The 72,089-nt window shown below is 37.4% G+C and overlaps 1 protein-coding gene and 1 pseudogene across 1 annotated transcript; both read left to right on the top strand.

Annotated features, from left to right (window-relative positions):
- The first annotated feature begins 22,204 nt into the window (after positions 1-22,204).
- Positions 22,205-24,656, top strand: LOC130973537 (uncharacterized; annotated as a pseudogene).
- Positions 24,657-40,886: 16,230 nt separating this feature from the next.
- Positions 40,887-42,409, top strand: LOC130975253 (uncharacterized). Its single transcript, XM_057900070.1, has 3 exons — positions 40,887-40,971; positions 41,625-41,974; positions 42,074-42,409. Exons 1-3 carry the CDS (start codon positions 40,887-40,889, stop codon positions 42,407-42,409), a joined length of 771 nt encoding a protein of 256 aa, XP_057756053.1.
- The last annotated feature ends 29,680 nt before the right edge of the window (positions 42,410-72,089 follow it).

The raw sequence follows: 72,089 nt of genomic DNA, 5'->3' as shown, positions 1-72,089 counted from the left end.
ACAACCTGTGAGATTTTGAGCTTATTTATATGGTTACATTATTTAACCATAATATTTTATTCTTGTGTGTTTCCTTCTCTATAACTGCAATCTAGATTTTGTTCCAGTCTATATGTCCAATAATTAGTGTATTTACATACTTGCATATGATTGAGGCCATTATTTGAATTTTTACTCACTTATCCCAAATAAGCCTACCCTTTCTACTACCTTTGTTAGCCACTTTGATCCTTTTAATCTCCATTTGTTCTATATTTTACCACATCACTAGACTTAAGCGGAAAAATAATTAATTATCCCAAATTGAATCTTTGGTTAGCTTAAGGTAGAGATTGTGCATCAACTAAGTGTGGGAAAACTGTGGGAACATGGGTTAATAAGGGAATGTATCATGTTTCTAATTTATTTTAATATTGAAAATTTGGGAACCTACTCATGTAAAATCAGAAAAAAATTAAAAATCCATGTGCATTGATAAGTTATGTTTGGAAAAAAAAGTAAGTGAATAAGGGGATAAAATTACCCCAATGTTAAGCTTTAATAAAGATCAATGCACATGTGATAAAAGTAAAGAAATCTCAAAAATTTGGTACATGAGTATGGGAATTATACAAAAGTGGGAATTATGGGTAGCTGGGTGTGATTTTTAGAAATACATAGTGTGTGTGTATGGTGAAAGCTTAGGTTAGTCAAAGATTCATATTATAACTCACTTGGCCATACATATATCCTCACCTTTACCTTAGCCCCATTACAACCCTGAAAAGACCTCATGATATTTGCATTGGTATGCTAAATATTTGTTGATTGGTTAGATGAAGAACAAGGTTGAGAAAGCATGACTAGGGAAGAGTAGAGTGATTGACCCTGGACACTTGAGAGTTAGAGCGATATACACTATCAGTAAGGGTTCAGTGCTTGATTCTATGTTCCCCGCTTTCATGAGCTATATTCTTACAAGTTTACTTGGTTTCACTGTATAATTTGAATTAGTGGAATTTGGTTTGTATTTGTCTTGGAGAACTTGTTTATTTTTAACCAAGTAGATAGAGACATCTTAGCATGTAGTTGCATTCACATTCATAGGTTGCATTGCATGAGTCTTGCTTTTTCCCTACTCATCTATTTTATCTCCTTAAGCTAAGCATGATGACATGCTAATTTTTAAGTGTGGGGAGGTTGATAAACCACTATTATATGATTTATATTGTGTTTAATTGAGTGGTTTTTATCAAATTCTTGCCTACTTATTCATATGATTTGCATGATTTTACAATTCCTTCCTAGTTTAGTCCTATGATTGAAAACTTGCTTCCTAGAGATCTTCTAATTATGTATTTTAATTTCCCTTTATACCATTCGATGCCGTGATCCGTATGTTAAGTGTTTCAGGTTTCATAGGGCAGGAATGGCTTAGAGAATGGAGAGGAAGCTTGCAAAAATAAAAGGAACACAAGAAACTAAGGAGATGACCAGTGAACACCGACACGGACGCATGGCTCATGCGACCGCGCAAATTGGACAAATTCACAGCGATGCATACGCGTGCTTGACGCGTGCGTGTGGATTAGAGTTCGCGCAAACGACACGAGCACGTGCCTGACGTGCATACGTGGAGAGAAAAATCGTCAAATGACGCGTACGCGTGACATGTGCGATCTGCAGAAAATTCAGGAAACGCTGGGGACGATTTTAGGCCGCGTTTTGACCTAGTTTTTAGCCCAGAAACACAGAATAAAGACAGGAAACATGCAGAGACTCAATTCATACTGAGCATAAGCGGATAATTCATAATTTTAGGTTTTTAGATGTAGTTTTTTTAGAGAGAGAGGTTCTCTCCTCTCTCTTAGGATTAGGATTAGGATTAGGATTTCTATTAGGATTAGGACTTCATCTTCTTCAAATCACAGGTTCAATGTTCCTTTTATTTATTTTTTCAATTTAGTTTATGAACTTTTTATGTTTAGATTGATTTCCTTTTATTAATGCAATTTGAGGAATTTCAGATCTATGATTTTTATTCAGCTTTTTACATTCTTAGCTTTGGTTTATTAATTGGAGACTCTTGACTTATCAAACTCATCGTGATCGATAATTGTTATTTTGCTAATTGATTTGAATTCAAATTACTCTAGTCTTTTCTTAGGAATTGACTAGGACGTGAGGGACCAAATTGATTAGTCCACTTGAACTTCCTTTGTTTAATAAAGGTTAACTAAGTGGGATTAAAACCCAATTCTCATCACCATTGATAAGGATAACTAGGATATGACTTCTAACTCTCATACCTTGCCAAGAGTTTTATTAATTATTAATTTATTTTTCTTGTCAATTAAATTACTTGTCCAACCCTTTTGAAAATCCCAAAATATACCTTTGTATAACCAATAATAAGAACATCTCCCTGCAATTCCTTGAGAAAACGACCCGAGGTTTGAATACTTCAGTTATTTATTTTTATTGGATTTGCTTAAGTGACAAACAAAACTTTTGCACGAAAGGATTTTTTGTTGGTTTAGGAACTATACTTACAACCCGATTATATTTTTGTGAATTTCTTTGCTGGCAGAAATCCGATCGTCAGTCATCCGACCGCTCGGCATTTTTGGGTAACAAGTTTCTAATCCCAACACTTTTACATTTCATTTTAGGATTTTTAGTTGCATTTTCTTGTTTTGCATATATATATATATATATATATATATATATATATATATATATATATATATATATATATATATATATATATATATAATAAGCTTAGTCAAAATAATGAAAATTTTCAAGAATTCTACCTATAGGGCACCCCAATTGATTGAGAAATTTTTTTTAGAACTTGCTTGAATTATACAATTGTGGATCATGTTTTTGAGCTAAGAATACAAGCATGTGAGATTTGAGTCTAATCATGTGGTTACATCATATAGCCACTTATTTTCATTCTTGTGTGCATTATTCTCTTTCTAAGATTGTAATATTTGATTTGTTTGATTCTATATGTCTATTATTTTGTGTATGACTGCACTTATATGATTGAGGCCATTGTTTTAAATAGCTCCCTTACCCAAATAGCCTACCTTTTATCTTCCATTGTTAACCAACTTTGAGCCTATGCTAAAACCACTTGTTCTTAATTTTAGCACATTACAAGCCTAAAGCGAAAAATAATAGATGTCCCTTGTTTGGATCTTTGATTAGCTTAGGCTAGTGAGAGTGCTCATCATCTAAGTTTGGGAGAGTTGGGAACATTGGTTGGGATGAAAGTGTACTTTTGTCAAAATTTTGGGAAATTCGGTATATACTCATGCATTGAATGTAAAACCATATGCATTGATACTTTTGTATATACTTTATTGCAAAAAGAAAAAAATAATACAAAATAAAGAAAAAATATATATCAAAAGAAAAAAAATAGAAAAAGAAAGAAAAAGAAAAACAATAAGAAAGGGGACAAAATGCCCCAAGTAAAGTTCAATAAAAATCAATGCATATGTGTAGTAACCAAAAATAGAATGCATGGATGTGTTAAAAAGTGAAGAATGGGTAGTTAGATTAGCTTTGAATTGTATAGGTTGTTATATAGGTTAGGTGGGAAGCTTAGGTTAATCAAAGATTCAAATTCTAGTCCACTTAACCATATATGACCCTACCTTGACCCTAGCCCCATTACAACCTTTGGGAAAGTCCTCATGATATCTATATGCATGCACGGAATAATTGTCGATTGTTAGATGAAAAAAAAATCTTGGAAAGCATGATTAGGGGAGAATTGAGTGAATCAACCTCATACACTTGAGCGACAAGAGCGGATACACATCCGGTGAGGGTTTGATCGCTTAATTACATGTTTCCATCCATGATCATCTATTCTTGCAAGTTTGTAAAATCTTTCAATAATTCAATTCAATCGTGGGTTTGATTTGACTGCTATGGCTTTAGCCCTTGTACTTATATATATGTATTCTTGGAAGTTGACTTATTTTGACCAAGTAGTTGCATTTATTTAGATAGGTTGCTGGTGCACGAATTTGTGATTCGCACAACTAACCAGCAAGTGCACTGGGTCGTCCAAGTAATACCTTACGTGAGTAAGGGTCGATCCCACGGAGATTATTGGCTTGAAGCAATCAATGTTTATTTTATTAATCTTAGTCAGGAAGCCAATAGGATTAAAAGTGAAATTACCAGATTTGATTATAAAAATAAAAGAGAATAACAGTGTTACTTGTTATGCAGTAATGAGAAACATGTTGGAGTTTTGGAGATGCTTTGTCCTTTGAATTTCTACTTTTCCTTGAAATCCTCTTCCCACACGCAAGGTTCCTTCCATGGAAAGCTCTATGTAGGGTGTCACCGTTGTCAATGGCTACCTCCCATCCTCTCAGTGAAAACGTTCCTATGCTCTGTCACAGCACGGCTAATCATCTGTCGGTTCTCAATCAGGTTGGAATAGAATCCATTGATTCTTTTGCGTCTGTCACTAACGCCCAGCCTTCAGGAGTTTAAAGCTCGTCACAGTCATTCAATCCCAGAATCCTACTCGGAATACCACAGACAAGGTTTAGACTTTCCGGATTCTCATGAATGCCGCCATCAATCCGGCTTATACCACGAAGATTCTGATTAAGGAATCTAAGAGATACTCATTCAATCTGATGTAGAACGGAGGTGGTTGTCAGGCACACGTTCATGGATTGAGAAAGGTGATGAGTGTCACGGATCATCACCTTCTCCATAATTAAGCGCTAATGAACATCTTAGATAAGAACAAGCGTGTTTGAATGGAAAACAAAGGAATTGTATTAAATCATCGAGACGCTGCAGAGCTCCTCACCCCCAACAATGGAGTTTAGAGACTCATTCCGTCAAAAAGTATGTAATTCAGATCTGAAAATGTCATGAGGTACAAGCTAAGTCTCTAAAAGTTGTTTAAATAGTAAACTAGTAACCTAGGTTTACAGAAAATGAGTAAACAAAGATAATTGGTGCAGAAATCCACTTCTGGGGCCCACTTGGTGTGTGCTGGGGCTGAGACTAAAGCTATCCACGAGTAGAGGCCTTTCTTGGCGTTAAACTCCAGGTTATGACGTGTTTTGGGCGTTCAACTCCGGATCATGACGTTTTTCTGGCGTTTAACTCCAGACAGCAGCATGAACTTGGCGTTCAACGCCAAGTTACGTCGTCTATCTTCGCACAAAGTATGGACTATTATATATTGCTGGAAAGCCCTGGATGTCTACTTTCCAACGCCGTTGAGGGCGCGCCAATTGGACTCCTGTAGCTCCAGAAAATCCATTTCGAGTGCAGGGAGGTCAGGATCCAACAGCATTAGCAGTCCTTTTTCAGCCTAAGTCAGATTTCTGCTCAGCTTCCTCAATTTCAGCCAGAAAATACCTGAAATCACAGAAAAATACACACACTCATAGTAAAGTCCAGAAATATGATTTTTGCTTAAAAACTAATAAAATTCTATTAAAAACTAATTAAAACATACTAAAATCTACATGAAATTACCCCCAAAAAGCGTATAAAATATCCACTCATCAGTTGCATTTAGGTAGTTTACATTGAATAAATGTTCATACCCTTTGCTTCTTTCTTGAGTTTAGCATGAGGACATGCTTAGTTTAAGTGTGGGGAGATTTGATAAACCCCAATTTTGTGCTTTATCTTGTGTTTATTTTGAGGAATTTTATCACCTTTTCCCAAATTTATTCAATGAAATAGCAAGGTTTTATAATTCTCCCTCAATTTGTTCTTAAACATAAAAACATACTTTTTAGGCCCTTAAATTAGTGATTTTGATTCACCTTAATTCTATTCGATGCCTTGATGTGTTTGTTAGTGATTTCAGGTTCATAAGGCATATATTGGATGGAAGAAGTGAAGAAAAAAGCATGAAAAGTGAAGAATGCATGAGAAAACAAGGAATGGGAGTGCATCAATGGACGCGCACGCGCACCAGGCACGCACACGCAGAAGTGACGTCGCATGGCGACGCGTACGCGTACATGACGCGTACGCGTGGATAGGGAAATTGCCAAGCGACGCGCACGCGTACATGACGCGTGCGCGTCGATACTCGCATGTGACTCACTTAAAGGCAAAATGCTGGGGGCTATTTCTGAGCTACCCAGGCCCAAACCCAACTTATTCCTAAAGCTATTCCATGCAGAATTCAAGCTAGAGCAAAGGGGGGGAGCACTTAGTTGTAGCTTAGCATCATGTAGTTTAGTTTCTAGAGAGAGAAGCTCCCTCTTCTCTCTAGAATTAGGGTTCCTATGGTTAATTACATCATAGATCCATGTTTAATCTTTGCTTTCATCTTGTTTCTTCTAAATTTTCATGCTATAGTGATGTAACTCTCTTGCTCTCTCTTGTTAATTTCCTTTTTTGCTCTCTTTTATGATGATGAACTGTTGATGGATTTGAATATCTTTAATGAATTTTGATATTTGATGTTCTTTTATTGTTGATTTGAGTTGTCATTTATCTTTCCTTGCAATTGGTAGTTGTTAAATTTTATTATTCTTGCACATTTACCATGCTTTCCATGTATACCCACCAAGTGTTTGACAAAATGCTTGGTTGGGCTTTAGAGTAGACCTTGAGCATTCTTAGCTTGGAAAGAGTAATTAGGTGATCTTGAGTCATGAATACCCAACTCATGTTGGTAACCTAGAGTTGTTAGCTAATATAATTTCCATTGACTCTAATCCCTTGCTAATTTAATTAGTAAGTGATTAGGACTTATGGATTGAGATTAGCTAGTCTTATTAGACTTTCTTCGAGTGTGAAGATAATATTATACCTTCTTCCATCATCGGGAATGACGTAATAAGATGAATTCTTGTGTATTATTGTGATATGATTTATTAGTCTTGTTTAACGTTCTCCCTATGTGAAGATGACATGATACCTTCTTTCATTTGTTGGAGTTGACTAAATAGGATGAATTAATCATTGCATGACTAGGATAGAAAGCCTATACTCTCACCCTTATCATGAATGTCTCTCTTTATTACTTTCCTTCTTTAGTTACTTGCTTGATTTACTCTTCTTGTCATTTAAATTCTTGCCCCCTTTACTTTCTTGCCCCTTTATCAATCAAATCCCCTTATCCCTTTATAGCCAATAATCATACACTTCATTGAAATTCCTTGTGAGACGACCCGGAGTTTAAATACTTCGGTTAATTCTTATTTGGGGTTTGTTACTTGTGACAACCAAATTTTTGATTGAGGATTGTTTGTTGGTTTAGAAACTATACTTGCAACGAGAATTTAATTGAGAAATTCTATACCGACACGACAAATTCCTTACATCAGGGTCGCACTTAGGGATAAGAACAATCAAAGATTTCAACAAAGAATGGGTTAACGTCTCCCCTAAGAATGCTTTCTGAACAGTACGCCACACCTTATGACCCACCACATCCCAATATTTCTTGAAGAAAAAAACTTGAAAACCATAAGGTCTAGGAGCTTTAACGAGCTCATATTATCCAGAGCTTCTTTAACCTCCAACATTGTTACTGGTTTAGACAAATTATCACAAGCACCTTGGCTAAGAGATGGTATAGGAATTTTTCCTATGCAATTAACCTCAACAGGCTCAGTGGAGCAAAAAATATTTTTGAAGAAATGAACAACCTCTCTTTGCAAAACTTCCGGATCATCAGACCAGGACCCATCACTGACCAGCAACCCATGAACCTTGTTATATTTTCTTATAAGGATGGTTTGCATATGGAAAAAGCTAGTATTTCTATCACCATACCGAACCCATTGATCTCTTGACTTCTGGTATCAAAGCAATTCTTCTTGGGCCAAAACTAGATTATATTCAGCTCTCAATTTTTCCTCTTTGTGCTTCAAATCGGATCGTCATCAGCTTCCATAATTCAATTGAAATAATCGTCCAATTCCCTCTTTTTAATAAAAATATTGCCGAAGACCATAGAGTTGAATTCCAACGAAGCTTCTTAAACCCCAAGCAACTTCCTATGGATGCCAAAGTCTGTACTATCCCAATGGCATTGTAATTAGGATGCGTTGCCCATTCTGCTTGGAATCTAAAAGGCCGGTTTCCTTTATTGATAGGAACTCCTTGAAATTGGATAAGCAGGGGACAATGATCAGAGTGAGAACGGCTGAGAACTTCAACAAAAGCTTCTGGAAAAAAAAGGCTCCCTTCTATAGTACAGCAAGCTCTATCCAATCTCTTTATAATTTCTTTGTTTCCTTGAATTTTACAGAACCAAGTAAACCGTCTTCCAGGGGTTGTCAGATCAAAAAGACCACAAGAATCTAGATTACTTGCAAAGATACTATTGCGATTCAAATAGAAATTACTCCTCTTCACCTCATAAACACTCAAAATATCATTAAAATATCCAACCACCACCCACGGATTCTGAATGCACAAACCAATATCAAGCAAATGACTCCATAATTCTACTTTATTAATGGCTTAACGGCTGCCATAAACCGCACTGTAAATCCATCTTCTCCCACCACCATCAATTTTCAAAGTTACACTTTGATTCATAGCCCAAAGAATTTTACAAAAAAATTTTAAATTAGCAGAGAGGAACCAAATTCCTCCCTTGTGTCCAACAGCATCTACAATCCCTACAGGATAATAGCCTAATCTCCCCTAAAATTCTTTCATATTTTCAAACCCAATATAAGTTTCCACTAAAATAAAAAAAAGTTGGTTGAAATTCTTGTACTAACTCCTTATAGTGCACCCGAGAATAGTTAGATTCCGTTTGACTTGCCGAATCTAAATATATAGAAAAAAATAATATTTTATAAAATTAATGTTTATTTAATCATATAATAACTAGCTCTAAAATTCAACAGATAAGTATTGATACCGATATTCTTTGATTAATTTAACTCTATTAAAGTAATCTAGAGAATATTCTAGAGTAGTGATAATTATAATACTAGTGTCATACTCATATATACTCTTCGTATATACTCGTTGATTAATTTGATTGATGATTTTGATTAATGAATGATGAAATTGATGAGTTTGGAAAACTCCAAATTCAATTAGTGATGATCAAACATTATTAATATGGTTAATTACAAAATTATTAATATGATTTCAAGTCATATATGTTGATTAAATTAATGTTGCTATGCAGGTTTTTATTGGGCCGAAAAGAAAAAGAAAAATAAAGCAAGCCCATTAAAATATTTTCAGTATTGATACAATATTTATTGTGGCTGAAACAATAAATTACTTATTAGGCCAGATTCAATCATTACTTATTGCTTTGTTCCGAAACCAATTTTGAGAGAAAGCAAATGTTGATTCATGCTTCCAACAAATCTCCTTTTTATCATATGATGGAATTCAAATTTTATAAAAAGGAGTTAATGCAGTCCTTGGAACTATGAGAGAGAAATTATAATTGATTAGATGGTTGGCCTTAATGAGGCACGCTACTCAGCAAAAAGAAAGCAAAAGCAACTCATTTTTAATTATTTTGTTCAAATTCATTTAATTGCTTTTCTTTCTACTCTCTTTTCTCTCTCAACTCTCTTCTCTATTCGGTCATATCACAGTAGAAATCATGGAAGCTATGGCAAGTTACCGTAGAGAAGAAGAAGCAAGCAACAAGACCATTACAATGATTGCAAGAAAAAGAAAACAAAAAGTATGTTGTGGCTGAGATCTTCACTAAAGGAGGTAAGATTTGGTGAAGTAAGCTCAACCTCTCCATACCAAAAATGGATGATGAAGATTTCGGTTAGAGGAAGAAGATCTTAGAGGGATGGCTCGTCTCTGCTTTTGGGTTCACTCATCACAAAAGGTAGCTAGGGTGGCTACGTGAAGGAGGAAGCAAAATTGGAGCATGAGGAGCTATCATGCATCAAAAAGCATCAAGGGATAGGAGTCTTTCTTGGAGTGCAAGCAAGGAGGGATGGCTTGGATTGATGAAGCTTGGTGTAAAAGGAAGACTTTGAGGTAATTGCATGTTGGTTAAAGCATTAGGTTTCCTCTCCTCCCTCTCTTGCCGAACCGGTTTTTCTTGAAGAAGAAGAAGTTTAGCTTGGTTAAAATGGTTTCAACCGTGGAGGCTTCCCCCTCTATATATAAGGGAAAATAGCCAGGGCTTGAAGCAAGGAGTGAGAGTGCAAGGCACAGTATTCATATAGCTACCTAAGCTAGCAGTAGTTCTTCTCCTTCAATGTTCTTCATTTTGTATTTTTCTGTTTAATTTTTTCTGTCTCGAGTCTCATACAAAGAGGAAAACAGTGAGGTTTGTAAGAAAAAGCCATAGAGCGAAAAAGGCAGAGAGTACAAAATTAAAAGAAAAAGCCATAGTTGTCCTTAGAGGTCCTTTGTACATCTATGTTGTGTATCATGATTCTGTGGGAATCCCCTTGCAAGTTGGGTTAGCACTTTATAGTTGAAAGTTTGGTGGGTTACCAAGTCAAGTTCAGTTTTGGGTTTAGATTCTGGACTTGTCCCGGATAGGAAGGGTAGTTCCTAGGGAGGATTGGTGTTTGTAATCAAGGATGATTATAGTGAAATTCCATCATTGTTGTGATTGAGACTGGATGTAGGCTGCATTGCACTTTGCAGCTGAACCAGGATATATCTTGGTGTAATTTTCTCTCTCTTCTACTCCATTTCTGATTTTGCTGCACAGGAGACAAAACTGAAAAATATCTACTGACTGGTCACGAGACAAAATGAAAAAGTCTCATGGCTAGGTACGAGACAAAAACAAGAAATATTTTCTCAAGTGTTTTGAAGGACAGCAATGGTTACTAAGCTAAAAAGGGGCTAAGATTCAACCCCCGTTCTCTTATCCACTGAAAAACCATCAATTGGTATCAGAGCTTGGCCTCAAAGAGATCAAGCTTTGCAGCTTGGAGAAAAGATCCAGATGGCAGAAAATAGTGGCTCCAATCTGGTGTCCTACAACCTGACAGAAAGATAGTCAAGCAACAGACCTCCTCTTTTCAATAGGAAAAACTACACCTATTGGAAGGAGAGGATGAAGATTTTTGTGCAAGCAGTGGACTATAGACTCTGGAAGATTATCTTGGAGGGTCCTCAATTTCCAACCACTACAAGTGCTGAAGGAGTAGTCACTCTTAAACCCGAAGCAAGCTGGACCGAAGAAGACAGAAAGAAGTTGGAGCTCAATGCCAAGGCTGTCAACTTGCTCAACTGTGCTATCAGTTTCGAAGAATACCGATGGGTATCACGATGCACAACAGCAAAAAAAATCTGGGACAAACTTCAAATCACCCATGAAGAAACCACCATAGCGAAGAAGACCGGGATTGATATGTTGAACAGAGAGTATGAAATGTTTGCAATGAAGAAAAGAGAATCTATTGATGAACTGTTTAAAAGATTCAACATCATCATTGTTGGCTTAGATGCTATGGGAATTACGTATCCTGATTCTATGCTTGTGAGGAGAGTTTTGAGATGTCTCACAAAAGAGTGGAAAACTAAAGCATTAATCATTTCTGAGAGTAGTAGTTTAGATTCCATGACATGTGATGACTTGAGAGGAAACTTACTTGCTTTTGAAAACACTTATTTGAAAAAAGATTCAAAAAGAAAGGAATTGCTTTTACATCTGTGACTAATCCCCTGGATGATGAATCCAGTGATAATTCTTCTAAAAATGAGTTTGTGTTGTTTGCCAAAAAATTTAAGAAAATGGTGAAGTTCAAGGAGAGAGGCAAAGGAAGCAGCTCAAGAAAATAAAAGAAAGATTTCAGCAAGGTGACATGCTACAACTACAAAGAAACTGTGTATTTCAAATCTGATTGCCCTAAATTAAAGAAGGAAGAGAAGCCAAAGAGAGGAAAGAAAAAGGGACTGATGGCTTCATGGGAAGACTTGGAAAATGACTCGGACGAGGATGAAGAATCCGAGACCAAGTCACAACCATGTCTCATGGCAGATCATATTGATCAGGTAGTCTTTCACAACCCTGACACTGAAGATCTTCATCTTATGATAGACCACCTTTCTAAAAAAATTAGATGTTTTCTACTTGATAACCAAGATCTTGAGCAACAAATCACCATCCTAAAAGCTGAAAATGGTTTTCTTAAATATAAACTAAGGGAGGCCGAAACTGCTGTTGAACTTGTTGAAGAAAATAAGTAGTTGAAAGCTCAACTTAGAAGTTGTGAAAGTGATCATTCTGTTGTTGCATATGTAAATTGTTTTAAAAAAAATGAAGAGTTGCTAAAAAAGATCAAAAGTCTTGAAAATGACTTAGCCAAGTTCACTCAAAGTTCTGAAAATCTAAGTCAAATTTTGGCTAGTCAAAAACCACTCTATGACAAAGCTGGCTTGGGGTTTCACAAAAATTACAAATCTATTGAAAAACCTTATTTTGAAAGCATAGCCTCATCTTCAAATGATACAAGGTTTCAAAACCCAACAAGCTTTAACAAAACAGCAACTCCAAGATTTTGTAGACTATGCAACCGAAATGGGCACTTTCCCATTCAATATTTTTTTGGTGAAAGAATGATTGGTGACAAAGTCTACAAAGTTGTTTTTGACTACGATGGCTTGGGACATAGGAGATGGTTTAACGTGAAAGGATCCAAGAAGATTTCGATACCTAAGGTCACTTGAGCTCATTTTGTAGGTTTGCCTAGCATCCAAACGGAAGGATAATATGTGGTATATGGACAACAGATGCTCTAGGCATATGACCGAAAAGGCAACCTTCTTCATAAAGCTTGATGAGTATGATGGAGGGTTTCTCACTTTCAGGGATGATGGTAAAGGAAAAATAGTGGCCATTGGAAAAGTTGGTAAAAGTTTCTCTTCTTGTATAATTATGTTCTTCTTGTTGATGGCTTGAAACATAATTTGCTAAGTGTTAGTCAATTGTGTGATTTAGGTTTTGAAGTTGTTTTTAGAAAGTTTATATGTTTAGTTGTATGTTAAAAATCTCGGGATATTTTGTTTGAGGCTAAAAGGTGTAATAACGTGTATGGATTGACTCTTGAGGACTTGAAAGATCAAAAAGTAACATGTTTTACCTCTCTTGAATCTGAAAAATGGCTATGGCATAAGAAATTGGGTCATGCTAGCATGTACCGAATTTCTAAACTAGTTAAGAAAAACTTGGTAAGAGGAATTCCAAATATTAAAGTTGATAAGGATCTTACTTGTGATGCTTGTCAATTAAGCAAACAAGTAAAATCCTTTTTTAAAACAAAAGATGGAATTTCAACCAAGAGGCCATTAGAGATGTTACACATTGATCTTTTTGGACTAACAAGAACTCAAAGTTTAGGAGATAAACACTATGGCTTAGTGGTGGTGGATGATTACTCTAGATTCTGTTGGATACTTTTTCTTGCTCATAAAAATGATGCTTTTCATGCCTTTTTCATCCCTTTGCAAAAGAATTCAAAATGAAAAAGATTTAAAAGTTGCCCATTTGAGAAGTGATCACGAAAAAGAATTTGAAAACCAAGACTTTGAAAAATTTGTGATGATTTTGGAATTGCTCATAATTTTTCATGCCCTAGAACACCTCAACAAAATAGTGTTGTTGAAAGAAGGAATAGAAGCCTTCAAGAGATTACTAGGGCTATGTTATGTGAAAGTGAAGTTCTAAAATTTCTATGGGCCGAAGCTGTAAATACAGCTTGTTATATTTTGAATAGAACCATCATTAGAAAAGGGTTGAAGAAAACTCCTTATGAGCTATGGAGGAACCCCTCCTAATCTTAAGTATTTTCATGTGTTTGGATGCAAATGCTTTGTACTTAACAACAAAGAAAATCTTGGTAAATTTGATCCAAAATCTTATGAGGGAATGTTTGTTGGATACTCCACCACTAGCAAAGCTTATAAAATTTACCTCAAAGAGCATAGAACCATAGAGGAATCCATACATGTATTATTTTGTGATTCTAACTCAATTCCCAGTACTGTGATAGATAATGATTCAGATTGTGAAGATGTTGCCAATAAAGAAACCAATAGAGAAAATTCCAAGTCTGTTCAGAATGAATCTGTCTGTCCAATTTTGTCTCGTCAGAATGGAGGAGACATTTCTGTTTTGTCTCCTGAATCAGCATGAGAAACTGAAACAGAACAGCGTGATGAGGCTCAACAAGGCTCAACTTCAATCCATAAACCAAGAGAATGGAAGTTCATGAGGGGTTATCCTCATGACTTTATCATTGGTGATCCCTCACAAGGTGTAACAACAAGATCCTCATTCAAAAGGCAATCCAAACCAAGCAACCTTGCTCTCTTGTCACAAATGGAGCCCAACGATGTTAAGCAAGCACTTGAAGATCCCTCTTGGGTCAAAGCTATGCAAGAGGAGCTGGCTTAATTTGACAAAAATGAGGTTTGGACACTAGTACCTCATCCGGATGGTAAGAAGGTAACGGGTACTAAGTGTGTCTTTAAAAATAAACTTGGTGAGGATGGACAAGTTGTTCGTAACAAGGCTAGTTAGTGGACCAAGGTTACGATCAAGAAAAGGGTATAGATTTTGATGAGTCTTTTGCTCTGGTAGCTAGAATGGAAGCAATTAGGTTGCTTCTTGCCTATGCTGCCCATAAGGGTTTCAAAATATTTTAAATAGATGTTAAATGTGCTTTTCTTAATGGCTTTTTTGACAGAGAAGTGTATGTGGCACAACCCCCCAGTTTTGAACATAAAGAATTTTCAAATCATGTTTTTAAACTCTCAAAGGCCCTTTATGGCCTTAGGCAAGCTCCAAGAGCTTGGTATGAAAGGCTTAGTGCTTTCCTATTGGAAAATCACTATCAAAGGGGTACCACCGACACAACTTTATTTATTAAAGCATCTAATGATGATATTCTCCTAGTTCAAGTTTATGTGGATGATATTGTGTTTGGATCGGCCAATGAATCCTTGTGTGAAGAGTTTGGAAAACTCGTGACTAGTGAGTTTGAAATGAGTTTAATGGGAGAGCTAACTTTCTTTCATGGCCTCCAAATTAAACAAACTCCTAGTGGTACCTTTATTCACCAAGGAAAGTATGCTAAAGAATTGTTCAAAAAATTTGGCCTAGAAAATTCCAAACCAATGGGAACTCTAATGCATCCAAACACTAAACTTGAAAAGGATGATGATGGAAAAGATGTGGATGAAACAAGGTATAGAGAAATGATCGGATCACTTATGTATCTTACCTCCTCTAGACCGGATATTGTTCAAAGTGTGGGTGTATGTTCAAGATTTCAATCTCACCCAAAAGAATACCATCTTTCAGCTGTTAAATGCATCATTAGGTACATTAAGGGAACTAGTGATTATGGTCTATGGTACCCAAAATCTGATGAGTTTTGTGCAGTAGGGTTTTGTGATGCAGATTATGCGGGAGATTGGGTTGATAGAAGAAGCACTTCAGGAATGTGTTGCTTCCTTAGAAGCTCACTCAACATGTGGTCAAGCAAGAAACAAGCCACAGTAGCCCTATCCACAGCCGAAGCTGAATATATCTCTGCCTCCGCTTGTTGTTCACAATTAATATGGTCAAAAACACAATTAGAAGATTACAAATTAAAGATCAATAGTATACCCTTGTTTTGTGACAATATGAGTGCCATAAATATTTCAAAAAATCCTGTTTTACACTCAAGAACAAAGCACATTGAAATAAAATATCATTTCATTAGAGAACATGTGCAAACAGGAACTATTGATATTCAATTTGTAAAATTTGAAGATCAACTTGCGGATATTTTCACTAAGCCCTTGTGTGAAGACATATTCTATGCCTTGAGAAGTAGTTTGGGAATGATAAAATTATGTTCTATTGATAACATGTGAATTTTTCTGATTCTGTTTATTTTTGTCTCGTGAAAAAGCAAGAGACAAAAATTCAGAAGTGTTGAATGGGTCATGATACAGGGGGAGACAGCACTTACATTAAATATCTTGGGCCTCAAAAACCTCTTTGACCTTGGTCTGGCCTGTTTTCAGTTTGAAGTTGTCTTAATCATGATCTTTGAGGTTGTATTATCAAAGGAGGAAGTTGTGTGTCAAATCAAATCTTCATCTATCTCTCATCCCTTGATTCAAGGAACAACTCTTTCAGTTTTTAATTTTTAAATCCTTCCTTGGTTAATAACCGTGCCATTTGATGGTCATTAACTCCCTCTACTATCTCTCTCCAATCAGCATTTAATGCACCTCTAACCTCCCTCCACTCACCACTCCCTTCGGCCTTCTCTTCATCTTCCCTCTCCATTCACCTTCTTCATATCATGAAAAAGAAAGTTGCTCTAAGAAGGAGTAGCTGAACCCCCTTACCCAAAAATCCTCCATTTTCAACCCCTCAAACTCACACTCATATCCATATACACTCCACATCTTCTTCATCCCACTCACCTCCATCTAAATAAACCGAAACCATGCGGAGGAAAGTGATAGCCCAGAAAATCTCAGGAAAAAGAAAAATTGGAAAGAACAAGGAACCAGCCATGAAAGAAGAAGAGGAATCTCACACCTCACCCCCTCTCTCACCACCGAAGAAAACAACCCCTGGACGAAGTTCACAGAAGACCAAGAGTTTTATGTTGCACAACACAAGGGAACATGCCAATATGGAATAATTGGAATTCAAAAATAAATTCAACAAGCCTCATTCACACTATGATCCTGCAAGATTCAACTCGTGTGCTTCTTATGAGTTCCACAAGGAAGTTATGGAAAGGCGTCACTTGTGTGCCACACATCTAGTGAATCTATACTCACTTGTAGAAAAAGGAATGAACCTTTCTCCTCTGTTTGAGAATCTGAAATAGACTCCTCTGCTCCATATTCAAAGACCTATTTACCCAGGATTGGTACGAGAATTTTATGCGAATATATACGACTAATCGATGGTACCATTCATTCCAACGTGAAGCAGATACATTTGACTCTGAACTCAGAGATAATCAGCACTGCCCTAAGGGTATACTGATGAGGGACCAAGAGCGTACATGTCTGAAAAATGGGACTCTCAGGTTGGAGTTATGCACCAGATTGTACTACAACAAATTTGTGAGAACTTGTTTAGCTTGGATGGCTCCATCCCCACTCACAAGGCACTCAGTACCGAAAACTCACTACTGCACAGAATTGTTACTCATATTCTGACACCACAGAGTGGATCACACAACAGAGTAACAGTTTCTAATTCACTTGTCCTTTTTGCTATTGTTACTTCTTCCTAAATTTCATTTGCATAACTTATGATACAGCACATGTGGGAATCTGTTAAAAGTACTAAAAAGGCTAATCTCCCATATGGCATGTTTGTCACCATCATTTTTGAGTATTTTAAAGTTGATCTAATAAATAAAGTTGTAGAGAATAAGGTTTCAATGATTAAAGGGGGAGGAGCTTCAGGTAAAAGCATGAAAGGCAAGCGTTCCATGCCCTCAGAACCATCGGACAGCGACCTTGGAAGCCACTCAGCCGAACTATCTAAGATGTCTGACTCAATCATGGAGGTCCTCAATGAATTCTTGAATGTGTCCAAACTCATGGTTCAATCAAACAGGGCTGCTCGAAAACTAGCCTTTGAAAATGAAAAGGCTTGGACCAAATGCCAAGAACGAGTAGGCTTGATGCTTTAAAACTTTGAAGATGAGATGGGGGCTGGTGACAAGAATGCTGACTCTGAATCGAAATACAATCTCTCGGATGATTAATGTGTTTTCTGATTTCTGGTTCTATTTGGTTCTTTTTGAACTTTTGTTAACTGTTTGGATACTTTTTGTGATACTCTATTAAACACTTGGTTATTTTGGATGCTAGTTATATTTTGAATATTCTGCGTTCCAATGTTATTTTTTGCAGGTGCACCCCTTTGATGACAAAATGGGGAGAATTGGCTAAAATTGAAATTAAAAGAAAACAGGGGATGAAATCTATCTATGATTAATGATCACCCTTGTTCTAAGTTGGTGATTTGTTTGATGCACTTGATTTATTTTGTTGTGGTTGCTGCCTTATGGTTTAATAATTTTTGGCAGTTCCTTTAAGTTTTGAAATGTAAATAAATTCTGAAAACTGCTATGTTTTGAAATGATCATGCTTAATTTAAAAGTGTTTTCCATGCTATGATTATTTTGCTCTGATATGTTGATTGGAAAATATTTTTCAAATAGCTTAAACAGCAATTTCTTGAAAAAGTAAAAATATTTTTGGTTGATATGTACTAAATTGCATTGGGTGAGTTTGAGCAGAAAATCAATTTTACGATAACAAATGAGTTTTGTTTATCGCTCCAATTCTGCTCATAAATCAAGACATTCAACATCTTACATGTAATATGTTGAATAACATTGTTGCCTTAGGCTTGATAAAAATGATACAGGTATAAAGCTTCCCTTGATGAAATAACACACATTAAGGGGGAGCCATGTAACAATTGGAAAGGAAAGAATCCAAGTATTCACAAAGGGAATACTCTAACTTTTGATCTCTTTCCATTTCAATTTTCAATAATGTTTGTCATCAAGGGGAAGATTGATGAGTTTGAAAAACTCCAAATTCAATTAGTGATGATCAAACATTATTAATATGGTTAATTGTAAAATTATTAATATGATTTTAAGTCATATATGTTGATTAAATTAATTTTGCTATGCAGGTTTTGATTGGGCCGAAAAGAAAAGGAAAAATAAAACAAGCCCATTAAAATATTTTCAGTATTGATACAATGTTTATTGTGGCTGAAACAATAAATTGCTTATTGGGCCAGATTCAATCATTATTATTATTGGCCCAAATCAATGTTTCTACTAGAAATTAGCTTGCTTGGTCCGAAACCAATTTTGAGAGAAAGCAAATGTTGATTCATGCTTCTAACGGATCTCCTTTTTTATCATATGATGGAATTCAAATTTTATAAAAAGGAGTTAATGCAGTCCTTGGAACTATGAGAGAGAAATTATAATTGATTAGATGGTTGGCCTTAATGAGGCACGCTACTCAGTAAAAGGGAAGCAAAAGCAACTCATTTTTCATTTTTTTGTTCAAATTCATTTAATTGCTTTTCTTTCTACTCTCTCTTCTATCTCATCTCTCTTCTCTATTCGGTCATATCACAGTAGAAACCATGGAAGCTATGGCAAGCTACCGTAGAGAAGAAGAAGCAAGCAACAAGACCACTGCAATGATTGCAAGAAAAAGAAAACAAAAAGTATGTTGTGGCTGAGATCTTCACTAAAAGAGGTAAGATTTGGTGAAGTAAGCTTAACCTCTCCATACCAAAAATGGACGATGAAGATTTTGGTCAGAGGAAGAAGATTTTAGAGGGATGACTCATGTCTGCTTTTGGATTCACTCATCACAGAAGGTAGCTAGGGTGGCTACGTGAAGGAGGAAGCAAAAGTGGAGCAGGAGGAGCTGTCATGCATCAAAAAGCATCAAGGGCTAAGAGTCCTTCTTGGAGTGCAAGCAAGGAGAAATGGCTCGGATTGATGAAGCTTGGTGTAAAAGGAAGACATAGAGGTAATTACATGTTGGTTAAAGCATTCGGTTTCCTCTCCTCTCTCTCTGGCCAAACCGGTTTTTCTTGAAGAAGAAGAAGTTTATCTTGGTTAAAATGGTTTCAACCGTGGAGGCTTCCCCTTCTATAAATAAGGGAGAATAGCCATGGCTTGAAGCAAGGAGTGATAGTGCAAGGCACAGTGTTCACATAGCTACCTAAGCTTACAGTAGTTCTTCTCCTTCAATGTTCTTCATTTTGTATTTTTTTTGTTTAATTTTGTTTGTCTTGAGTCTCATGGAAAAAGGCAAACAGTGAAGTTTGTAAGAAAAAGCAATAGAGCGGAAAAAAGCAGAGAGTGCAAATTAAAAGAAAAAGCCATAGATGTCCTTAGAGGTCCGTTGTACATGTGTGTTGTGTATCATGATTCTGTGGGAATCCCCTTGCAAGTTGGGTTAGCACTTTGAAGTTGAAAGCTTGGTGGGTTACCAAGTCAAGTTCAGTTTTGGATTTAGATTATGGACTTGTCCCGGATAGAAAGGGTAGTTCCTAGGGAGAATTGGTGTTTGTAATCAAGGATGATTATAGTGAAATTCCATCATTGTTGTGATGGAGACTGGATGTGGCTGCATTGCACTTTGCAGCTGAACCAGGATATATCTTAGTGTAATTTTCTCTCTCTTCTATTCTATTTCTGATTCTGCTGCACAGGAGACAAAACTGAAAAATATCTCCTGACTGGTCACGAGACAAAACAAAGAAATATCTCCTCAAGTGTTTTGAAGGACAGCAAGGGTTACTAAGCTAAAAAGGGGCTAAGATTCAACCCCCCTTCTCTTAGCCACTGAAAAACCATAAAAAATTAATTGCTTGAATGAACAATTAATGATGTTTAATGTCATTGGAGTGTTTGTAAATAAATATGGTGTTGAAAGCACTTATGGCTGAGAATTATTTCAATGAAAAATACTATGTTTATGCTTGTCTACGAGCTTATCTAAACGTAAAAGGAAAATATTGAAGTTTAAGAGAGAAATGGTAAGAACCGGAAGATAATAATTACTTAATTGAAAATAAAATAATAAATTAATTATCTGAAATGCGGTTGAAAATTTAGACATCTTAATTTAAAAATTGAAGAGTGAGATTTAGATTCAATGAATTTTTTCGAGTGAAAAAATATAATTTTTGTGAAAAATTATGTAAAAATGCATACCGGTAAATTAGCTGGTAATACTGGCTAAAGTCTGTCTAGTACGGTGTGAAAGTGATAAAACGGGCGCTAATTCAAAAGGTTTGACCCAAAATTAGACCAAATAAACCAAAAATACTTAACGGATTGGACCGAGTGTAAGTTGGGCCGAAGCCCAACATATAAATAACCAATTAATGAGCTAATTCAGCTCATAACTCACCAAGAGAGGAAAGAAAGCAGCTACATTGAGGAAGAGTAAAACCTCCAAAACACTATTCATTTTTCTTCTTCATTTGTTTGTAACTCGAGCTACGATACTCCAATTCGCGTCCCGTTTGTGGCTACACGAAGCTCTCGCCGAGCCTGTTAGTTCTAGCTAGGCATTGTTGGTAAGAAATTGTGTTTTATAATCCCTTTCTCTGTCCGAAGTAATTTAATATTTTTAGGTTTAGATTTTAGTTAGATTTTATGATTTTGGTTGTTTAGGGGTGATTTAACATTGGAGTATTGTTGGGTTTTTTCTCCAACACCATTGGGTAAGGTAAAGAACTTGTTGCCCTTACAAAATTGGGATTATTGGTGAATCCTAGGTATTAATTGTGGCAAATTAATTTTTTATATCATGAAAATTGTTATTATTGGAGCTTTTAGATTGTGTATGGTGGCTTGCTAGACTTGGAAGCTTTATGGAAGCTTGGTTGGAATCAATTTGGTGAAGTTGAGAGTGTTGCGAATTGGTCAAGGTATGGTTTCAGTTTCCTTTATGTAATATGTAATATTTTGTGAAACTTAGGCTAGTGGACCACATGATAGGCAGTGGCGGAGCTTAACTCAGACAAGGGGGGGCCATGGCCCCCCCTAAACTTTTTATAAAAGAATTAGTAGTACTTCATCAAAAATAAAGAATAGCTTAATTGGTGTAGATGCTTTACTATAACTTAAAGTATCCAGGTTCAATTCTCATCTCATACATTTATTGTATAATAATTTTTAGTGAGTGGGCTTTGTTAACTTCACAACACATCAAAATTAAAAGATAAAATCAAATCAAATCAAAAAAATTATCTAACAAAAAATAAGAATAACAAAAATCATCTAATAATCAAATCAAATAAAAAAAGATTATCTAACAAATAAAAGATATCTAATAATCAAAACAAATAAAAAAATATAACTATAAAAACATGCTACTCCCTTTGCTTCTCAAAACATGCTACTGCCTATGCTGTGCTTTACTTTTTTATTCAACAAGCAACACTCCCTTTATCTTTGAGTTCAAATATAAAAAATTAGGTATTTTTTATTTATTTAATTTAATATTATTTTATATTTTACTATTTATTTAATTTAATTTTTTATATGATAAAAAATATTATAATATTTAATGAGTATTGATATAATTGTATTTTTATAAATTGATAAAAAAATTCAATAAATATTATAAATTTTAATATTTATCCTTCTAACTTTTTTTTACATATTTTACAGAATATATATTCAAATTTTCATACAAAATAATGATGAAAAATCAAAGAATTCATGCATTTTTTAAGAGGAAGGCTAATATTCAAGAAGGGGAACATATAATTTCTACAATATCAACACATGTAGATAGTTCTTCTACTATAATGAATCACAAAGAAAGTGAGATACAACCTTCAAAAGTTCAAAGAGTTGCATCTGATGAGTTTGATCTTAATTCTTTGGAACGAGACCCTGGAAAACGGCTTCAAATTTGGCAATATCACCCAAACCAGAGAGATGAGGTTAGACGAGTTTATCTTAAATGGGGTCCATATCAAAAGCATCTTGACAATTATCCTCTATCTGGTACAAAGCATCCAAGACGATTTCAATATGCTTGGTTTGGTATTTTTCCTTCATGGTTAGAGTATTCACCTTCTAAAGATGCTGCATATTGTTTATTTTGTTATTTGGTTAGCAAAAAACCCAGTGGACGTAATGGGTCAGATATTTTTATTAGTAAAGGGTTTAGAAATTGGAAAAAAGTTAATGATGGAAAGAATTGTGCTTTTCTTAAACATATTGGAGATCCTTACTCACCACACAATAATGCAGTTGGAGCATGTCTAGATTTATTGAATCATGCAAGTCACATCCAAAATGTAATTGAGGATCATACTTCTGAGGAAATTCAAAAGAATCGATTGCGTCTAAAGTCCTCCATTGATGCAACTCGTTGGCTTACATTTCAAGTTTGTGCTTTCAGAGGCCATGATGAGACTCCAGAATAAAAAAATTGAGGTAATTTTCTTGAAATGATAAAACTCATAGCATCTTACAATGATGAAGTTGCAAGAACTGTGTTAGAAAATGCTCCATATAATGCCAAATATACTTCACATCAAATTCAAAAAGAAATCTTGCATATACTCTCAAACAAGGTGAGAAAGCATATTTGTGAGGAAATTGGAGATTCCAAGTTTTGCATTGTAGTAGATGAAGCTCGTGATGAATCCAAAAGAGAACAAATGGCACTTGTTTTGAGATTTGTTGATATACATGGTTTTATTCAAGAGCATTTTTTTGATCTTGTACATGTCAAAGATACTACATCATTAACTCTAAAACAAGAATTGTGCGGCATTCTTTCTCGACATGGTCTTGATGTCTCTAATATTCGTGGTCAAGGATATGATGACGCCAGCAACATGAGAGGAGAATGGAATGGGTTACAAGCATTATTCTTAAAAGATTGTCCTTATGCTTACTATATCCACTGTTTTGCTCATCGATTACAACTTGCATTAGTTGCTTCATCAAGAGAAGTTATTCCTGTGCATCAGTTTTTTTCAAAATTGACTTTCATCGTCAACATCATTTGTTCTTCTAGTAAGCGACATGATGAGTTACATGCTGCCAAGACAGATGAAATTGTCCATTTATTAGAGATTGATGAACTTGAAACTGGTAAAGGGGCAAATCAAATTGATACTTTGAAACAAGCAGGTGATACTCGATGGAGTTCTCATTTCTCTTCTGTTTGCAGTTTGATAAATATGTATGGTGCAACGTTGACTGTTTTACAAAAGATTATTGTTGATGGATCAACTTATTCTCAGCGTGGTGATGCAGATAGTGCTTACAATATCTTGACCTCATTTGAGTTTGTATTGATCTTGCATTTGATGAAAGATATGATGGGAATAATTGATATTCTTTGTCAAGCTTTACAAAAGCAGTCTCAAGACATAGTTAATGCTGTGCAACTAGTTTATTCTACAAAAACACTTATCCAAAGTATGAGAGATGACAGATGGGAGGAATTATTAAAAAATATGAAATTATTTTGTGAGCAACATGATATTCTAATTCCTAATTTAACTGCTTCTTATGTTGCAAGGCAAGGACGCTCGCGTCACCAAAAAGATCATATTACAGTTGAGCATTATTTTAGAGTGGAGATATTTTTAGTCACAATTGATAAGAAATTACAAGAGTTAAATAGCAGATTCAATGATCAAGCAATGGATCTACTAAGTCTGAGCTCTACTCTCATGCCTAAGGATGCTTACAAAAATTTTGACATTGCTAAGATTTCTACTCTTGTTGATAGCTACTATCCCGAAGACTTTACTGAACAAGAGAAGATTAATTTGCCTTTTCAGCTTCAGCATTTTATTCTTGATCTTCGTCAGCATCCAGAAATGAAGAATTTGTCAACTATTCATGAACTGTGTAGATGTTTAGCAGAAACAAAAAAGTTAAAAGTGTATTACTTGATTGATAGATTGATTCGTCTGATATTAACTCTTCCAGTTTCTACAGCTACTACAGAGCGATCATTTTCAGCAATGAAAGTAATAGACAAGGTTAAGAAACAAGATGGAGGACGTCTTTCTTGCGGATAGTTTGGTTATTTACATTGAGAAAGAAATTGCTGAAAAGTTTAGTTCTGATTCAATTATTGAAGATTTTAAGTCATTAAAAATGCGAAGAGTACCATTATAAACTATTTTATATTTTTTATCTGTAGAATTATTTATTTATTATCTTATTAGTAACAAACTTAAAGAATAATTATATTTATAAATTTTATTTTGATATAAATATTATTATTAAAATTTTATGTTAAATTTCCGGCCCCCCAAAGTTTTGTTTCAAGCTCCACCACTGATGATAGGATTGAATTGAATATATGGTTGTTTGAATTGTGTTTGTGGTATATGCATTTTGATGGAGATTGAATAAATTTTATGTTTTGAGATATGATTGTGGTGAAATTCTATTATGTTTATGATTGATGATTAATGATGGTTGTATGTATGGTATTTAGAGATGGATGATGTTGTTGAATTTGGATTGTGGGATTCGTGAATTGAGTAATATTTAGATGTGAAAATGATTGAGAAAGTGAATTGGTAAGTGATGGCGCATATGTACGTGATTGTTGGTGTTGAATGGTAAGTTTTGATATGGATTAGAGTGTATTTGAATGTGGCTTGGCTTGATGTTTTGGAAAACTAGAGAACCTTGTGAATTTTAATAAAACCTTATTTTTGATGTACTTTGACAAGGTGTAACTTCAGCTCCGAACCCTCAATTTTAACAAAATTTCATTTAAATAAAAATTTGGTCCGAAAGCTTTAAAATATTCGAAGAACGGATGGAAAATGTTTTAAAACAAAAAAGTTATGTGTGTTTAAAGTTTGGTATGAAAATTTGAATTCTGCAGCTTTTGAAAAGTTACTAAGTTTTAAGGCCATGCGTACGCGGACTGCTGCACGCGACACGGGGATTGACTACTGCCAAGCACCCATGCATATGTGGCACAGGCATGCGTACACGGAAATGTTAATTTTTGAGGCATGCGTACGTGGCGTGTTGCACGCAACGCGAGCCTCCCTTGCTGTTTTGAGGGCTCGCGTACGCGGATAGGGGCATGTGTACGCATGACCCCTGTTTTGCTGAAAACTTGATTCTTCATTTTAAAAGATTCTCCTAGCTTTGTAAATTTTCTCAACTACTATTTGAAACTTATAACTAGTGGTTAGGCCTTGGGATTATTGAGGATGAGTTAGATGACTTAAGATTAGATTATTTATGTTTTATTTTAGAAGATGAAAACTTAGGCTTGAGAAGTTATGTGAATGGAATGATTTGAGTAACTTGACAGAGTGTTGAGTTGATGTTATAATAAGAAATGATGATGAGTTTGAGACTTAGAATGGAAATGAATGATATTAATGGGATGAGTAATAATGAACTTGTTCTATGAGCAGTGATCACTAAAACTGATTCTATATGATTGATATATTGATATTGATGAGTCGCTATGCGCCTGGCAAGGACGGTGGTTAATCCCACTTACGTTGAGATGTGATGTTTGAGACTGAGCATCCCGCTCACATCCTTTCAAGTCATAAAAGTGTGTCGGGCAGAATATCCATACACAGTGAGCAGGGCACTATATCCTTGGGGGTACCTATTTTTATTCATGACTAAAAGACCAACATCCCAAGGGGATGTGTTGGGTTGGCAGTTAAACCGAGAATGTGATATCATAGCCAATAGGATAGGCATTCATCATGTACATCTTCTATCTATTTGCTTGGTTTGCCTATTTTCATCTTTTGCCTAAATGTATAACATGTTTACTTGCTTCCTGAATTATTTGCAATATATTCATATTACCTAGTTTTACTTGATTGTAATTATTTGTGTTTTCTACTGGGAGTGAGGAGGCTCGGTAGGCGGTGGCAATGGAATCGCATGAAGGATAGGCTTGTGAAGGTTGTGTGATGAAGAGAATTCTTGCATGTTTGGAATCGATCAAAACAAGAATCAATTTGATGGTAGCATAGTCCAAACTAATAATGAATTCTCTTAATCAAATGTTTACAAATTCTAATTAACCGAGAGTAATTAAACCTCGGGTCATTCTCCCTAGGAGTTGCAATAAAATGTACATTTATTGGCAATGAGAGAGAGCATGGGGAATTGGGATTGCAAGATAGGCAAGTAATGTAAATAGTAAGAAAGTAAATGATCATGCAAGAAATTAAAAGGAAAGCAATTAAAAGAGAATTTAAATACTAAAAAGAGCTCTTGGTGAGAATTGGGAAATTTAGGATTCTTATCCTAGTTATGCACCACAAACATGGCAATTGTGTGGAATCAATCCAAATTAGTCAATCCTCCTTGAGAATTAGCCAAAAGGGCATAATTGGTCTCAATCCATAAGTCCTATTCAACTTACTAATTACATAGTGAAAGACTAGCGTCAATGGAGACCAAACCAATTACCCATCCCCACACTATGTGGAATGGACATCCACAACTCAATTCCACCCAAACACCTAATTTCTCAACCAACAGTATGAAAACTAAACATGCAAGGAATTAAAAGTCAAAGCGATAAAAGTCAAAGCAAGGAAAATTAAAGTGCAATAAACCTCTTGGCAAGTAATTGAGAGCTAAGATTACCTATCCTATGCATTGACCACAAACACATGATGATTATGAAGAGTTAATCCTACTTAGTCAACCTTACATCGAAGATAAGTCAAATAGGCATAATTGATTCCAATCCATAAGTCCTATGTCAACACTAAGGGGTCACATAGAGTCAATGGAAATCAAATCAACTAACTATTCTAATGTATCAAACAAGAATGGACATCAATGACTCAAGGATCACCAAAGTCATCAATTTCAAGTCAAGAATGGAGAAAAATTATGTAAAAACTAAGACAAGTATTTTATCAAACACTTGGTGTGTATGAAAATAGAATAATATTAAATTGCATTACAAATAAATTCTAAAATACCAAAAGCAAGAAAATAACAATGACAACTAAAGAAAGCAATAAATGACATGAAAACATATATTGCATTAATTAAAATTAAAGTTAACAAGAGTATCCATGAACATAAAAATAGCAAAATAAAGGAAATGACAAGAGGAATTAAGAAGATAAAGACAAGAGAGCAAGAAAACATAAAGAAAACTACATTAAAACAAGAATTAAAGTGATGAAATTAAAAGGAAACTAAGCTAAAAACCCTAATTCTAGAGAGAGGGGGGAGCTTCTCTCTCTATAAACTAAGAAAGAACTTCATAAAAGCTAAACCTAATTGCCCCCCTTCATTCCTCTTCAATTTGGCCTTAAATAGCATCAAAAAATGAGTTGGATTGGGTTTTGGGGCCCAGAAATTGCTGCCAACAAGTTGCCATTAATGGGGTCACGTGCAAGGACCTGTGGGGTCACACAGACGTGTGCGTCCACACACATGCTGAATCCCGCCTTGTGCGTACGAACAAGTACCTGTGAGTACGCAAACTTAGACTTATGTCCACTATAGCAAATTATATATCATTTTGAAGCCCCGGACGTTAGCTTTCCAATGCCACTAGAACCGCCTTATTTGGACTTCTGTAGCTCAAGTTATGATCAATTTAGTACAGAGAGGTCAGGGCTGGCAGCTTTCCAAATCCTTCATTTCTTGAATTCTTCCCCTTTGTATGCTCTTTTCCTCACTTCTTCAACCCATACTTGCCTTGAAAACCTGAAAATCACTTAACAAATACATCAAGGCACCAAATGGGATTAAAGTTAATAAAATTGACTAAATTAAGCACAAAAGAGCATGTTTTCACTTTCAAGCACAATTTAGGAAGAAATCTCAATAGCATGCTATTTAGGTGAATAAATGTGTGTTTATGTGATGGAATCCACTCAAATCAAACCAAAATATATCGTAAAATATAGATTCATCAATTTTTTCACACTTAAACAATAGCATGTCCTCATGCTAAACACAACCAAAGGAGATGAATGAAAGGGAAATAATTGATTTAATGCAACTACTTATATGCATGCAACTATACTAAATGCTATTTACCTATATTTACAATATGATTCCTATTGAGTTTGGCGAAAACTAACAAAAGAATCTCAATCAATCCAAAGTAGAAACTTATGGCCAAGATAAAGCAAATATAGCAATATGATCAATGTCCGAAGATATGATTTGAAGTTTCCAAAATTTAGTTCAACAACTTACAAGAAGATACAAGATAAGCAATGGAATCATAAAATTGAGCGATTGAACTCCTCACCGGATGTGTTTACACTTTAGTCGCTCAGTGTTTAGGGCTTAATCACTCAATCCTCCCTTAATCATGTTTCTCAAAGATTTGCAAGTCGTCTAACAATTAACTAAAATTTGATGAATGAATACAAATATCATGAGGACTTTTGTGGGTTGTAATGGGGCTTAGGTAAGGGTAGGGTTAATATGGTTAAGTGGGCTAATAGATTGGATTTTTGATTAGCTCAAGTATCCCACCTAATCCTATATCATCCTATATACATAACAAAGCAACCTAACTACCCATTTATCCCTTTCTCACATTCACTCATGCATGCTTCTTTTCAATTCAACCACATATGCATCTCCTATTTACATTCTTATTATTATTTCTTTTTTTTTTCTTTTTCTTTTTTGTTTTTTTTTTTGTTTTTTTTCTTTTTTGCTTCTTTTTTTTATTATCATACAAGAGAGATGCATATGTTCCAAGTAATGACTGCATGAGTGTTTTTCCACTTTTTAAATATTTTCAATGAACACCCAAAATACTAACTACCAAAGTTTTTCCACAAATTCTCCCATACTTGATTAACACACACATTCAAACCCAAGCTAATCAAAGATGCAATTCAAGGACATAATAGTTTTTCACTTAGGGCAAATGATATGCTTAAAATTAGAACAAAGGGGAATTAAAGGCTCAAAAAGTGGTTTACAATGGTAAATGTAAGGGTTGGCCATATAGGTTAGTGAGTTCAAATTCAAAAAAAATAGCCTCAATCATACTAAATGTAATTCAAAACATCAATATAGGACATATAGACTAAATCAAATCTAAGATTACAATCATAAAGGAGTATAACGCACAAGAACAAAAATTGTGATTGAAAATATGCAACCACACAATCAAAGCTCAAATCTTACTTGGTGTTTGTTCAAGCTCTTTTCTATGTTCCACATAAAAGATACTACTAGCAAGTTCAAAAATAAGTTTTCAAATCTAATCAATGGAATGCCCAAAAAAGAGATTTCTTGAAAATTCTTAGTTGTTTTAGCAGACTTATTTACTCTACCATACAACATGCAAATATAATTGTAATAAGACTATAAGCAAGCAAAGATATATACAAATAAACTAAGCAAAGCATAATGTCATAAAAGACTAACAAATATTCACAAAAATATAACTATCCAAACTATTAAAAAAATAGTGCAAGTGTAGAGAGAGAGAGAGAGAGAGAGATTACACCCCAAATATTGCGGATCCTCCCCCACACTTAAATGTTGCACGGTCCTATGTGGATGCACTCAATCTGGGGGTGAAGAGATGCTCTAGGAGACTCCACCTTCAGCTGGTGGGTACCAGGGATTCCGGGTTGCTGTATAAACACAGAAACAACAATTGAGAAAGAAGTCATAGCAGTGTGGTATGATAGAAGACAATGTGTGCATTCTAAGTGTGCACGGTTTAAAACACACACATCGGCCGGATAAAATAGTAACCACAAAAGCAAAGAAAAGCAGGTTCCTCAATCAAGTAGCCTAGGTTGCAAATAAAGAATAAGCAAAACTTAAGGAACAAGCAACCCTAGGTAACCACAAAAGTGAATTGAGTAATTGAGATATTGGATATTGGAATTGTGCAAGTGAGAGCGCAAAATTAATAGAAAATGGCACAATTAACAATAACCAATCAAATGATGAAAAGCAAACTACTTATTCATCCTTAGAAATAATGAAATAATCACATGTATAAGGTGCTTGTTACAAAAAGTGATAAGTCTTGATAGGAATCAAGTCAAGTCGACTCAAAAAAAAAAAAAATTCAAGGCATTAACAAGGAACAAATACCTTGTTATGCGATTATATTCACTTAAAACCCATGATGACTAAATAGTTCAACTCAATTCACTAAGGTAAACATGCACAATTCACAATTAAGATGCCAAACAAGGATATAGTCTAACACATATGGTAGCTACAACACATGCATTAAACTTGTATTTCATCTAGGCAATCAACAAAGACTTGATACATAGTGCACATATTCATTAAATCAAAATTCAAGCAAGAAGCAACCCAATATTCATCAAGCAAACACTTGCAATTTAGTTAATTGTCAAACAACTAGACTAAACCTAATATAATTACCAAAATAAAAATGAAATGCAAACAAAAAAAAGTAAAGCAAGTAGAAAAGAAGGCAAAAGCAAGAGAAGAGAGGGGTGGAAGAAAGAACAAGAGAAGTAGAGAGAAGAGAAGAAAAAAATGTAGAAGTGAGAAAACAGGAGCATGCGTATGCACAGGCATGTGTGCGTACACACAAAAGGCAAAAAGATGCGGTTGTGCGCGCGCACAACAACATGCGGGCGTTGCAAACAGAATGGGGCATAAGGACCTGTGCGCATGCACAGAGACTTGTGCGGATGCACAGAAGGGAAAAGAGAGGGGTGTTCACACGCACAAGGGGTGCGTGTGCTGCGAGCAGAGGGGGTTCCAAGGGTTGTGCATGCGCACAGCGCTATGCGCACGCGCATGTAGGTTTTTTTTAACATGAAGCCTCAAAATTACCAGCTATCACACCGTCTGTGCGTACACACACAGGTCCGTGCGCACGCACAGAGGCAAAAGGATGGGGGATGCAGACGCACAAGGCGTGCAAACACTCCTAGCAGAAAGGGTATAAGCCGGTGTGCGGGCGCACTGATGGGTGCACGCGCACATAACGTGAAAATTGGGGTTGTGTGTGTATGCATAGGTGCGTGAGCATGCATATGCTCTGTTTTTTCTAAAAAAAATTTAGTGCTCTAAGGCACCAAACTTGATGTCCAAAATAGCTTTTCAACCCCAAAATATATTATTCATCATAAACACATGATCTAAACTAAAATCTAATCAAATTAACCTTGAAATTAAACTAATCCTAAGCTATGTACAAGAAACAAAATGCAAGAAATTGAAACTATATACAAAGAGAGGGTTAGAAAGGTGTTACCATGGTGGGGTGTCTCCCACCTAGCACCTCTATTTAGAGTCCTTAAGTTGGACTTTATTGAGAAGCTCTAACAATGCTTGGGTCCCCATTTTCTCTATTGATTGCACCAAACTTTAGTGGAGTGTCCAACAAGCCATGAGCTTCCAACAAGAAAAATAAAAAACAAACAAGAGAAACATATTCACAATATCAACATATTCACAATAGTTAAAAACAAGGAAGCAACATATGTACAATCAACCAAAAATAAGCTATTTACATATTAAGATATTTACAATAGCCAAAAACATACACCATTGCAACTCCCCGGCAACGGCGCCAGATTTGATGAAGAGAATTCTTGCATGGTTTGGAATCGATCAAAACAAGAATCAATTCATTGGTAGCATAGTCCAAACCAACAATAAATTCTCTTAATCAAATGATTACAAATTCTAATTAACCGAGAGTAATTAAACCTCAGGTTGTTCTCCCTAGGAGTTGCAATGAAATGTACATTTATTGGCTATGAGAGAGAGCATGGGGAATTGGGATTGCAAGATAGGCAAGTAATGTAAATAGCAAGAAAGTAAATGATCATGTAAGAAAGAAAATGATCATGCAAGAAATTAAAAGGAAAGCAATTAAAAGAGAATTTAAATACTAAAAAGAGCTCTTGGTGAGAATTGGGAAATTTAGGATTCCTATCCTAGTTATGGACAACAAACATGGCAATTGTGTGAAATCAATCCAAAGTAGTCAATCCTCCTTGAGAATTAGCCAAAAGGGCATAATTGGTCTCAATCCATAAGTCATAGTCAACTCACTAATTACATAGTGAAAGACTAGCGTCAATGAAAACCAAACCAATTAGTCATTCTCACACTATGCGGAATGGACATCCACAACTCAATTCCACCCCAACACCCAATTTCTCAACCAAGAGTGTGAAAACTAAACATGCAAGGAATTAAAAGTCAAAGCGATAAAAGTCAAAGCAAGGAAAATTAAAGTGCAATAAACCTCTTGGCAAGTAATTGAGGGCTAAGATTACCAATCCTAGGCATTAATGACAAACACATGATGATTATGAAGAGTTAATCCTACTTAGTCAACCTTACATCGAAGATAAGTCAAATAGGCATAGTTGATTCCAATCCATAAGTCCTATCTCAACACTAAGGGGTCACATAGAGTCAATAGAAACCAAATCAACTAACTACTCTAATGTATCAAACAAGAATGGACATCAATGACTCAAGGATCACCAAAGTCATCAATTTCAAGCCAAGAGTAGAGAAAAACTATGTAAAAACTAAGCCAAGCATTTTATCAAACACTTGGTGTGCATGAAAATAAAATAACATTAAATTGCATTAAAAATAAATTCTAAAATATCAAAAGCAAGAAAATGACAATGACAACTAAAGAAAGCAATAAATGACATGAAAACATAAATTCCATTAATTAAAATTAAAGTTAACAAGAGTATCCATGAACATAAAAATAGCAAAATAAAGGAAATGACAAGAGGAATTAAGAAGATAAAGACAAGAGAGCAAGAAAACATAAAGGAAACTACATTAAAACAAGAATTAAAGTGCTGAAATTAAAAGGAAACTAAGCTAAAACTCCTAATTCTAGAGAGAGGGGGACCTTCTCTCTCTAGAAACTAAGAAAGAACATCATAAAAACTAAACATAATTGCCCTCCTTCATTCCTCTTCAATTTGGCCTTAAATAGCTTCAAAAAATGGGTTGGATTGGGTTTTGGGGGACCAGAAATCGCTGCCAGCGAGTTGACATTAATGAGGTCACGTGCAGGGACCTGTGCGGACGCACAGACGTGTGCCTACGCACACATGCTGAATCCCGACTTGTGCATACGCACAAGTACCTGCATGTACGCACACTTAGACTTATGTCCACTATAGGAAATTGCATATCATTTTGAAGCCCTGGACGTTAGCTTTCCAATGCCGCTGGAACCGCCTCATTTGGACCTCTGTAGCTCAAGTTATGACCAATTTAGTACAGAGAGGTCAAGGTTGGCAGCTTTCCAAATCCTTCATTTCTTGAATTATTCCCTTTTGCATGCTCTTTTCCTCACTTCTTCAACCCATACTTGCCTTGAAAACCTGAAAATCACTTAACAAATACATCAAGACACCAAATGGGATTAAAGTGAATAAAATTGACTAAATTAAACACAAAAGAGCATGTTTCCACTTTCAAGCACAATTTAGGAAGAAATCTCTAAAGCATGCTATTTAGGTGAATAAATGTAGGTTTATGTGATAGAATCTACTCAAATCAAACCAAAATATATCGTAAAATATGGATTCATCACTGTGGGATAACGGTGTTTACAATTAGTTAGAAAATCCTTAGGATTTAGATAACCCTTTTTGGATTTTATTAAAATGTCTCTAAGTTTAAATTCTATACTTAATGTGAAGTTCTAGGATTTCTTTTGGCATCCCAAAAATTTATATTTTATATATTAGACTCTGTTAGCATACTAACAACCTCCGGTTCTCATGTCATATTTTGTTGTTTTTCAAATGTAGGTCGCAACCCACCTCGATGAGTTTGCGGGATGGTGACAGAGTGGAGGATCACTTTTATTCTCTTATATTTTGTTATTTTGATGTAGATTCTATCACTTTTATATTTTATACCTTGGTTGACTTAAAGGCTTAACTTGAGAGATAGGATGTACATGTTTTACCATTTCTAAAACTCTGTTATATATGTCTGTAATAACTAGTCCGCCTAAATTTCGCGGGCTGCATCTAGTATTCTTTTGGCTATTATACATATATATTTATGTATACCTTGTGATCTTGTATCTTTATCTTGTGTATCTTATTCATTACGCTTGTAGTTAGTTCATGTGAACGCTTCGTACCTTGTATCTCTGTTTTCTAAGTTTTGAGCTTTATTTCTTCATCGGGCTTTTAGTATTAATACTTCCTTCTATATATATTATATATGTCATGGCGCTTTATTATCCCTCGCTTTACAACATGAGGTAAGAAAAGTTACAGAATTTCCCCTTGAAAAGTTACATAAAAAAAGTATCAAATGATTAAAAGTGGAAAGAAAATAAAGAGAATTCAAAAGAGAAGGTTAAAAAAAATTTGAAAATGGTACATTTGAAAGAAAAGGTTAAAATGATAAAGCGGGGAGAATCAAGAGGTAAAATCAATCAATAGGTTAAAAAAATGAAAAATATGAACAAAGAGGATTTTAAAGGTAATAAGGGCTTTTGTAAAAGATTTGAGACAAAAATATTATTAGAATGAGGGTTGGGGATAATATGGTCATTCAATAAATGGCTGGAGGGTAAAATAATAATTAGGAGGCATAAAGAGAAAAATATTCATTTAATGAAGTATCAAGAGTAAAATGGTCTTTTGGACTATTAGGGACGAAATGATAATTTCATAAAAGTTTAGGGACAAAATAATAATTTTATAAGCTCAGTGATAAAATAGTAATTTTAAAAAAGTTTAGGGACATAATGATAATTTTTTAAAAAAGTTAGGAGTATAATGATAATTTTGAAAAAGATTAGAGGCATAATAATAATTAAACGTGTATGAGCAAAATGATAATTTGAATAATGAAGGATAAAATAATTTTCTAAAATATTGAGGTTAGAATGGTAATTGAGAGGTTAAGGAAAATGTCATTTTGATAAAAGAGTGATGACAGAATAGTAATTTTTTACTAAGGGATATGAAGGTCATTCACTAAAATAATGAGGACAGAATAGTAATCTAAGGAAGAAGAGGACATAAAAAAGTCCTAAAAGAATTAAAGCAAAGGAAGTTCCTAAAAGAAAGAGAAAAAGATAAGATAGAGTAAGATAAAATAGGATAAAATGAGTCATATTGAGATAGACTGAAAACAGAATAGGGAAGACTGAGACTAAATGAGATAGAATGAGACGGAATGAAAGACAGAATACTTATCAGTGAGGGTGGAAAAGGTCCCATGAAGTCAATACCTCACACATCAAACAACTCAATCTCCAGTATTTCCTACTGCGGCATCTCATGGTTGTTGGGAAGATTCTCAACTCTCAGGGACTTGTCACAGTTTCTCACAAAATCTCGAGCATCTCTAAAGAGAGTCGGCTAATAAAAAATGCTCTAGAGGACCTTAGATTCTGTCCTCTCACCACCAAAGTGGCCTCCGTACTAGGAACCATCACAATGCCAGAGAATCTGTTGTGTGTTCTTCGCCTGAGACTGATGAGCAGATATTTTTATATGCTTTTTTACATCATTTTCATATAGTTTTTGTTATGTTTTGTTTATGTTTTATTATATTTTCATAGGTTTTAGTGTAAAATTCACATTTTTGGATTCTACTTTGAGTTATCGTGTTTTATGATGATTTAAGGTATTTTCTGGCTGAAATTGAGGAGTTTTGGCAAAGTCTAATTCAGAGACAGAGAAAGAAGTGCAGATGCTGTCAGATTCTAACCTCCATGCACTCGAAAGAGAATTTCTGGAGCTACAGAAGTCCAAATGGCGCGCTCTCAATGGCTATGGAAAGCTAACATCCAGGGCTTTTCGAAATATATAATAGTCTATACTTTGCTTTGGAAAAATAAAGACCCAAAACTGGAATTCAACGACAGCCACCAACCCCATTCCTGGCGTCTAACCCCCAAAAGGGAGCAGCTGGCGTCCAACACCCATTCAGGAGTTCAAAGCTAGTGTTCAACACCCCAAAGGGAGTACCAACTCGTGGCTTCACTTAGGCTCAGCCCAAACACTCATCAAGTGGGCCCGAAAGTCAATTTTCGCACTATAAGACTAGTTTATCTTATTTTCTGTAATTCTTAGTTATCAGATTAGTATTTATAGGAGAAGATCACCCTTGTTTATGGGTTCCACCAATCTTCTTCCCCCACTTTTACTTTCGAACTTTATTGTACAGTATGAGTCACTAACCTCCTAGGTTAAGGTTAGGAGCTCTGTTGATTCTTATGGATTAACAATATCAGTATTCTATTTCAATCTATGCTTGATTCCATTCTAAGATGTACCTTCGTTCTTCATCCTAATGAATTGGGAGTGTAACTTGAACGTTATCCCTATTTCACATGGGTTATTGCGATTCCTTGATGGGATAGTACTAAACCACAAGCTTGATTATACATCTCTTAGACGGCTAATCCATGACTTTATTGGGTACTTGGGGACATCAGTGCAGCCAAAGAACGTGGCGATTAGGGCCTTTGTGGTATAGCCTAGAACCAAGACGTAGTATTCTCTGATCCAGAAGATCTGACCTTGTCTGTGGTGCTTTGAGTAGGATCACCAAGGAAATAGACTGCAGGAGCTTCACCCCCGTTCAGATTGGATGACCACTGATCCGGCATTTGATTTGAAGTAGAGGAGGCTAATGACCACTGACCTGGCATTAGTCATTTACAGCATGCCATGGAATGAATCATCAGAAGTTGGATTAGATGGTGAGAAAGGTTGATACATAAGGAAGAAGCATCTCCGAAGCCTCAACCATTCTCTCATCACTGATTTCACATCTATCTAGTAACGTTTATTTATTTATCTATTTTATGTATTTTTCACAACAACAATAATCTTTTCGAATCGTCTGACTAAGATCTACAAGGTAGCCATTGCTTGCTCAAACCAAAAATTTCCGTGGGATTGACCTGATGGGTGGAAATTAGATTCCAACACAAAACTCACCGGCAAGTGTACTGGGTCGTATCAAGTAGTAATTACTCACATGAGTGAGGTCGATCCCACAGGGATTGAAGGATTGAGCAATTTTAGTTAGGTGGTTGATTTAGTCAAGCAAACAGTTGATAATCTGAGTGAATTGTGATCAACAGAAGCCAAATTGCATGGAAGTAAAAGGGAGAAGGGGAAATTGATAGTAAAGTAAAGTGCAGAAGAATAAATTGCATGAAACTTAAAGTGCAAGAAAGAAAAAGAGCTAAAACTTAAAGTGCAAGTAATGTAAATGACTAAAACTTAAATTGCAAGAAATATAAATTGCTTGAAGAGTAAAAGGATTTGGGAGCTGTGATTCAAAATTCAACAAGAGATTGTAAAGAGCAATAGATCAAAAAAGTAGAAGATGAAGTAAGATGCAGCATATCTCAACATAAATGAAAAATTTGCTTGAAGAAATAAAACAGAAAGAAACTTAGCTCAATTGTAAAATCTGAAAGAGAAATTGAAGATCTCAGGGGATCAATGAGACTAGAAAGTAGATCTAGATCTCAATTCCTTCCTTGATCAAATAGAAAATAAGCTTGCAGAAGCAATGTAAATGAAAGAAGTAAAGGAAACTCAAATTCAATCCTCAATTCTCAGAATTATGCAGAAGAAGAACAAAAATGGATTTCAGATCAAGAATTGAAATAGAATTCTTTCAATTTCAATCCAAAATCCAAAAACAGAAAGTGAAAATTGCATAAGCAAGAACAATGAAAAAGAAAACTTAGATCTCAATCCCAATTTCCCAAATTCAAAGTGAAAACTAAAAATTTAGCTCAAGGAAATTAAAAATGCTAAAAAGGTCCTCTACAAATCAAACTAACTCCTATTTATACACTTTCTAATTTTTTTGAATTTCAGAACTTGGAGTGGGCTTTTCAAATTGGGAAAGAATTGGATCCAAATTGGTTTTTAATTGAAATTCAACCAAAGCCACCTCCCAGGGGAGCACTCAGTCATGTAACCCAACGTAGCGCTCAATGGCCTTGTCCCCCTTCAATTTTGTCTCGTGCCAAGCTCTTGGTATAGCGCTCAGTGAACTCATGTAACGTAGAGCTACTTTGCTTTGGAGTGAGCTCCACTTTCGAGCCTTGGTGAGTTCATTTTGAGGTCGTTCTTCATGAAGAGTAGCGCTCAGTGAAAGCTTCAAATGTAGCGCCCTTTGTAAGCTTGTGCAAGGTTCCCAGTTCAAACCTTGCTGGCTTCATGTGCTAGCAATTTCCTTGTGAAAAGTAGCGCTCAGTTAAGAGCTCTAATGCAGCGCCTCTTTTGCTTTCCTTATGTTCCCCATTTCGAACCTTGGCTCCTTCATTGCTTGGTGTAGCGCTTTGCTTTTCTTTTTGTTGAGGCCCAAAAAAGTTAACTAAGTTAACTGAGTGCTATGCTTTTGCCTTGTTCCCTTGGGCGCTCAGTTAAATTACACAACATAGCATCCTTGCCTTGCTCCTTTGGCTTTGGTGTGCCCCATCTAGCGCTCACTTTTAGAGCGCTATGGCCCTGGGTTGCTTTGGTTGACCTTTGCTAACCCTTGTGATGCGCAACACTTTTCTAGCATAGGCCACGCTTTTATGGGCACACTTTCTTTGTTTCTTCTTTTCTTCACCTTCAAGTAATCAAAACAACCAATCAAAGCATCACCAAATTCACAAGGCTTATAAATCATTCAAAAACCAACTGATTTCAGCTTAAACTTTATGATTTTGTGTCAAATAAAGGATGGTTTATTGATTCAACAAAATCATGCAAATCCACTCCAAATCACTTACTTATAATGCAAGAAAGTGCATAAAACCTAATGAAACAAGTGAAAAATGCTTGAAAAGCTAGCATAAGATGACTTGTTATCACGACCCTTACTTACCTGAGGTATTACTTGAAGGACCCGTTGCACTCGCCGGTCTATCCGTGTGAATATTACAGAGTCAATTTTGTGGACCAAGTTTTTCGTGCCGTTACCAGGGATTGTTTGAGTTTGACAAACTATCGGATTATCTTGTTACTTAGATTAGGTACTTTTTATCTTTTAATTGTGTCTTTTGTTTTCTTTTTCTAAAACTTTTTCAAAATCCATCTTTTCTTTGTCTTTTGTTGGAGTCTAGTATCAGTTCTTGAGTTTGGTGTCCCTTGTGTGTTTATCTTTTCTTTAAATTTTCGAATTTGTTCTTGAGTGTTCTTCTTGGTATTCTAGTTGTTCTTGTCTCTTTTCTTGTTTTGATCTTAAAATTTTTAAGTTTGGTGTTTTTCTTTTTAATTTTCGAAAAACTAGTGTCTTTGATCTAAAAATTTTGAATTTGGTGTTTTTTTGTTGCATTTCTCTTTCTTCATTAATTCAAAAAAATAAAAATTATTTCCTTTATCTTTATTCAATTTTTTGAAAATCTTGTCTTCTTTTCTTATCTTGATTTTAAAATTTTTAAGTTTGGTGTTTTCTTGTTAGTAAAGTTTAAATTTTGAATTTCAAATATTATATTTTCATATCTTTTTCAAATTTTTATTGTATCTTTTTAGCTTTCTTTAAATTTAAAAAAAATCCAATCTTATCTGATTTCAAATTCAAATTTTAAAACTCAATTTCAAAATTTAAAATTAAAAATTTAAAAGTTCAAATTTCAAATTTCAAAATTAATTCTTTTTCAAAAATCAAAATTCAAATCTTTTTAAATCTTTACTATCTTTTCAAATCTTCACCATATCATATCTTTTCAACTTATTTTTAAATCTTTATCTTATCTTGTTTCAATTTCAAAATTCAAAAGCCAATCTTTTTCAAATCTTTTTAATTCTTATCTTATCTTGTTTACTTTTCCTTTCCAATTTTAAAATTAAAAATTTTTAAAAATCAAATCTTTTTCAAATCTCCAATCTTATCTTAGTTTCAAATCTTTCTTACTTAATTACTTGTTTTATCTTATTTTAATTTTAAAAGTTTGGTATCTCTTTAATATTCTCCTATCTAAACTTCCTAACTAATTCCTCTCTCTTCTATTTTTGAAAACTACCTTTTAGTTTTCAAATCTTTGTAGTTAATTAGCTTTTAATTTCCTTCTTGCTTTTTGAATTTAATAAGCAAATAAAATAAAAACAAAAATATTTTTCCAGTTTCCTTTTCTATTCTTAATTTTCGAATTCTTTTACCCCCTCTCTATTCAAATTCTTCTTCTCATTCCTCTACCCTCGTTCTTCTTTCTTCTTGATATCTCACAGGGAGTTTAGAAACTTCAATTCTCTTTCTTTCTTGTTTTTCTTTTTCTTGTTTATGAGCAGGAACAGAGATAAAAAACTTCTCTTTGATCCTGATCCTGAACCTAAGAGGACCATAGGGAGGCGTTTACAAAAAGTTAAAGCACAACACTCTGGAGGAAACCTCACAGAGTTTTTTGAATAAGAAACTGAAAATACAAACATGGCAGCCGATCAGAATAATGGAGGAGATGCAAGAAAGGTTCTTGGTGATCTCACTGCACCCACTTCTGACTTCTATGGAAGAAGTATCTCTATACCTGCCATTAGAGCAAATAACTTTGAGCTTAAGCCTCAGTTAGTCTCTCTAATGTGACAGAATTGCAAATTTTATTTACATTCATTGGAAGATCCACATCAATTCCTATCCGAATTCTTGCAAATCTGTGACACCATAATAGGTTTAATAATAAACCATTCCCTTTTTCTCAGCAAAACATGGAGAATTCTAAATAGAGCCTTTCTAACTTAGCAACCACAGTCTTTGAACTCTCTAAGACCACTCATAGTTTCATAACAGAAACTAGGTCCTCCATCAGAAATTTGGAGGTACAAGTTGGTCAACTAAGCAAAAGAATTCCTGAAACCCCTCCTAACACTCTTCCTAGTAATACTGAAGTGAATCCAAGAGAAGCGTGCAAGGCCATCACTATAGAAGTGAAGGCTGAATCAGAAGGAGATAATCTGGCATTGAACGCCAATAAGGAAGTCCTTACTGGGCGTTTAACGCCTAAAGAAGAGTCATTCGTGGCGTTGAACGCCAGTAAGGAAGTCCTTACTGGGTGTTCAACGCCCAAAGACGAACCATTCCTGGCGTTGAACGCCAGTAAAGGAGTCCTTACTCGGCGTTCAACGCCCAAAGAGATACAACATCTGGTGTTAAACGCTAATCATGGGGCAGCTGGGCATTCAACACCCACTCAAGACTTCCCTATTGAAGAACTCAAGGCAAATAAGGCTCACAAGGAGAATATAGAAGTTCCAATGAATGCCTTGTTGCAATTCATGGATTATGAGGATCATTCCTCCTCTGATGAGGAAGAGGAAACTAAGGAAGTGCAAATTGCTTGGTACCTAGGAGTCCTCATAAAGCTAATTTCCAAGTTATTTGGAACAGAGACATTGGAGGAAGAACCTCCATTGCTCACCAAGGAACTCAATGCCTTGGTTCAACAGAAACTACCTCAGAAGCTGCTGGATCCCGAACGCTTCCTAATTCCTTGCACCATAGGAACCATTAACCTTGAGAAGGTTCTGTGTGACCTAGGGTCAAGCATAAACCTTATGCCACTCTCTGTAATGGAGAGGCTGGAAATCTTTGAGGTACAAGTTGTAAGAATCTCACTAAAGATGGCAGACAAGTCAATGAAAAAGGCATTTGGTCTAGTAGAGGATGTCTTAGTAAAAGTTGAGGACCTTTACATCCCTACAGATTTTACAATCATGGATACTGGGGAGGAAAAGGACGAATTCATCATTCTTGGAAGACCCTTCCTAGCCACTGCCAATGCCATCATTGATGTAGCAAAGGGAGAGCTGATTCTACAGTTATCGGAGGACCACATCTTATTCAAGATGCCTAACACCAACTCTTCCTCTGATAAAAGAGAGACAGTTATGCAACACTTAGTGTTCCAACCCTCTCTCTGTGTAAAACTATATAGATCTCCCAGACACCAATTCTAAGTTTAGTGTTGGGAAGCCATCATCAAGCATTGAGAATAAAGGTACTAAAAAGAAATTACCTAAAGGCTAGAGGGATAAAAAGATCCCCACTGAAGGCCTCTCACCTAGCATGAGAGTTGCATTCACTAACAACCCATTCATTCCACACACAGTGAACAAAATCTTGTCTCTAGAACATGTGGAGCTCATCCATGAGAGCACAGGCAAGAAGTTCACTGTAAGGGGCGAAATCCTGAGCCCCTATCCATCTACGTAAGGAGCTGACTGATAAACCCCATTTTTAGGGTTTATCTTGTAATGAATTTAGAGTATTTTGATGACTTTTTCTCCCATTTAGCCTATGAATCAGCATGGTTTTGTAATCTCTCCCGTATTTGTGCTTAAGTGTAAAAACATGCTTTTTAAGCCTTATTTTGATGAATTCTAATTCCTCTTTGATTCCATAAGATGCCTTGATGTGTTTGCTAGTAATTCCAGGATTGAAATAGGTTAGGCATGGATCAAAGGGAGTAAGGAAGGAAGCATACAAGTGGAGAGAAGCATAAAAAGTCAAAGAAGTGAAATTAGCCATGCACGCGCATGCGCACAAGGCGCTCGCGTGCACATTGCAGAATCGGCCAGGGACGCGCACGCGTGCCGTCCGCGCACGCGTCGAAGTTCGCACATGACTTCATTAAAGCAACACGTGCCTGGCGATTTGGAAGGGTTTCTGAACCCATTTTGGCGCTAATTGCTGATAGAAAGGAATAAAAGGATCAAGGATTAAAGGGGGAAAAATGGAAGTTAGTAACAATTAGTCATAGCTTTAGTTTAGAGTAGTTTTAGAGAGAGAAGCTCTCACTTCTCTCTAGAATTAGGATTAGGTTTAGGTTAATCTCTCTTCTTAGATCTAGGTTTAATTCATCCTTTAATTCACTTCTCTTTTATCAAGTCTTAATCTTCTCCTCTTCCTCTTTCTAGTTATGTGCTTTAATAATTGTAATTCTTCATCTTGTTTTGGATAGATTGTTGTTCTTTTGTTTTCTTTCAATAATGCAATTTGAGGTAATTCATGATAATTGTGATTTTCTTGATTGTTGTTGTTAATTCCTTTCAATAATTGTTGTTAGATTTCATTCTTGTTGTCAATTTACTATGCTTTTCTTTTGTGCCTTCCAAGTGTTTGAGAAAATGCTTGGTTGGATTCTAGAGTAGAGTTTTATGTTCTTGGCTTGGAAAGGTAACTTAGGAACTCTTGAGTTACTAATGTCCAAGTAATTGATGATTGGGATCCATTGACTCTAGTTATCACTAATTGAATTAGTGGAGAGTTAGGACTTATGGACTAGAATTGATAAAGCTCATTTGACTTTTCTTTACTACTAGTTGGAGGATGATTTAATGAGATTAATCCTTGCCAATTCTCATATTGTGGTTAGTGATTAGGATAGAGATCCTTGACCACCAACCCTTGCCAAGACCTTTTTAGCCATTAGTTTACTTTCTTGCCATTTATCCTTCATGCCTCTTATCAAAACCCCAAATATAACTCACAACCAATAACAAGACACTTCATTACAATTCCTAGGGAGAACGACTCGAGGTCCAATACTTCGGTTTATAAATTTTAGGGGTTTGTACTAGTGACAAACAACTTTTTGTATGAAAGGATTATTGTTTGGTTTAGAAACTATACTTTACAACGAGATTTCATTAGTGAAATTCTAAACCGTCAAAAATCCAATCATCACTGACCATCAAGCTAGTGACGTTAAAAAAGCACTTGTTGGGAGGCAACCCAACCATAATTAGTTATTTCTGTTTTTCTTTAAGTTTGTTTTACATAATTATTTCTTTAAGTTTGTGATCATGTGCAATAGTTAGAATAAAAACAGAAACAGAGACAGTCAGAACTGGAAACAGAACACCCTGGAGCAAGTACCTTGCTGGCATTGAACGCCAGACAAGGGGGCTAGAATGGGTGTTCAACGCCCATGAAGAGCAGCCATATCTGGCGTTGAATGCTAGTAAGGAAGTCCTTACGGGGCGTTCAACGCCCAAGCAGAGCAGCAATGCTGGCGTTGAACACTAACCAGAAGGTAGAGACCTGGCGTTGAACGCCAGGAAGGAAGTATCCTATGGGCGTTCAACACCCTTTGAGGAGCATAAAGCTGGCATTGAATGCCAACTAGGAGCAGGAGCTGGGCGTTCAACGCCCACAAGGGGCAGGAAATTCAAATTCCCTAGACTTCCAGGACCAGTGGATCCCACAGAATCTCCACCTACCCCACTTTCTTCTCTCTATCACTTTCACTCTTCCCCACAAATTCTTCCCCATAAACCCTCAACCAATCACATCCATATCTTTTTCCAAAACTATCATAACTCCCACCAACCCCCACCCACTTTAAATTCAAAATTTCCCACCCAATTCCCCCCTCACATTCAAACCCTACCCCTTTTTCCAACCCTTTCAACACATAATTCATATACATAAGCCCCCACTTGGCCGACCCTCTCTCCCTCTTTCTCCACTTTATTCTCTTCTTCTACTCTTTTCTTCCATATTTTGCTCGAGGATGAGTAAAGCTTTTAAGTTTGGTGTTGTAAAAGCCCTGCTTTTTGCTTTTGATTCATACTTATGGCACCCAAAGTCGGAGAATTCTCTAGAAAGAGGAAAGAAAAAGCTATTGCTTCCACCTCCGAATCTTAGGAGATGGAGAGATTCATCACCAAAGCTCATTTAGACCACTTCTATGAAGTAGTGTCAAAGAAAAGGGTGATTCCTGAAGAACCCTTTAGGCTAAAAAAGAATGAGTACCCGGAAGATTGGGCTGTGTTCCTTCGTTTTGGGCCTGCTTTGGGCTCCTTTGGCGATTTGGCCGAGCTCTTTGAGAAGAGGTCAGGCATTTGGCCGAGCTCTTTGAGAAGAGGTCGGATAGTCTGACCTGAAGAGGTCGGTCGGCTTGTCGCTAAACATCCTGGGTCGGACAGCTTGACCTAGGGTATAAACAGTGCCCCTGCTTGAGTTCGATCTTTCCGTGAGATCGTGCTTTTCAGAGCTTCGATCTCTTTGGAAGTCATTCTCAAGCATCTGTCTGGCTTGTTTCTTCACTGCTTTGCAATCTTTGTAGATTTTCTAGAGGTTTGGTACTTCACAATCCAACCTCTGTTGAGTGGTAGTGTGGGTTTTCTACCCTTGCCTTCTGGATCACGCCTTGCTTTTAAGTTTGTGTTGACAACCCTCTGCTTTGGCGAAGTTATCCTTGCGGCTTGATATCCGGGCTTTTAGTGACTTGTCTGACGACTTTTTAGTGTTCTTTATATAGAACCTTTTTTAGTCTCGGATGACGTTCGTAGCCCTGTTTGAGATTGTGCCTTCTTTGAGTGGAGTTGTATCCCTTTTGGCTAAGCACATTTGAGCCTTAAGTTGTTTCCCAACCTTTTGGCTTGTTCTTTTTTTTTTTGAGATCGTACTTGCACCTCTTCTTTAGCTGATGTCGACCTGTATGACTTTGCCCCTGCTTGAGTTCAGATCTTTCCGCGAGATCGTGGTTTCAGAGCTTCGATCTATTTGAGGAAGTCGCGCTCAAGCATCCTGATTTTGGTCGATCTTGAGTAGCTTCTCCATTGTGTGAGTCTGGTATTGCCCCTTTTAATTTGTTAAAGGGATTTTTCAGTCTTCTTCTGACTTGCTTGTCTTCGCTACTCGGGCTTTTTAGTCATAATCCAACAACTTTTTAGGTAGTGTTCCTGATGGGGAACCTTTTTATAGTCTGTTTAGATGATTTTTTAGCGCCGTTTTGATTTGTGCTTTTGCCTTTTAAGTAGTGTCTTTTTTCAAGACTTCGTACTTTTTAGCAAAGTATTTCTGGCCTTCCTCTGGCCATTTGCGAGATGTCTTTGTCCCTTTTTGTGGATCTTTGTAGAGTGTCGGTACTTTGTTGTCCGACCTCTCTTGATTACTTCTGGTTTTGTCCACTTTCTGCTTGGTCGAGGTGGTCCTTGGGGCTAACTTGTCCGACGACTTTTTAGTGTTTTCGTAGAACACTTTTTAGTCATTCTGAACAATTTTGATAGCCTTATCGTGGAGCCGTGGCTTTTTGGGCAGAGCTATGTCCGTTTTAGCGCACATTTTTCATTGGTCCGACTTCTTCTTGTTAGTCCAAGCTGTAGCTTTCGTTGGTCCGACTTCTTCTTGTCGGTCCAAGCTGTAGCTTTCGTTGGTCTGACTTCTTCTTGTCGGTCCAAGCTGTTGCTTTCGTTGGTCCGACTTCTTCTTGTCGGTCCAGCTGTAGCTTTCGTTGGTCCGACTTCTTCTTGTCGGTCCAAGCTATTGCTTTCGTTTGGTCCGATTTCTTGTCGGTCTCTTATGAGTTATGTCTGTAATCCTCTTTCTTGGACTTTGTTCAGGTCTCTTTCAGGGATTATTTTTATAACTTGTTTTGTAGGAAACCAACTTCGTTAGGTCGATCTCTTCCTCTTTCTTGGACCTTTGTTAGGTCTCTTTCAGGGATTACTTTTATAACTTGTTTTGTAGGAGACCAACTTCATTAGGTCGATCTCTTCTAAGTTATTTTTGTAATCCTCTTTTTTGGACCTTTGTTAGGTCTCTTTCAGGGATTACTTTTATAACTTGTTTTGTAGGAGACCGACTTCGTTAGGTCGATCTCTTCTAAGTTATTGTTGTAATCCTCTTTCTTGGACCTTTGTCAGGTCTCTTTCAGGGATTACTTTTATAACTTGTCTTGTAGGTGACCGACTTCGTGAGGTCGATCTCTTCTAAGTTATTTTTGTAATCCTCTTTCTTGGACCTTTGTCAGGTCTCTTTCAGGGATTACTTTTATAACTTGTCTTGTAGGAGACCAACTTCGTTAGGTCGATCTCTTCTAAGTTATTTTTGTAATCCTCTTTCTTGGATCTTTGTCAGATCTCTTTCAGGGATTACTTTGATAACTTTTTAGTGGTAGGAGTCCGACTTGGTTATGTCGGTCTCCTTTAAGTTATTTTTTGTAGTCCTCTTTTTTGGATCTTTGTCAGATGTCTTTCAGGGACTACTTGTATAACTTTTTGTTTTGGGCTGACTTTGTTATGTCAGGCCCTTCTAAGTTAAAGTAATCCTCTTTAATAGGGTTGGCCAGACCTCTTTCTAGGGTTTACTTATAACTTGGGTTGACTTGGTCCGACTTTTTAGTGTCGGCCAGCCTTTTTAAGTTATTATTTTAGCTATACGTAAGACCTCGTCAGGTTCTTTTTTGGATTGCTTTCGATAACTTCTTACATTATTCTGTGTTCATCTTTGCCGATTTGTAGAAAGTGATTGGCATCTTTAGATCGTCTTTGGGGTGAATCGCGTTTTCACCTTTATTGGACAGTTATCTTTATCGTGATCGTGCAGTGAAATTGTTTTTCACTTTCTGCCGATCTGTTGCTTTATAATCAGACGATGAATACTTTAGATTAATGCGTCTTGAGAACTTGTAGAGTAGTGAATTTGGTTTTCACTTTGTCGATCTTTGTCATGATCGGGCGGTGAATTTGGTTTTCACCTTGCCAACCTGTCGTAATCGGGCGTCTTGGTAGGAAACTTTTTAGGGGATCTGCAAACTTTATTCAAAATATAAAACATGCGAATATATACATGTGGGTGCTTACCCTCTGTAATTTTTGTAGATCTTGGCTTGGTGCCTCGTTAAAAAACCTTTTTTTAGGAAAAATAGTGCACCTTTATTCTAAGATCTTTTATTACCTTTTAACTGTAGTACCTTCTTAGGTTGCAGGCGTGCTATGATCTCGGTAGCTCTCGCCCCTCGAGTTCGGATACTTTGTAGTAACCTTTTCCAGTACTTCCGTGACTTGGTAGGGTCCTTTCCAATTAGCTGCTAGTTTTTCCTCTTCCGGTCGACTTGTTCCGATATCATTTCGGATTAGGATGAGGTCATTATTGGTGAAGCTTCTCTGCACTTTCTTTTGATTATACCTTAAGGCCATGCGACGTTTTAACGCTTCTTCCCTGATCTGAGCTCTTTCTCGGACTTCTGGGAGTAAGTCGAGCTCTTCCCTTTGAAGTTGGGAGTTGGCTTATTCGCTGTAGAGGATCGTTCTGGGAGATCCTTCTTCAATTTCTGCCGATATCATTGCCTCCATTCCATAAGCAAATTGGAAAGGTGATTCCTTTGTGGTGGAATGTGGAGTTGTCCGATATGCCCATAGGACTTGTTGGAGCTCTTCTGGTGGGGCTATGTTTTTGATGTAAAGCTTTGACTTTGTAGTTGGGTTTTTGCTCTGTTGTCGCCTTCAAAGGGTGCCCCTGGACTTTCGTGTGAGTCCTGGGGTTTCCCTTTTACTGTTGTGTCTGACACTTGATGTTTTGCTGTTATTGTCCAAGTTGTTTCCTTATTTGTCCGAGTTGTTTGGTAATAACCTTGTGGTTGACCTATGTCTTCTTGAAAAGATATTGCTGAGATGTCTACTAAGATCCCGGATGGCATGTCTGATTGACTAGATTCCATAGTTTTAATGCGTGTTACGGTGGCTGACCCTGAGTACTGTGTGCGACTTAGGAGGTTCTGTAGAATGAGTTGGTGTCGCCGGACCCCGAGGAGAGGGTTTGTTTTCCTTCCTTGTTGTGGTCTTGTAATGTAGCCTGGATGAGGCTTCTGTTATTGCCTCCTGGTTTGGTGTTGGCTAGTTTTGAAAATGCATCAGCTCGGTGATGAGCGGATATTTTATACGCTTTTTGGGGGTAATTTCATGTAGATTTTAGCATGTTTTGATTAGTTTTTAGTAGAATATTATTAGTTTTTAGGCAAAAATCATATTTCTGGACTTTACTATGAGTTTGTGTGTTTTTCTGTGATTTCAGGTATTTTCTGACTGAAATTGAGGGAGCTGAGCAAAAATCTGAGTTAGGCTGAAAAAGGACTGCTGATGTTGTTGGATTCTGACCTCCCTGCACTCGAAATGGATTTTCTGGAGCTACAAGAGTTCAATTGGCGCGCTCTCATCGGCGTTGGAAAGTAGATATCCAGGGCTTTCCAGCAATATATAATAGTCTATACTTTGCGCGAAGATAGACGACGTAACTTGGCGTTGAACGCCAAGTACATGCTGCTGTCTGGAGTTAAACGCCAGAAACACGTCATGATCCGGAGTTGAACGCCCAAAACACGTTATAACTTGGAGTTCAACTCCAAGAAAAGCCTCAGCTCGTGGATAGCTTTAGTCTCAGCCCCAGCACACACCAAGTGGGCCCCAGAAGTGGATTTCTGCACCAATTATCTTAGTTTACTCATATTCTGTAAACCTAGGTTACTAGTTTACTATTTAAACAACTCTTAGAAACTTATCTTGTACCTCATGACATTTTTAGATCTGAACTTTATACACTTTGACGGCATGAGTCTCTAAACTCCATTGTTGGGGTTGAGCTCTGCAGCGTCTCGATGAATTAATGCAATTGTTTTTATTTCTCCACTCAAACGTTTGTATGCTCGTATCTAAGATGTTCATTCGCGCTTAATTATGAAGGAGGTGATGATCCGTGACACTCATCACCTCCCTCAATCTATGAACGTGTGCCTGACAAACACCTCCGTTCTACATCAGACTGAATGAGCTTCTCTTAGATTCCTTAATCAGAATCTCCGCGGTATAAGCTAGAATTGATGGCGGCCACTCTTGAGAATCCGGAAGGTCTAAACCTTGTCTGTGGTATTCCGAGTAGGATTCAAGGATCGAATGGCTGTGACGAGCTTCAAACTCGCGATTGCTGGGCGTGATGACTAACGCAAAAGGATCAATGGATCCTATTCCAACATGATCGAGAACCAACAGCTGATTAGTCGTGCTGTGACAGAGCATCTGGACCGTTTTCACTGAGAGGATGGGAGGTAGCCACTGACAATGGTAACACCCTACATACAGCTTGCCGTAGACGTGCTTTACAAACAATTGAGTTGAATATTACATTACAGAAATTCAGAGGACAAAGCATCTCCAAAACTCCAACATATTCCCATTACTGCACAACAAGTAACGATTTTTATTCTCTTTTATTTTCAATCTAATAATTCCAACTGATAATTTTAATCAATATCCTGACTAAGAATAATAAAATACATAGCTTGCTTCAAACCAATAATCTCCGTGGGATCGACCTTACTCACGTAAGGTATTACTTGGACGACCCAGTGCACTTGCTGGTTAGTTGTACGGATTGCAAATTCGTGCACCAAGTTTTTGGCGCCGTTGCCGGGGATTATTCGAGTTTGAACAACTAAAGGTTTATTTTGTTGCTTAAATTAGGAGAATTTATCCTTTTTTTCACTAGAATTGCATCTTTTATTATCCCTTTTTAAAAATTTTCAAAATATTATTTTTCTTTATCAATTTTTAATTTTTTTTCGTGAGTTTAGTGTCTTGTTCTAAGTTTGGTGTCAATTGCGTATTTTATATTTTCCTTAAAATTTTCGTATTAGTGTTCTTTGTTCTTCCTGATCTTCAAGTTGTTCTTGTTTATTTTTCTTGTTTGATCTTTAATTTTTGTTTCTCTGTCTTTTCTGTTTTTCTGCTTTTTCAAAAACATTAGTTTTCAAAAATTATTTTATCCATAAAAATAATACATCCTTAAATACGTTACATTTTTAACTCAGTTGGTTATAGCGTTGGCTTATGTTCTTGGCAAATTGGGCACCTTCTTTTTAAAATCTTTTTTCAAAAATAATTTTTTGATTTAATCTTGTGCCAAACTTTAAGTTTGGTGTTTTCTTGTTGATCTTTCTTTAATTTTCGAAAATTTATCTTGGTTTTCTAAAAATTTTAAGTTTGGTGTTCTTTCTTTTCTTCTTGGTGTTCTTGTGAATCTTCAAGGTGTTCTTGAGTCTTTCTTGTGTTTTGATCTTAAAATTTTTAAGTTTGGTGTTCCTTGGTGTTTTCCCTCCAAAATTTTTGAAAATAAGGAGCATTAGATCTAAAAATTTTAAATCTTGTGTCTTTTGTGTGTTTTTCTCTTTCATCATAAAATTCAAAATTAAAAAAAAAATTATATTTTCTAACTAATTTTAAACTACATTTTCGAAAATTTTATATAAAAATTTAGATTTCAATTTCAAAATTTTTCAATTCTTATCTTTTTAATATATATTTTATTAACTTTTTCAAAAATTTTATCCTAACCACTTTCTCCTTTTCCTCAAATTTTTCGAAAATCTTCAAAAAGAAAATATATATTTTCATTTTTTTTATTTTATTTCGTTTTTACATGTTCTATTTTTACTTTATTTTATAAAATAAATTTTTATAAAATAAATAATATCAACATCCATACCATCTCTTTTATTCCATCATGGAACTAAGTGGAAATGAACAGTCCAGGAGGACTCTGGGGTCATATGCTAACCCCACTACTGCTTCATATGGGAGTAGTATCTGTATACCCTCCATTGGAGTTAGTAGCTTTGAGTTGAATCCTTAGCTCATTATCATGGTGTAGCAAAGCTGCCAGTATTCCGGTCTTCCACAGGAAGAACCTACAGAGTTTCTGGCACAATTTTTGCAAATTGCTGACACAGTACATGATAAGGAAGTAGATCAGGATGTCTACAGATTATTACTGTTTCCATTTGCTGTAAAAGATCAAGCTAAGAGGTGGTTAAATAACCAACCTAAGAACAGCATAAAAACATGGAAACAGCTGTCAGAAAAATTCCTGAATCACTATTTCCCTCCAAAATGGATGACACAGCTAAGGCTGAGCATCCAAGGCTTCAAACAAGGAGATAATGAATCCCTTTATGATGCCTGGGAGAGATACAGAGAGATACTAAGAAAATGCCCCTCTGAAATGTTTTCAGAATAGGTGCAATTAGACATCTTCTACTATGGGCTTACAGAAAAAGCTCAAATTTCTCTGGACCACTCAGCTGGTGGATCTATACATATGAGAAAAATAATTGAAGAAGCTCAAGAGCTTATTGATACAGTTGCCAGAAATCAGCATTTGTACCTAAGCAGTGAATCATCCATGAAAGAAGAAGCTAAGACAGTAACTGTTGAACTCAGTCCTGTGGATCAGGCTAATGAATTCAATCAGCAATTAGACTTTCTAACCCAGCAACTAGCCGAATTCAAGGAAATATTACAGGAAACAAGAATGGCTAACAAGAATATGGAAGTACAGTTAAAGCAAACAGAAAAGCAACTGTCAAAACAAATAGCAGAAGAATGCCAAGCAGTTCAATTAAGAAGTGGAAAAACATTAAATACCTCACTTCAAAGCAGCAGGAAGCCAAGAAATGAACAAATGGCTACTCAAAATCCCTCTGAGGACAGTCAGAGCCCAGAGAGGAATAATGCTGGCGTTGAACGCCCAGACCATGCTCATTCCTGGCGTTCAACGCCAGAAACAAGCATGAATCCGGCGTTGAACGCCCAAAGGGAGCATAGTTCTGGCGTTCAGACGCCAGTAACAAATAAGGAGGTGGCGTCTAACACCACTCCAGCTTCCACCCCTGGCATTCAAACGCCAGTGGGGAATCAGTCACATACAAGTGCTGATAACAACCCTTCTAAAAAGGCTTCCCAACCCACTTCTGTAGGTAATAAACCTGCAGCAACTAAGGTTGAGGAATACAAAGCCAAAATGCCTTATCCTCAAAAACTCTGCCAAGCGGAACAGGATAAGCAATTTGCCCGCTTTGCAGACTATCTCAGGACTCTTGAAATAAAGATTCCGTTTGCAAAAGCACTTGAGCAAATACCCTCTTATGCTAGGTTCATGAAAGAGATCTTAAGTCATAAGAAGGATTGGAGGGAAACTGAAAAAGTTTACCTCACTGAAGAATGCAGTGCAGTCATTCTGAAAAGCTTATCTGAGAAGCTTAAAGATCCTGGGAGCTTTATGATACCATGCACATTAGAGGGTACTTGTACCAAGCAAGCTTTATGTGATCTTGGGGGAAGTATCAACCTAATACCTGCATCTACTATCAGAAAGCTTGGTTTAACTGAAGAAATCAAACCAACCAGGATATGCCTTCAACTTGCTGATGGCTCCATTAAATACCCATCAGGCGTGATTGAAGACATGATTGTCAAGGTTGGGCCATTCGCACTGACAAATGGCACAAGAGTGGGAAGGAAGTCATTGACGTCCAAAAAGGGGAAGTAACCCTGAGAGTCAATGAGGAGGAGTTCAAGTTGAATGTTGTTAAAGCCATGCAACATCCAGACACCCCAAATGACTACATGAGTGTTGATATTATTGACTCCCTAGTAAGAGAGGACAATATGGCTGAGAGTCTCGAATCAGAGCTAGAGGACATCTTTAAAGATTTCAGCCTGATCTGGAGGAATCAGAGAGAATAGTAGAACCTCTGAAAATCCCTCAGGAAGAGGAGAAACCTCCTAAACCCGAGCTCAAACCATTACCACCATCCCTGAAATATGCATTTCTGGGAGAAGGTGATACCTTTCCTGTAATCATAAGCTCTACCTTAGAGCCACAGGAAGAGGAAGCACTAATTCAAGTGCTAAGGACACACAAGACAGCTCTTGGGTGGTCCATCAGTGATCTCAAGGGCATTAGCCCAGCCAGATGCATGCACAAGATCCTACTAGAGGGTGACGCCAAGCCAGTGGTTCAACCACAAAGGCGGTTGAACCCAGCCATGAAAGAGGTGGTGCAGAAAGAGGTCACTAAGTTACTAGAGGCTGGGATTATTTATCCTATTTCTGATAGCCCCTGGGTAAGCCCTGTCCAGGTTGTCCCTAAGAAAGGTGGCATGACAGTGGTTCACAATGAAAAAAATGAACTGGTTCCTACAAGAACAGTTACAGGGTGGCGTATGTGTATTGATTACAGAAGGCTCAATACAGCCACCAGAAATGATCACTTTCCTTTACCATTCATAGACCAGATGCTAGAAAGACTAGCAGGTCATGAATACTACTGCTTCCTGGATGAATATTCAGGTTATAATCAAATTGCAGTAGATCCCCAGGATCAGGAGAAAACGGCATTCACATGCCCATCTGGAGTATTTGCATACAAAAGGATGCCATTTGGCCTGTGCAATGCACCTGCAACCTTTCAGAGGTGCATGCTCTCAATTTTCTCTGATATGGTGGAAAAATTTCTGGAAGTCTTCATGGATGACTTTTCAGTGTTGGGAGACTCATTCAGCTCCTGCCTTAACCATTTAGCACTTGTTCTAAAGAGATGCCAAGAGACTAACCTGGTTTTAAACTGGGAAAAGTGTCACTTTATGGTGACTGAAGGAATTGTCCTTGGGCACAAAATCTCGAACAAGGGAATAGAGGTGGATCAAGCTAAAGTTGAAGTAATTGAAAAATTACCACCACCCACCAATGTTAAGGCAATCAGAAGCTTTCTGGGGCATGCAGGATTCTATAGGAAGTTTATAAAGGATTTTTCAAAAATCGCCAAACCTCTAAGCAACCTGCTAGCTGCTGACACGCCATTTATCTTTGATAAGGAGTGTCTACAGGCATTTGAGACCCTGAAAGCTAAATTGGTCTCAGCACCAATCATCTCTGCACCAAACTGGGCATTGCCATTTGAACTAATGTGTGATGCCAGTGACCATGCCATTGGTGCAGTGTTGGGACAAAGGCATGACAAGCTTCTGCACGTCATTTACTATGCCAGTCGTGTTCTAAATGATGCACAGAAGAACTACACAACCACAGAAAAAGAGCTACTTGCAGTGGTTTACGCCATTGACAAATTCAGATCCTATTAAGTAGGATCAAAAGTGATTGTGTACACTGATCATGCTACTCTTAAATATCTACTCACAAAGCAGGATTCAAAACCCAGACTTATAAGATGGGTGTTGCTTCTGCAAGAGTTTGATATAGAAATAAGAGACAGAAAAGGGACAGAGAATCAGGTAGCAGATCACTTGTCCCGAATAGAACCAGTAGAAGGGGCGTCCGTCCCTCTTACTGAGATCTCTGAAAACTTTCCAGATGAGCAACTATTTGCCATCCAGGAAGTGCCATGGTTTGCAGACATTGCAAACTACAAGGCAGTGAGGTTCATACCCAAAGAGTACAGTAGGCAGCAATTAAAGAAATTGATCACAGATGCAAAGTACTATCTTTGGGATGAACCATATCTCTTTAAGAGATGTGCAGACGGAGTAATCCGTAGATGTGTGCCTAAGGAAGAAGCACAGAAGATCCTATGGCACTGCCATGGATCACAGTATGGAGGACATTTTGGAAGTGAGCGAACAGCCACAAGAGTCCTCCAATGTGGCTTCTACTGGCCTACTCTCTATAAAGATTCCCGAGTGTTTGTACTTAATTGTGACAGTTGCCAAAGATCTGGCAATCTACCTCACAGTTATGCCATGCCTCAACAAGGGATCTTGGAGATTGAGTTGTTTGATGTATGGGGTATTAACTTCATGGGACCTTTCCCACCATCATACTCAAACACTTATATTCTGGTGGCAGTGGATTATGTATCCAAATGGGTGGAAGCTATTGCAACACCCACCAATGACACTAAAACAGTGTTAAAATTCCTCCAGAAACACATCTTCAGCAGATTTGGTATCCCTAGAGTATTAATCAGTGATGGGGGCACTCATTTCTGCAATAAACAACTTTACTCTGCTTTGGTTCGTTATAGAGTTAGCCACAGGGTAGCTACTCCATATCACCCACAGACTAATGGGCAAGCTGAAGTCTCAAATAGAGAACTCAAAAGAATCCTGGAACGGACTGTAATTAACCGTAGAAGGGATTGGGCAAGAAGCTTGGATGATGCTCTGTGGGCATACAGAACAGCATTCAAGACCCCTATAGAGACCTCTCCATACCAGCTTGTGTATGGAAAGGCATGTCACTTGCCAGTGGAACTGGAACATAAGGCCTACTGGGCAACCAGATTCCTAAACCTTGATGCCAAGTTAGCTGGAGAAAAACGATTGCTTCAGTTAAATGAGCTAGAGGAATTTAGACTCAATGCTTTCGAGAATGCAAAAATTTACAAAGAGAAAGCAAAAAAATGGCATCATAAGAAATTGTCATCCAGAGTCTTTGAGCCGCGGCAGAAAGTTCTGCTATTTAATTCCAGGCTCAAATTATTCCCCGGGAAATTAAAATCCCGGTGGAGAGGTCCATATGTGATTACAAGCGTATCACCATATGGATACGTAGAGCTTCAGGATAATGAATCCAACAAAAAGTTCATTGTTAATGGACAGAGAGTCAAACATTATCTTGAAGGCAATTTTGGGCAAGAATGCTCAAAACTGAGACTTGATTAACAGCTCAGTAATAGTCCAGCTAACGACATTAAAGAAGTGCTTGCTGGGAGGCAACCCAGCCATTCACAAAATTTAATTTTATTTGTTTTTAATTAATTGATTTTTACAGGCATATGTCAAAGTATCTCCAAAAGGTAAAATAGCAATTGATTGAATTCGCAGAATTACAGGGAAATTTGGAAGCTCACTGGCATGAAAAAGCCAGTAAGAAACGTTTTGGGCATTGAACGCCCAAAAGAAGCACCCACTGGGCGTTCAACGCCAGTAAGGGTAGCCATCTGGGCGTTAAACGCCAGAAAAGAAGCATCTTCTGGGCGTTGAACGCCAGAAAGAAGCACCTTCTGGGCGTTTAACGCCAGATTGTTAGCATCCTGGGCGTTCAGAAAAATGCCCAGTGACAAAGGACTTCCTGGCGTTCAACGCCAGAAAGAAGCAACAGCTGGGCGTTGAACGCCCAGGAGAAGCAGCATTTGGGCGTTAAACGCCCAAAACATGCAGCATTTAGGCGTTTAACGCCAGGATGGTGGGGAGGAGGTAAAATTCGTTTTTCTTTACATTTTTTCTAAATTTTTATGTTTCAATTCATGATCTCTTGCATAAACATGTTTCAAAATGTCATCCTTCAAATCAAATTAGTTTTCTAAGAACCCTAATTCCTAAAATCCCTTTTTCAAAAATATCAAATATATCTTAATCCATAAAGACAAAGTGTTTTCCAATCCAATCCAACTCTTTTAAGTTTGTTTTCAAAACTCAATTATCTTCTTAAAATCTTTTTCAAAATTAAAAATTCAGGTTTATCTTTTTAAATATCATTCATATCTTTCTCTTTTTAAACTACATCTTTTTCTTATCATATTTATCTTTTATAAATCATATCTTCTATCTTATCTTTTTTCTTATTTTCGAAATTTCCCACCCCCTCCCTATATATTGAATTCGGCGCCCCTCTCATCATCACCATTCCACACTTGCTCTCCTCATATCCCTCTCTTTTCTTCTCTTTTGCTTGAGGACAAGCAAAGCTCTAAGTTTGGTGTGTTTATCCGTGATCACAAAAACATACTCATTAAGATCATGGCTCCTAAAGGAAAACAACCCACCCCAAGAAGCAAGAAAGAGAATACTCCAAAGCCACTTTGGAATCAAGGGAAGTTCTTAACTAAAGAACATTCAGACCATTACTACAAAATAATGAGTCACAGATCAGTGATCCCGGAAGTCAAATTTGATCTGAAGGAAGATGAATATTCGGAGATCTAAGAGCAAATTCGAAACCGGAACTAGGAAATCCTAGCCAATCCTGAAACGAAAGTGGGAAGGAACATGGTTCAGGAGTTCTATGCTAATCTATGGCAGACAGACAGGCAAAGAATAATTGGAGCTGCTCTCTATGACCATCGGACCTTAGTCAGAGGAAAGATTGTTCATACCCATCCTGACAAAATCAGGGAAATCTTTAAGCTTCCTCAACTGAAAGATGACCCAGACTCCTTTAATAGGAGAATGATGAGGGTAAATAAAGGCTTGGACAAGATTCTAGAGGATATATGTATCCCTGAAGTCAGGTGGACCACCAGCACGACTGGCATTCCAGATCAACTCAAAAGAGAAGATCTCAAACCAGTAGCCAGAGGCTGGCTGGATTTCATTGGGCGTTCCATATTGCCCACCAGCAACCGTTCTGAAGTTACCATTAAAAGAGCAGTGATGATTCACTGCATCATGTTGGGAAAAGAAGTAGAAGTCCATCAACTGATCTCGTGTGAACTATACAAAATAGCAAACAGGAATTCCAAGGATGCCAGATTGGCCTATCCAAGCCTAATTTCTATGCTCTGCAGAGATGCCGGAGTGAAGATGGGAATAATAGAGTATATCTCAGTTGAAAGGCCAATCACTAGAATATCAATGGATAGACAACAGCTGCAGGATGATCCAATCAAGAGGAGAGCACAGGAAGTCCTCCCAGAACTTCCTCAATTCGAATATTGGGAACATATTGAAGCATCTATCTCCAAATTACAAGAAGCTATGGACCAAATAAAGGAAGAACAGAACAATCAAAGTAGCATGCTTTGCAAACTGCTTAAGGAACAAGAAGAGCAAGGGCGTGATCTAAGGGAGCTGAAGCGCCAGAAATTAATCCTTGAAAAGTACCCCACAGATTAGAGGAACATCTACTTCTCAAAACACAGGTTGTTGAGTTCTAATTTTAGCTTTAACTCTGTGATAGTGTTATTATAGAAATTTACCTCAGGAGATATATATAGTAGTAGTAGTAGTAGTAATTAGTATATCTATTCTGATTTTATTTCTAATTAAATTATAATTTATTTTTCTCATCATCATCAGGCATGAATAAAATAGTAGATAATTAGAATAAAGAAGTAATTTATTTTTTTTCGAGTTCTTAATAATAAAAATTATAATTAACTATATGTGGTGGCAATACTTTTTGTTCTCTGAATGAATGCTTGAACAGTGCATAATTTTTATCTTGAATTTTATGAATATTGGCTCCTGAAAGAATGAGGAACACGAAAAATACTATTGATGATCTGAAAAATTATGAATTTGATTCTTGAAGCAAGAAAAAGCAGTGAAAAAAAAAATTTTACAAAAAATCATTGGATTAAGAAGAGGATCCAAGGCTTTGAGCATCAGTGGATAGGAGGGCCCAAGGAAGTAGTTCCAGGCCTAAGCGGCTAAATCAAGCTGTCCCTAACCATGTGCTTGTGGCATGCAGGTTCAAGTCAAAAGCTTGAGACTGAGTGGTTAAAGTCGTGATCCAAAGCAAAGGAGTGTGCTTAAGAGCTCTGGACACCTCTAACTGGGGACTCTAGCAAAGCTGAGTCACAATCTGAAAAGGTTCACCCAGTCATATGTCTATGGCATTTATGTATCCGGTGGCAATACTGGAAAACAAAGTGCTTAGGGCCACGGCCAAGACTCATAAAAGTAGCTGTGTTCAAGAATCAACATACTTAACTAGGAAAATCAATAATACTATCTGAATTCTGAGTTCCTATGGATGCCAATCATTCTGAATTTCAAAGGATAAAGTGAGATGCCAAAACTGTTTGGAAGCAAAAAGCTACTAGCCCCGCTCATCTAATTAGAATCTGAGCTTCACTTAAAACTCTGAGATATTATTGCTTCTTGATTTCTTTTTATCCTCTTTTATTCATCTAGTTGCTCGGGGACAAGCAACAGTTTAAGTTTGGTGTTGTGATGAGCGGATATTTTATATGCTTTTTGGGGGTAATTTCATGTAGATTTTAGCATGTTTTGATTAGTTTTTAGTAGAATATTATTAGTTTTTAGGCAAAAATCATATTTCTGGACTTTACTATGAGTTTGTGTATTTTTCTGTGATTTCAGGTATTTTCTGACTGAAATTGAGGGAGCTGAGCAAAAATCTGAGTTAGGCTGAAAAAGGACTGCTGATGTTGTTGGATTCTGACCTCCCTGCACTCGAAATGGATTTTCTGGAGCTACAGGAGTCCAATTGGCGCGCTCTCAACGGCGTTGGAAAGTATATATCCAGGGCTTTCCAGCAATATATAATAGTCCATACTTTGCACGAAGATAAATGACGTAACTTGGCGTTGAACGCCAAGTACATGCTGTTGTCTGGAGTTAAACGCCAGAAACACGTCATGATCCGGAGTTGAACGCCCAAAACACGTTATAACTTGGAGTTCAACTCCAAGAAAAGCCTCAGCTCGTGGATAGCTTTAGTCTCAGCCCCAGCACACACCAAGTGGGCCCCAGAAGTGGATTTCTGCACCAATTATCTTTGTTTACTCATATTCTGTAAACCTAGGTTACTAGTTTACTATTTAAACAACTCTTAGAAACTTATCTTGTACCTCATGACATTTTTAGATCTGAACTTTATACACTTTGACGGCATGAGTCTCTAAACTCCATTGTTGGGGGTGAGGAGCTCTGCAGCGTCTCGATGAATTAATGCAATTGTTTTTATTTCTCCACTCAAACGTTTGTATGCTCGTATCTAAGATGTTCATTCGCGCTTAATTATGAAGGAGGTGATGATCCGTGACACTCATCACCTCCCTCAATCTATGAACGTGTGCCTGACAAACACCTCCGTTCTACATCAGACTGAATGAGCTTCTCTTAGATTCCTTAATCAGAATCTCCGCGGTATAAGCTAGAATTGATGGCGGCCACTCTTGAGAATTCGGAAGGTCTAAACCTTGTCTGTGGTATTCCGAGTAGGATTCAAGGATCGAATGGCTGTGACGAGCTTCAAACTCGCGATTGCTGGGCGTGATGACAAACGTAAAAGGATCAATGGATCCTATTCCAACATGATCGAGAACCAACAGCTGATTAGCCGTGCAGTGACAGAGCATCTGGACCGTTTTCACTGAGAGGATGGGAGGTAGCTACTGACAATGGTGACACCCTACATACAGCTTCCCGTAGACGTGCTTTACAAACAATTGAGTTGAATATTACATTACAGAAATTCAGAGGACAAAGCATCTCCAAAACTCCAATATATTTCCCATTACTGCACAACAAGTAACGATTTTATTCTCTTTTATTTTTCCAATCTAATAATTCCAACTGATAATTTTAATCAATATCCTGACTAAGAATAATAAAATAAACATAGCTTGCTTCAAACCAATAATCTCCGTGGGATCGACCCTTACTCACGTAAGGTATTACTTGGACGACCCAGTGCACTTGCTGGTTAGTTATACGGATTGCAAATTCGTGCACCACTCGGGCATTCTGCTCCCGAGGTATGTGTCGAACTTCATATTCCCCGAATTGTCCGAGCTGTTTTTTGTTTTTGTCCAGGGTCCCCCGAATTGTCCAAGCTATTCTCTGGTTTTGTCCAGGATCCCCCGAATTGTCCAGGCTATTTTTTCATGGTGGGATCCTCAGCTTGGTTGCTCCTTTCTATTTTTGAGGTGACTACTTGTGAATTACTGGACACGGTAAGCTCCTATCTTCTTAGCTAGCCTTAAACCAGCCAGTAGTGCCTCGTATTCAGCTTGGTTATTTAGCTTGATTTGGCTTCCCTGATCGCTTTCTATAATTACACCTGCACCACTCCCGGTTTTGTTTGGAGAGTCATCCTTGTAGAGTTTCCATTTTGTAGGAGTTCCCAGGGTGTTAGTGTACTCTGTAATGAAGTCGGCCAGATACTGTGATTTGATGGCTGTCCGAGCTTCATGTCGAAGATCAAATTCAGATAACTCGATTGCCCACTGTAGGATTTTTCCAGCTAAGTCTGTTTTTTGTAGGGTGCCTTTTATGGGCTGGTTGGTCTGAACTCTAATAGTGTGACCTTGAAAATATGGGCAGAGTTGTCGAGAAGAGAATGTGAGGGCGTAGGCAAACTTTTCTATCTTTTGATAGTTTAGTTCGGCCCCTTGTAGAACCTTGATGATGAAGTAGACGAGTTGTTGCCCACTTTTGTCTTCTTTAACTGGTGATGAGGCTATTGCCCTACTTCCTACTACGAGGTATAATATGAGCTTTTCACTTTCCCTTGGTCGGGTAAGAATGGGTGGTTGCCCCAAGAATTTTCGAAATCCCGGAAGGCTTGTTTGCACCCCGTATTCCTATTCAAACCTCTCTCCCTCCCTTAATATTCCTCTTTGAGGTGTCCTTTGCGGGATGATTTAGAGATCCTTCCTCCTGCAAATCCTCCATGAACATGTCTCTCAGGGGTGTGAGGTGGACGTTCAACTCGTTCGACCTCTTTAGTGTGAGACGTTCGACTTGTTTGACCTCTTTGGTCTGAGATTGACCTTCGACTTGTTCGACCTCTTTGGTGTGAGGTAGACCTTCAACTTGTCCGACCTCTTTGGTGTGAGGTTTCAACTTGTCCGACCTCTTTGGTGTGAGGTTGACCTTCAACTTGTCCGACCTCTTTGGTGTGAGGTGGACCTACAATGCGTCCGACCTCTTTGGTGTGAGGTGGACCTTCAACTTTGTCCGACCTCTTTGGTGTGAGGTGGACCTTCAACGCGTCCGACCTCTTTTGTTGTTGATTGGGCGAGTTGATGGGATCTTCTCAGTGTTGTATATTTCTCGGTAGATATCCACAACAGACACCCGAAGGGGGTGTAATTGTGGTATTTTCTAGGCTTCTCTCCATGTTGATCTTCTTTTTTCTTGGACTCTTTATCCTTATCCCGAGAGGAGTAGGAATGTTCGGTTTTTGAGATCTCTCCTAGTCGAGAGTTTTCCTCCATGTTGATGTACTTCTCTGCCCGTTCCTGTATCTCGTTCCGAGATGTTTGGGTGCTTCTTGGATATTGAGTGGCTAAAAGGTCCTTCTCGTAGACCATTGATGAGACCCCTGATAGCAGCTTCTGTTGGCAGACTTTGTATGTCCAGACATGTATTGTTGAATCTTTCCATGTAGTTACGAAGGCTCTCTCGATCTCCTTGCTTGATCCCTAATAGGCTTGATGCGTGTTTGGCTTTGTCCTTCTGGATGGTAATGGATTGCGTCTGAGGCCTCCGTGAGATACATCTTGCTTCTGAAATTGCTAAGATGATAGCTTGGATCTGATGTGCCGTCGTACGGAGTCATATTGGGAGCTTTAAAGTCCTTTGGGACCTTTAGCTTTCATGATCTCTTTGGTGAATGGGTCTTGATCTTTGTGGGGGCTATCTTCGTGACTGGATCGAGCCGTCTCGGTTTTGAGATCAGCTTCGAGTTTTAAGAGCTTATCTTTTAACTCTCGGCGTCGCCTAGTTTCCCTTCGGAGGTCCTTCTTGGCTTCCCGTTGATGCTCGTCTTCTTTTTCGAGTTGTTGGAGGCGGTTTTGTTGAGCTTGTAGTGCTTCCATGATTTCCGTGTTTGCAGGTTACTTATCTCCCCCGTTTTGGGGTGTGCTTTTGGGGGTGGCGTCCGCATTTTTATGCGGCGTTCTATCCTCTAGATCTGAATCGTGGTCGTTGTCATGGTTGTCTGCCATGGTGGTGGGATGACTTCCAGGTTCCCCGGCAACGGCGCCAATGTTCCGAGGGTTACCTGAAACTGTAGGTCGATCTCAGACGAGATCTTCTGTACTGGTCGGAGCTGTTGTGTCCGACTTGTTGATGGTGGCTGGAGCCGCCGTGTCCGACTTGTTGGACTTGGTGGTGGTGCTGATCCTTCATCCCCGGAGGGTGGGGGGTACCTGCAAGGGACTCCGATGCTTAAGTTAGCAAGGGTATTAAGCAGGTATTGAGTAGAATTAGAGTATGAGTTATACCTGGGTGCTCCAGTGTATTTATAATGGTGAGATGTGGCCTCCTGTGGATAAGATAAGTTAGTTTATCTTATCTTTATCTTTATCTTATCTTTAAGTGAGGTCATCTTATCTTCAAGGGAACCGCCTTTATCTTTCTGGGCTTTGGCTGCCTTTAGATTGGGCTGTGTTCCTTTATTTTGGGCCTGCTTTGGGCTCCTTTGGCGATTTGGCCGAGCTATTTGAGAAGAGGTCGGATAGTCTGACCTGAAGAGTTCGGTCAGCTTGTCGCTAAACATCCTGGGTTGGTGATGAGCGGATAATTTATACGCTTTTTGGCATTGTTTTTATATAGTTTTTAGTAAGTTTAAGCTACTTTTAGGGATGTTTTCCTTAGTTTTTATGTTAAATTCACATTTCTGGACTTTACTATGAGTTTGTGTGTTTTTCTGTGATTTCAGGTAAATTCTGACTGAAATTGAGGGATTTGAGCAAAACTCTGAAGAAGGCTGACAAAAGGACTGCTGATGCTGTTGGATTCTGACCTCCCTGCACTCGAAATGGATTTTCTGGAGCTACAGAACTCCAAATGGCGCGCTCTCAACGGCGTTGGAAAGTAGACATCCAGGGCTTTCCAGCAATATATAATAGTCCATACTTTATTCGAAGAATGACGACGTAACTTGGCGTTAAACGCCAAGTACATGCTGCTGTCTGGAGTAAAACGCCAGAAAAACGTCATGATCCGGAGTCAAACGCCCAAAACACGTCATAACCTGAAGTTTGACGCCAAGAAATGCCTCTACACGTGGATTGATCAAGCTCAGCCCAAGCACACACCAAGTGGGCCCCGGAAGTGGATTTATGCATCAATTACTTACTCATGTAAACCCTAGTAGCTAGTCTAGTATATAGGACCTCTTACTATTGTATTAGACATCCTGGATTGTATTTTCGATCCTGTGATCACGTTTAGGGGGCTGGCCATTCGGCCATGCCTGGACCTCTTGCTTATGTATTTTCAACAGTGGAGTTTCTGCACACCATAGATTAAGGGTGTGGAGCTCTGCTGTACCTCAAAGATTAATGAAATTCTACTTTCTTTTATTCAATTCCTCTTTTATTCTTATTCCAAGATATTCATTCGTACCCAAGAACATGATGAATGTGATGAGTTAATAACCCTCATTATTATTCTCACTTATGAACGCGCGTGATTGACAACCACTTACGTTCTACATGCAACACAAGCTTGAATGTGTATCTCTTAGATTCCCCAACAGAATCTTCGTGGTATAAGCTAGATAGATGGCGGCATTTATCTGGATCCGGAAAGTCCAACCTTGTCTGTGGTGTTCCGAGTAGGATCCTGGGAATCCGGAAAGTCTTACCTTGTCTGTGGTATTCCAAGTAGGATTCCGTTCATGAATGACTGTGACGTGCTTCAAACTTTAACCTGCTGGGCGTTAGTGACAAACGCAAAAGAGGATTCTATTCCAGTAGGAGCGGGAACCAACCGGTGATTGGCCGTACTGTGACAGAGTGCGTGCATTAGCTTTCACTGCGAGGATGGGATGTAGCTATCAACCATGGGTGATGCCTCCAGACTGGTTAGCTGTGCGAGTGACAGCCGCACAGGTTATTTCCCCGAGAGGAATGAAAGTAGCCACAGCTGATAGTGAACCCCTATACAAAGCTTGCCATGGAAAGGAGTAAGAAGGATTGAGTAGAAGCAGTGGGAGAGCAGGCGTCCGAGAGCTCTACAGCATCTCCATTCCGCTTATCTGAAATTCCTACCAATGAATCTACATAAGTATTCTATCCTTTTATTATTCCTTTTATTTATTATTTAATCCAATAAAATATCATGTTTAAATTCGCCTGACTGAGATTTGCAAGGTGACCATAGCTTGCTTCATACCAACAATCTCTGTGGATTCGACCCTTACTCACGTAAGGTTATTACTTGGACGACCCAGTACACTTGCTGGTTAGTTGAACGGAGTTGTGAATTCCAATAAAGAAAACCTCACACAGGTGCTGCCCCTTAGAAGCCTTCATCTCAAAATAATTAGAACATGGCAGTGCCATAAATAAGCTTCCATTCAAAATCCAAGAAACATATAATGTGATCACAATTTCGTCCACCAAGTTTTTGGCGCCGTTGCCGGGGATTGTTCGAGTATGGACAACTGACGGTTCATCTTGTTGCTCAGATTAGGTACTTTTCTTTTCAAAAATCTTTTTCAAAAAATTTTTTTTCTTTTATTTTCGTTTTTCAAAACTTTATTTTCGAAAATAATTAATAAAAATACAAAAAAATTAGAAAATCATAAAAATAAAAAATATTTTGTGTTTCTTGTTTGAATCTTGAGTCAATTTTTAAGTTTGGTGTCAATTGCATGCTTTTAAAATTTTTCTTGCATTTTTTCGAAAATCTCATGCATTCATAGTGTTCTTCATGATCTTCAAGTTGTTCTTGATAAGTCTTCTTGTTTGATCTTGATGATTTCTTGTTTTGTGTCTTTTCTTGTTTTTCATGTGCATTTTTGCATTCATATTTTCCATGCATTAAAAATTCCTAAGTTTGGTGTCTTGCATGTTTTCTTTGCATCAAAAATTTTTCAAAATTATGTTCTTGATGTTCATCATGATCTTCAAAGTGTTCTTGGTGTTCATCTTGACATTCATAGCATTCTTGCATGCATTCATGGTTTTGATCTAAAAATTTCATGCATTGAGTATTTTTGTTGTTTTTCTCTTTCATAATTAAAAATTCAAAAATCAAAAAAATATCTTTTCCTTATTTCCCTCCAAATTTTCGAAATTTTGGGTTGACTTAGTCAAAAATTTTCAAAATTAGTTGTTTCTTACAAGTCAAGTCAAAATTTCAAATCTTAAAAATCTTATCTTTTCAAAATCTTTTTCAAAAATCATATCTTTTTCAATTTTTTTTTATTTTTTCGAAAATTTCAAAAAAAACTTGTTCAAAATATCTTTAAAATCTTTTTCTTATCTTTACATCTAATTTTCGAAAATTAGCTAACAATTAATGTGATTGGTTCAAAAATTTGAAGTTTGTTACTTTCTTGTTAAGAAAGGTTCAATCTTTAAGTTCTAGAATCTCATCTGGTAGTTTCTTGTTAGTTAAGTAATTTTAAAAATTAAAATCTTTTTCAAAATATCTTTTTATTAAAAATCTTTTTATCTTTTATCTTATCTTTTTCAAAAATTTTATCTTTTTCAAAATTTGATTTCAAAATATCTTATCTAACTTCTTATCTTCTTATCTTTTTCAAATTTTGATTTCAAATCTTTTTCAATCAACTAACTAACTTTGTGTTTGTTTCTTATCTTTTTCAAAACTACCTAACTACTTTTCCCTCCTATTTTTTCGAAAATATCTCCTTTCTTTTTCAAAAATTATTTTTAATTAATTAATTGTTTCATGTTTTAATTTTAATTACATTTTGTCTCTAATTTTCGAAAATCACTAACTCCCTTTCAAAATTATTTTCGAATTTTCTCTTCTCTCTTCTTCTTCTATTTAATTATTTAATCACTAACACTTCTCTTCACCTCTCTTCATCCATAAATCCGAATCCATTCTTCATTCTTCTACCACCTTTCTTTTTCTACTAACATAAGGGAATCTCTATACTGTGACATAGAGGATTCCTTTTTCTTTTCTTGTTTTCTTCTCCTTCATATGAGCAGGAACAAGGATAAAGGCACTCTTGTTGAAGTTGATCCAGAACCTGAAAGGACTCTGAAGAGAAGATTAAGAGAAGCTAAATTACAACAATCCAAAAACATCTTTAAGAGAAACAACCTTTCAGAAATTTTCAAACAAGAGAAAGAGATGGCGGAAGAAAATAATAATAATAATGCAAGGAGAATGCTTGGAGACTTCACAAAGCCAACGTCCAAGTTTGATGGAAGAAGCATCTCCATTCCTGCCATTGGAGCCAATAACTTTGAGCTTAAGCCTCAACTAGTTGCTTTAATGCAACAAAACTGCAAGTTTTATGGACTTCCATCTGAAGATCCTTACCAGTTTTTAACTGAGTTCTTGCAGATCTGTGATACTGTAAAGACAAATGGAGTTAATCCTGAAGTCTACAGACTCTTGCTTTTCCCTTTTGCTGTAAGAGACAGAGCTAGAGTATGGTTGGATTCACAACCCAAGGATAGCCTGGACTCATGGGATAAGCTTGTCACTGCATTCTTAGATAAGTTCTTTCCTCCTCAAAAGCTGAGCAAGCTGAGAGTGGATGTTCAAACCTTCAAACAAAAAGATGGTGAATCCCTCTATGAAGCTTGGGAAAGATACAAGCAGCTGACCAAGAGATGTCCATCTGACATGTTTTCAGAATGGACCATATTAGATATATTCTATTATGGTCTCTCTGAATTTTCGAAAATGTCATTGGACCATTCTGCAGGTGGATCTATTCACCTGAAGAAAACGCCTGAAGAGGCTCAAGAACTCATTGACATGGTTGCAAACAACCAGTTTATGTACACCTCTGAGAGGAATTCCGTGAATAATGGGTACCTCAGAAGAAAGGAGTTCTTGAAATTGATGCTCTGAATGCCATATTGGCTCAGAACAAAGTGTTGACTCAACAGGTCAACATGATCTCTCAAAATCTGAATGGATTGCAACATGCATCCAACAGTACTAGAGAGGCAGCTTCTGAAGAAGCTTATGATCCTGAGAACCCTGCCATGGCAGAGGTTAATTACTTAGGTGAACCTTATGGAAACACCTATAACTCATCATGGAGAAATCATCCAAATTTCTCATGGAAGGATCAACAAAAACCTCAACAAGGTTTTAACAATGGTGGACGCAACAGGCTGAATAATAGTAAGCCATATCCATCATCTTCTCAGCAACAGACAGAGAATTCTGAACAAAACACTTCTAATTTAGCCAATATAGTCTCTGATCTGTCAAAGGCCACTTTCAGTTTCATGAATGAAACAAGATCCTCCATTAGAAATTTGGAGGCACAAGTGGGCCAGCTGAGTAAGAAAGTCATTGACACTCCTCCCAGTACTCTCCCAAGTAATACAGAAGAAAATCCAAAAGGAGAGTGCAAGGCCATTGATTTAATCAAAGTGTCCGAATGCACCAAGGAGGAGGAGGACGAAAATCCCAGTGAGGAAGACCTCCTGGGACGTCCTTCAAGCAAGAAGGAGTTTCCTATTAAGGATCCTGAGGAATCTGAGGCTCATCTAGAGACCATAGAGATTCCTTTAAATCTCCTTCTGCCATTCATGAGCTCTGAAGAATATTCATCCTCTGAAGAGAATGAAGATGTGACTGAAGAGCAAGTTGCTCAATATTTAGGAGCTATCATGAAGCTGAATGCCAAGTTATTTGGTAATGAGACTTGGGAAAGTGAACCTCCCTTGCTCATTAGTGAACTGGATACTTGGATTCAGAGAACTCTACCTCAAAAGAAACAAGATCCTGGCAAGTTCTTAATACCTTGCACCATTGGCACTATGAGCTTTGAAAGAGCTCTATGTGATCTTGGATCAGGAATAAATCTTATGCCACTCTCTGTAATGGAGAAGCTGGGAATCATTGAGGTACAACCTGCCTTGTTCTCATTACAACTGGCAGACAAGTCAGTGAGACAAGCTTATGGGTTAGTAGAGGACGTGCTAGTAAAGGTTGAAGGCCTTTACATCCCTACTGATTTCATAATCCTAGACACTAGGAAGGAAGATGATGAATGCATCATCCTAGGAAGACCTTTCCTAGCCACAGCAGGAGCTGTGATAGATGTCACCAGAGGTGAATTAGTCCTTCAATTGAATGGAGAATATCTTGTGTTTCAAGCACATGGCTATCCCTCTGTGACAAAAGAGAGCAAGCATGAAGAGCTTCTCTCAGTTCAGAGTCAAGAAGAGCCCACACAGTCAAACTCTAAGTTTGGTGTTGTGAGGCCACAACCAAACTCTAAGTTTGGTGTCCAAACCCCATATCCAAACTCTAAGTTTGGTGTTGGGAATACCACACTTAAGTTGACCTGATCACCTTGTGGCTCCATGAGAGCCACTGTCAAGCTATTGACATTAAAGAAGCGCTTGTTGGGAGGCAACCCAATTTTATTTATCTAATTTTATTTTATTTTATTTTGGTGTTATTTTTGTGTTGAATTAGGTACATGATCATGAGAAGTCACGAAAAAAATCAAAAAAATTAAAAACAGAGTCAAAAACAGAAGAAAAAAAATTTTCACCCTGGAGGACGCACGGGCTGGCGTTCAGCGCCCAGAAGGAGCATCTGGCTGGCGTTCAACGCCAGAACAGAGCATCTTTCTGGCGCTGAACGCCCAAAACAAGCTACATCCTGGCGTTTAACGCCAGAATGCGCAGACAGAGGACAATCTGGCGCTGAACGCCAGAAACAAGCTTGAAACTGGCGTTCAACGCCAGAAACAAGCATCACATGGGCGTTTAACGCCCAGAACATGCATCAATGGGCGTTTGAACGCCAGAATGGAGCATGAAGGCAATTTACACGCCTATAGGGTGAAGGAATTGTATTTCTTTCACCTCAGGATCTGTGGACCCCACAGGATTCCTACCTCAGGATCTGTGGACCCCACAGGATCCCCACCTACCATATTCCCACCTTCCCTTTTAATCCTAATCACACTCTCTTAATCCAAATCTCATTCTCAATATCACACTTCCCAAAAACCTTCATCAATCACCTCAACTCCTCTTCCCAATTACCCCATTCACCATTCACATCAATCCACTCTTCCCCATAAACCCCACCTACCTCCATCAAATTCAAATTCAATTTCCCACCCTTTCCCACCCAAAATGGCCGAACCTATACCCTCCCCCCTCCCTATAAATACCCTTCTTTTCTTTTACATTTTCACTCAACACAAACCAACATTCTCCCAAATAGCCGAACCCTCTCTTCTCCCTCTCAACCATATTTTCTTCTTCTTCTTCTACTCTTCTTTTCTTTTCTTGCTCGAGGACGAGCAAATTTTAAGTTTGGTGTGGTAAAAAGCCTAAGCTTTTTGATTTTCATTCACCATCAATGGCACCTAAGACCGGAGTTTCCTCAAGAAAAGGAAAAGGGAAAGCAAAAGCTTCTTCCTCCGAGTCATGGGAGAAGGAGAGATTCATCTCCAAGAGCCATCAAGACCACTTCTATGATGTTGTGGCAAAGAAGAAAGTGATCCCTGAGGTCCCTTTCAAGCTCAAAAAGAATGAGTATCCGGAAATCCGACATGAAATCCAAAGAAGAGGTTGGGAAGTCCTAGCCAACCCCATGCAACAAGTCGGATTATTAATGGTTCAAGAGTTCTATGCTAATGCATGGATCACTAGGAACCATGACCAAAGTATGAACCCAAGCCCAAAGAATTATCTCACAATGGTTAGGGGGAAATACTTGGATTTTAGTCCGGAAAATGTGAGGTTGGCGTTTCACTTACCCATGATGCAAGGTGATGAACGCCCCTACACAAGAAGGGTCAACTTTAACCAAAGGTTGGACCAAGTCCTTAGGGACATATGTGTGGAAAGCGCCCAATGGAGAGTAGACTCCAAAGGCAAGCCAGTCCAACTAAGAAGACTGGACCTCAAGCCTGTAGCTAGAGGATGGTTGGAGTTCATTCAAAGATCCATCATCCCTACAAGCAACCGATCTGAAGTTACTGTGGATCGGGCCATCATGGTTCATAGCATCATGATTGGAGAGGAAGTAGAGGTTCATGAAGTCATAGCCAATGAACTCTACAAAATAGCTGACAAGCCTTCATACATGGCACGGCTAGCATTCCCCCACCTTATATGCCATCTATGTTACTCAGCTGGAGTTATCATAGAAGGAGATGTCTCCATTGAAGAAGACAAGCCCATCACAAAGAAGAGGATGGAGCAAACAAGGGAAGCTCCTCACGGCCTCCAAGAAGAACATGAGGAAGTGCATCATCAACAAATGCCTCAAGGAATGCACTTCCTTCCCAACAACTATTGGGAGCAACTTAGCACCTCCTTGGAAGATTTGAGCCATAATGTTGAACAATTAAGGGTGGAACACCATGAACATGCCCTCACTCTCCAAGAAATAAGAGAAGATCAAAGAGCAATGAGGGAGGAGCAACAAAGGCAAGG

This window comes from Arachis stenosperma, chromosome 4, assembly GCF_014773155.1.
Source record: "Arachis stenosperma cultivar V10309 chromosome 4, arast.V10309.gnm1.PFL2, whole genome shotgun sequence".
NCBI classification, from domain to species: Eukaryota; Viridiplantae; Streptophyta; class Magnoliopsida; order Fabales; family Fabaceae; genus Arachis; species Arachis stenosperma.
This window is presented reverse-complemented; position numbering and strand designations above follow the sequence as displayed.

What these genes read in the sequence shown, in the direction of transcription:
- LOC130975253 (XM_057900070.1), top strand. Translation starts at nt 40,887, where the DNA reads ATGGCAGCCGATCAGAATAATGGAGGAGATGCAAGAAAGGTTCTTGGT. An exon ending in TTCTGACTTCTATGGAAGAA is followed by an intron (nt 40,972 to 41,624) that starts GTATCTCTATAC and finishes ATCATGGGGCAG; the next exon opens with CTGGGCATTCAACACCCACT. An exon ending in GAACCATTAACCTTGAGAAG is followed by an intron (nt 41,975 to 42,073) that starts GTTCTGTGTGAC and finishes ATCTCACTAAAG; the next exon opens with ATGGCAGACAAGTCAATGAA.